Here is a 72089-nt window from a genome sequence, read left to right as displayed (position 1 = left end):
GAGCAGAAACACACATGGTTAGGTCAGGTAGTGGTAACCTTCAGCACAGAACAGTGTCACTGTGGCTAGATTAAAAGTTATGACCAGAAACTGTGTGGTTTTTTTTATAGAGTGATTTACCATCTGGTTGGCAAATTCATATAAAAACATCCTCACTTTTGCCAAAATATCTTGCCAGGTATTTTTTCAGTAGAATCATGCTGTACAATAATTTGTGGTCTTTGCAAAACAGCATATCCGAGGCACTTTAGGTCTTGTGCGTCTGATGCTCTTCCAAAAACTCCCATGATCTGTCTCTCCACATAACAGAACTAGAACCAGATACACACATTTAGTATTTGCTGTAAATTCCACCAATTTTGTCTTGGCTGCACAATTTGATGTTACAGACCAGGCGTCAAGAGTGCTTCTGAAATACAGAATGGTCAAACATTTTATAAAGGGCGTTCCTGCTTTTGCATGAGGCATTCCCTTATGCATATAAAGAAAGTCTGTATACCTTTGCAAAAGCTGCAGTGTGGGTTGAACAACGACACAAAAGAAGTGGTGTGATGTTTGTCCTTCCACTACTTTACTGGAGTTTTGGACAGGGGTGGCCGGCAGGGCTCGTGGGTGGGGGAGTGGGGCGCGCGGGGGATTCGGCCGCAGCCTGCATTAAACAAATAATAATAAATAACACTTACCTTGCTACCACTGCCAGATCCCTTGTCTTCTCTCCTGCTCGCCTGTGTTTGACTCCAGGTCGGAACAGGAAGCAGGCAGCCAGGCTCCCATCCCTAAGCCAATCACAATGCTGCAATGAAGCATTGTGATTGGTCTGATCGCCGTGACACGGATAAACCTCTCCTCCCCTGCCCTGCTCCATAAGCAGAGCAGCCCTCCCACCCGCCTGCCGGCAAAATAAAACCATGAAATGGTAATAACTAAAAGTTCTTACCATTTTATGTTGTTGCTTCTCGCACTGTGGGAAAGCAGTGAGGCGACTCTCTTCCGCCATAGTGGAGTAGCCGCCACTGGTTTTGGATGGGTGCAAGGAAGGTTCCAGGGACTCTACAGGCCGCCTTTTGATCTTGGAATCAATGCATGCATGACTTCATGCCTTCCACTGGTGTAATGTTATGATATGGTAACTTATTTTTTCTTATATTTTATGTTGGATGAACTATTAAATAGTGCAGTGCTAGCAACTATTTATCCTCTTGGCGACCCGTGTAAACATGCGTTACAAGAGCCTCGACCAAATGCCGACCCCAGGAGGAAATGTCTTTTGTAGAGCAGTGAGCAAACGTGGGGCAAAGGGATGGAGCTGGACGGACGCAGGAGAGCTTCACACAGGGGAAACCGAAACAGACATTATTTTGTTTTGGGTTTACTGAGTTCTGGAAAAATCTTGTTGCCACAGTGAATTGGCCTAGGAAAGGAAGCATAATTGTCTGTGAAACAGGATAGTTTTAGCCTGGGAATTGTTCAAGAATTGGACAAACCTCTACCACCTATAGTCACTAGTTTTCCCAATTCAAACACTCTGATATACTATATAGAGAGATTATGCATTCAAATGAAGGCGAAAAGGTGGGGCAGTCACTGTATGCCCTGATGTCTCCATCTGACTCTGCGTCTTCTTGTGCCATTGTGAAGTCGATGAGGTGAGTGATTCTGTGGGGGACAGGGCTGCTTTGCATGAGAATGTCACCTTCTCCTTCTTCATCATCACCACCCACCATGATTGGACTTGTAGCTGATGTTCCCAGGCTCTCCTGACCTTCACAACTACAACCATACTCAGCAGTTTTTTTAAGGTGCTTCTCCCACCGGATTGTGTGATGTTTTTTCATATGGGTTGTTTGGCCCCCACTACTATAATGTGATCCAGGCTTACCTCGATGAATATTTGTCACAAATGGTGCATATTGCAAAGTTCACCCCCTGTGTGCTCTCCGTGGGGAGAAGTACTTTTTTACTGGGCCACTGCCAATGCCTGAAGAAGAACTGGAGGTAGGTGGGCATGTCACCGATTGCCTCTCTGCAGTGCATACTTCTACTGAGGTTGGGGTTGGTGCAGGTCTCAGCTGGGGCTTTGTGAATATGGGAGGTGGTGGCTCTACCTGTGCCACATCCCTCGGAAAATGTTGAATAGTAATGTTGGACTCCTCTGTGTCATCTTCCACAATGTCTAGTTCTTCATCATCCTCCTCATCATACCCTTCCATAATTCTAAGACTTTCAGGAACTTTTCTTTTCCCTTGCCTCTCCGGGCATATCCCAGACTCTGCTGGGGTCCACTCATGGCCCTATCATTATCATCAAAAGTGGTGCTTTGAGAAGGTGGTGGAGTAGTACCCTTCTTTTTCCTTGCTAGAGAATTGGGAGCAAATGATTCTAAAAGAGGAGGTTTTGCATGGCAGGAAGCTTGTCCTCCTGTTCTGTTCCGACTTGAGCAGTCCACTTTGCTCTGTTTCCTGAAACAATGGAATACTACTTTGCGATTGGAACTAATCTAATTCAGCATCCCTGCTTGTTGGCATTCCCGTGATTGCAGTGGCTACCTCACTGACTGACATGGTATTGGGCTTAGGTTGTTGTGGTGCTGTTGATGCGGGAATACTGTTGTTAGGTTTCTCCCCTGAGGTCAATCCAGCAGGCACATGTCTCCCGAAAAAGGTTACGGTCGGCACGCCCCTGGTGGAAAGCTGCTTCTCATCACTGACCACTGTCTTGGGGCCATCTTAAAGCTCTCACTTGGCAGTGGCACTAAGCTGCACAAGCGGAAGAGATTGCAGGATTGACGTCACTGTACAGGCCTTCTGTTTGGCAGTACTGCGGGTGATGTCTCTCCTATCTTGTGCACCTACAAGCAAACAAGCAAGAAAAACATTTAGTGAAACTTGGCTTGTTGCAATTTGAATTCGTACAGACAAGGCAATATTAGTGTGGTTTCTTACTTAGACAATAATAAATCACCCACTTTAAAGTCAAACCACACCCCCATACCATAAAGTTTTATTTCAAATCAGGATAACACAAAATACATCTTTGCTTTATGGCCATATATTCCAATGGAGACAACTGTGGCACTCAGGGAACTGCATGGGTAAATGGAATAATAATGGGGTTTTTTTCTCGTTTTTTTTTAAATAAAGCATAGTGCACACCTATGGCAGGCAATGTTGTCCAGGGGGAAATGGAATACTCATTAAAAATAAGAATGATGATGATGTGTCTGCAGTGCACTGCAGCCAAGGTATCCAGGAGAAATGGAATTATACCTAAAAACGCTGAATGCTGTTGTGCAGCTTTGCATCTATGGTGGATGGATGGGTGGATGGATGGATGGATGGATGGATGGATGGATGGATGGATGGATGGATGGATGGATGGATGGATTCTATGAGGCAAAATGCAAAAAAATGCAAATCAAACTATGTTTAAAAAAAATCAAATAAAAAAAAAAAAATAGAATAACAAATAAAATAAAAACAATCAAAAAAGCAATCAATAATTGCTGATGTTTGTATAGGAGGATGAGAACAAACCATATGGTGAGGCAAAGAGCTGAAAAATAAAACAATGCACAAAAATGCATCTAATATATAAGCACTCTTCATCAACATCCTATTCTTAATATACATATACTACAATGATCGCGAAGCATATTACTAAACTGACATCACATCCATTCATTCAAGCTTATGGCAAAGGCACACTGGCTATTTGCATTAGATGGCTGCCAGTTAGTGCCACATGGTCAAACAACAACAACGAGCAAGGAGGCATGGGGCACAACAAATACATGCAAGCCTGTAGCAAAGTCACTCTGGCTGGATGCACAAAATGGCTGCCTGCCAGTGCCACATGTTTAGGCAACAACAGTGAGCCAGGAGTCATGGTGAACAAAGATCACATGCAATCCTTTTGCATAGGCACACTGTCTGGATGCACAAAATGGCTGCCAGCCAGTGCCACATGGTCAACCACTAACAGCGACCAAGGAGGCATGGATAACAAAGAACACATGCAAGCCTATGGCAAAGGCACATTGGCTGTATGAACAAAATGGCTGCTAACCAGTGCCACATGGCCAAACAACAACAACGAGCAGGGAGGCATTGGAAACAAAGAGAACGTGCAAGCCTATGGCAAAGGCACACTCTCTGTATGCAGAAAATGGCTGCCAGCCAGTACCACATGGTCGAACAACAACAGCAAGCAAGGAGGCATGGGGAAAAAATAACACATTCAAGCCAATGTCAAAGGCACACTGGCTGGATGCACAAAATAGCTGCCAGCAAGTGCCACATGGTCAAACAACAACAGCGAGCAAGGAGGAATGGGGAACAAAGAACACATGCAAGCCCATGGCAAAAGCACCCTGTTGGATGCACGAAATGGCTGCCAGCCAATGCCATATGGTCAAACAGCAACAGCAAGCAAGACGGCATGGGAAACAAAGAACACATGCAAAGCCTATGGCAAACACACTGGCTGGATGCACAAAAAGGCTGTCAGCCACAAGGCCAAACAACAACAACCTAGGAGGCACTCGGAACAAAGAGAACACATTCAAGCCTATGGACACAGACTCCATAAAATGGCCCCTGGCCACATGGAATGTAAAACAAAGACAAACGGTGGCCTATGGCAAGCACACTCACTGGCCAGACAAAGGCCATTAATTCAGCAATACCAAAAACAAAAATTAACTGAGCTATAAAACTTTTACAACAGCAAACATCTTCCTAAGGCATCAAATAATACCCCACATATACAATTTTTGTACACAGAAAAAATGCAAAATACACAAAAAGCCAACACATTTTTAATTTAATCCAATGTCATCCAACCCCTAAATGATGTTTTAAAACAACATGTACTACCGACTAGATGGCCCTTGGTAGACTAGGCCACATAGTAAAATAAATAAATATTGAAAATGTAACAAGCATGACGAAAATATACTGAACTGTGCAACATTGTTCCTTTACAAAAGAAGGAAAATTAAATGCAAAAATATAACTAGGCCCCTACTAAAACTCCACTTTGATAGATTTGAAAATTCTAATGAAAGTACAAATAAATACTGGTGTATGCCCCCTATAAAACAAACAACACCCTTATGCAAGTGTTTTTGAACTTACTCAAACACAGAGAGTGATCCTTCCAGCTCCAGATCTAAATGAAAAGTAACCAGGAGATGGACAAAGCACTGGGAGGGGCCTGCTGGACAAGAATAGGGATTTGGAGTTTCTGGGTCACATCCTTCCTGTTGGGAAAAAAAAGTCTTCTTGCACAAAAAAAAACCCTCAAACGGTCTGTTGGAAAAGACATTCCACTCGAGAATCTTATTTTGTAAATTTAGCTGCTTCTCAAGCACAAAAGCTACTTGAGTAGTGTGTTTGCAATTGCAAGTACCACTACATTGACACTGTCACGGTCAAAAGTCATGCGAGCGGGCGCGAAGTCTCGCAATGCTCACTAGGAGCCTGAGAATATCATGGCACCCACGAGCAACAAAACAAATCTCAAGTGTACGAATGGGAACAAAATCTTCAAAAGGCAGAACAAAGGAACTCCGTGCTTCCCCGCAGAGCACAGAGTACCCGAATTCTGAAAACTCCGCGATTGGAGCAGAGTTTTCCGCCCAGGTCTAGGCCTAATAACAAAGGTACACCTTTGTCTTTCCAGTGTATCCCTTGAACTGTAGGTAAAGACAATTTACACAAAGGAGCACTATGCTCTCACAGAGAACTGTGAAAATATTGATAGCTAAAAGAAAAGGTAAATAGTGCAGAGCAGTCTGTCCTTTTGCCTAGGGCCAGTTACAGAAATTCTGGAGAAGGCTAATCCATTCTACAATTTAAAAGCATGTCAGTCAACTTAAAGAATGCACTGATTCCTGACAGCTATGCAGCAGTCTCTTGTATTTAGATGCATGTAAAGTAACTATCTGGATATAGTATTGTAAATGCAACCAGCAGAAGAATTAGAGAATATAGGTACTTTGGCATGAAAATATCAAATAGAAAAACACATGCAACTTATGCTGCATCCTAAATTAAGATGAAAGATGTAGAAAATTATGAGACTGAGCCAGCCAGAATTTATGAGAAGCCACACCTTCACCTGGAGAGTGACTTTAAATCCTAAGTGGCAGCCCATTCAATCCACTCTGTTTAATGACCTTGTTCAAGCCATCTGCCAGCTCAGCACAACAACGGGACAACACACAGTACTAATGACATTGTGAAGGGAGCTGACCTATCCTTGGTGTCCTGACATTAGTTGCAAAGTAACAAGGCCATCACTCAGTCCTTTAAAAAAATTGGCAAATACGGAAATGCTGCTGGCTCTGCTCTTTGGGACATTTTGTGGATATGACATCAAAAGATGCTGGTGTGTCCTAAAGTGAACTAGACTGAACTGAAAAGCAGGTAGTGGAGCCAGAGTGCAGAAGCAAACTTCTTGGGCAGAAGGCTTGCCTCTGTCATGTTGGATCTACCCTTACAAAGTGTTCTGAGAGAGTTCTAGTACCATTACTACAAGTCACTCTCACTGGACAGCAAGTACATCCCACTATAGTGGAAGTGAGAGGAAGAATTGTGAGAACCTCATAGGGATTGGTTTAGGGTTACCTACCAAAGGCAATCTAGTGTTTGTTTCATAAGCTATACTTGGCCCATTAGCACATCAGGCACAGCTGAGACACAGTTTAAGGATTACGGTGGCATCAGAAAATCTTCTGCATCATTTACCATGAGAATGGTTGGTCCCACTTTGGATTTGAATCTCTACTCCAGTACTTAATTCCAAAATTGGGAAAGCAAATTTCCTAGCTTAAATTTGTGGGGTCAGACCTTCTAATCAGCCTGACTTCTGAGGAGCTTTATCCTTCAAGACTGTGTGGTGAGTTGCTGTCAAGTTACCAGTGATGATAGCACAGAAAATACTCTGAGGACATTAAACTTGAAGAAGGTGGAGAATAGGCCAATGGAAAATACAGATATGCTATGATGGGGCAAATACTTTGAGAGCCAGGAAGATCATTTATGCTGCATCAGCCACACTCAAACCTCCATAGCACTGGTACATCTGGGTCATTAGTAGCAGAGTTAGTATAGAGACCTGCCATGTGCATAAGCAAGCCGTCTGGCAACAGCAGGTGTTATGACTATTTCACTTAGGCTTCCTTTCAAACTCAACCTTCTCATGCTACTTGCTGTTTTTTCCCTTCTCGGTTATCCAGCCTTTAGATTTGCTGTGACTTTCCTTTCATTCTGTGTTTGTCTGTTTTGGATCCCTACTCCAAGTTTCCTTCTTATCGGTACTGCAGTGCTGCTCCCTCTGTTTTCAGCTCTTGGGTGGGAATACAGTTACACATGGGAACTATTTTGAGTCTGCTGGCACTCTGCACGAGGTAAGAAATTCTCTCAATCCTGTGACAATCCATGTACATTTATTCCTTTGCTATTTGACCCTCCCACTCATTATACTGTCTCTCCCAAGGTGCAGTAGATGTCGACCTTTAAATATTTATCAAAGATGCTGTGCCAGAACCTTCCAGTCCATGGTTTTTCATCAACCAACCTGCAGATGTGTCTCTCTTTCTCTCTGTTCTTACCTCCTTTTTTTTCACTTGGTTCCTTTTCACATGCCTTAAGATAAGTTCAGGGGGTGAAGAAACTCATAGGGGAAGGTGGAGGGTTAGACCTCAGCGTCGTCAACACTGTCTGAGCTTAGGTTGTAACAGTTGCGGAAAAAGTCCTTGCATTCATGGGAGCGGCTGACCAAAGATAACCTCAACCAACACACCTATGCTTCATAAAAACAGCCCTAGCAAACAGCCCCGTAAATGGATTATAGTGAAAGTAACTTATCCTTTTCCCATCTTTCTATCTGCAAATTTAAACAGCTTACCCATCAAATCGGATGTTGAATCAAAGTACCAAGTGTGGGACCTCCATCACGTTTATGACTGGGGAAGTGCCTTTGTTTTACTAGTGCTTTTTACTTCAAGGTAACCTTGTTTACCAACACTTCCAGTCAGATCTATCCAAGTTTCACATCACCTTTATGGGCATTGCATCATGGCTCCACCTTCCTAAACCACATACTCTTTGACTCTTTGCCATATTCTTTGACGTCTTTGAGCTTAAAGTTCAATGACTTCAAGCTTACGTACTCACAACATGGTGGCCTGATTTATACAATGTATCAAATCTTGGCCTTAATGGACATTTTTCTGGGCTACAGCTCTAACCTGCCTGTGCATCTTTGTCACTTTGCCTTTAAGCCATCTATGTTCAAGTTCAGCACTGACTCAACTAAACAAGATTTGGCTCACTGAAATTTCTGTCAACTCAGAAGATAAATTCTCCAATGACCTTAACCTAACATCCAGTGTAAAACCAGGCCTGTGACAAACTTTCCGACTTATGGGGGTCTTTGTTAAGTCTATTTTCTTATGTTTGGAGATTTGCAAGGTTTCTTTGTTAACCAACATTGAATTATTTTTGGACATTTTATTCTCTTAGTTATTGTTACTATAGAATCAAAATATTTTAACTACTTGTTTCATCTCCTTTATTCTTCTTTTAGTTGTGTTTTTAACTTTTTTACCCTTTACTTTCACATGGTGATGACAATTAAAATTTTCAATTTTGTACTGTAAACAATGTCCGATTTGTGCTTTTCCTCACAACACCTCAAAAATGTGGTCGTCTGTGGTACTTTGCTGTTCAGGTCCAGCTACCAAAGTGAGCCAAGGTATAGTTAACGAAACTAAATTCCAAAGCAAGGGCAAGATGGTGGTATGTGGTTATGCTCTTCTGGCCCCCCTATGCTAGGAAAAACGGGTGGCAGGTCACCTGCACATTTTTAAGTATTCATAGGCTGCTATCACCAATGCTAACAGTGCTACTGCTGTGGTTGATTTTGTACTGGTGGCAGTGTCTGTTTCTGTGTCAGCGTTTTCATGCGTGGTGGTTCAGAAGCGGCAGCAGTGGCGATTATGGCAACCATGCCTGCATCTCTAAGTGAGATTACACCTTTAGATGGCCTGTGTGGTGACCCGTCACTCTAGGAGGAGGGAGAGGAGGCAGTTGTGGTACTCCCGGAGGAGCATCCCGGGTAACATATGACTCAGTTTATCGGGTGACAATGGATCTGCTGGCAGTGGTGGCAAATTGAGTTTCCCTGTCCAGCCGCAGAAGCACTACATTTCTATGCTTGCCCCCAGAGGAGGACATCATGGAGGTACCGGTTTGTGGCGAATTCATGAGCCGCATACAGATCGGCCTTGCAGGAAAGACAGTGAGATAACCACTGTCATGGTACCCAAAAAATCATGCAAAAGAAAGGCCAACGAGCCCAGGGAGCTGAAGGATCCCAAAGTGCCAATAATACTTGATATAGCAGTCAAGCATTCTGGAAAGACTCTTTCACTGAACGCAGTCAATCCTGAGGTGGACTCCTGGAATTTAGCAGATTTGATTCATGCCAAAAAGGCGACAGAGGCTGTTTATGGTGAGGTGGCTGAGGCTGGCTATGGTGCTGATGCTGGCGCTGGTGTTGGATTAAGTATAACACCAGTGCAAGGAAAACGGGTAGGCACCCTATCTGATGAATTATGGTCCCGTCCACTTGGGGAGAAGGAGGCATTGTGGCGTGACGGTGCTGAAGGTAACATACTCATCTCCACAGATATATCCCGCGCTTCATCATGTGATTCATTCTCAGATCTACCTGGACCTAGCTTCCCTCTCCGACTCAGTTCTGAGTCCCAGAACCTTGTTTGACTGCCAATCACCTCAGGCACCCATTTGTTCGGTCCTGAAGATTCTCCCAACATTAAGTTAAAGGGATCGAAACATCATCAACTTCTTGAACTCTGACATAAATGCATATTTTGTATTGATATGTGCTAGGGTGCTTTCACATATTCTTTGTTGGCCTAATAGTTAGATTTCGCTTTTGGCCAAGCCTTCTTGTATTGCCTGAGCGTTTTTTGCGTTCTAATAATATACATGTTCCCACTTGTATGTTTTTCATTAAAAGATAATGTCCAGTTAGACAGCCAAAGTATAGACATCATTGCATCTCTCTATATATACATTTCTGTAAATGTTTTTCTGTTAGGGACCATTGTTCCTTAAAACAGCCAAAATAAGATATATCAGGGAGGAGTTAGGTATATAGGTTATGTATGCAGTAGACTCACCTTACAATCCAGGAGATATACAAATTGAATAGCTTAGGCTGTGTTACTCTTGCAGCAACTGGGATACATGCTCCTCAAGAGGGTGTGGTGAACTTAGTATATTGCAGAAGCCCATGTCATGTATGGGTATTTTAATTTAAGTCTTCATCCAGGTGTAGACTGAACTACAATGTGCTTACCAAGTAAGCGGCATTTGAGAAAGTGTAGGGTGGCCCCACATAGGTTCTTGCTACACATGCTCTCTCCGATATTTGGCATGCCCCTGGGGCACTGAGCCTGGCTTTACATTTCATTCTTTACTGTGTCACTCATCTTCTCGTATAAATATGCTCTTTGTAATTTACAGTATTTAATCATATTAAGTCATTAAACTCAATCCCAGGATTGCTTCAGATCACAACGCTCTTTCACTATTTTATAAATCAAGTGAACTGGTTAACACTAAAACACTGCATCAGTGGACCTTTGACCACAAAATATTACAGGATGCAGAGTATACTAGATATATGGCATCTGGTTTTAGTGAGTTCATCTGTGTTTACCAACGATCAGCTAATCCTATTATGGTCTGGGATGCTTTTAAAGCCTTCGTCAGAGGTCAGATTACTAGTTTTCTCATCCATAAGAACAGGTCTGAATGAGCTGCAGAGACTAGTATGTGGGAGATGCTTCTCCAATTAGAACTTGAGCATTCATTGTTACTTCAGTCCAGTAATTATCCCAATGTTGTACTGGGTGTATTCAGGCATCTAACCATGCTGAGGATGCTCATGAAGAAAAACATCTGGGACAAGGCTTGTTCAAAGTGCCTATCGTGCTTTGAGAACAAGAAGGACATGAGTAACCTATTGGTGTTTCAACTAAAGGAAGCAATCAAAATGTGGTAACAGGCATCAGGGATAAGAGCTGTAATATTAGTACTGGTGGGTGACCAATCCTTGCAATTTTACATCAATTCTGCTCAAGTTTATATAATGATGATTGCCAGGCAACTCAGAGTTGGAATGATTATTATCTTCAGGTCAGTGGACTCAACCAACTTACAGATGTGCAGAGGGCTTACTTGAATGCTCCAATAACCAGGAATGAGATCAAAATAGCTATCTTTCAATTAGCAACGAGCAAAGTGGCTGAATCGGACTCTATCCCGATGCAATTCTATAAGTAGTTCTGAAAAATTATCGGCCCAATTTTCTTGAAATTGTTTAACTCTTGGAACTTCCTTGCTTCTGTACCACCCTCATGGGGGTTGACATATATTTCTATCTCTGCCTAAAAAACAAGTATCCATTAGACTGTGGCTCGTATCTTCATATATCATTAATTAATTGTGACTTCAAAATCCAAACGCGGATACTGTCCAATCTTCTGCCATTAATTATAGGACCACTAGTTGACCCTGCCCAGCATGGTTTCATACCCTTACAAGAAACCACCTCTCAAATTAACCTCACCATATCCGTGCTTATTGTGGCAGCAGAATCTAAAATACCAACTAGAAATATTTGGCGAAAAGGCGCTCGACAGGGTCTCCTGGCAATGTCTGTGTGCAGTCATGTCTGTGGTAGGCCACGGCCTCAGATTTATTACACAGATTCAGAGGTTATATACCTCACTAACCGCCAGGATTTCTTGCATGGGAAGGCTGTCCGATGAAGTCAAAGTTGGTTGTGGTACTAGACAGGGATGTCCCCTCTCCCCACTTCTGTTTGTTTTGGATCTGGATCGGTTTATTCGGGCACTAAAAAAATGTCTGCTCTCATTCCACACTTGAGACTGCATCACTAGGAAGGTAAACATTTTGTATCATACTCTGACGACATTGCGATGTTAACATCATCCCCCCGGAAAGCTCTTTCTGCTATAGGGGCAGCAGCGGTGTAATTTGGACAAGTCTCAGGTTACAAGCTAAATGTAGATAAGACAGAAATTAAAGCCAATAGTGTCCTGGAAGGGAACAATGCTTGATACATTTCATCGGCTAAATAGCTAGGTATTCATGTTTCTGTTATTATGGTTGCTATCATAGCCCTAAATTACAAAGCCCTGTATCAGGATTCCCTATCTTTATTTAGGAATTAGGAATGACTACGCCTAAGATTAATTGGTCGGTGTAATATTATCAAAATGTTCAAACGTCCACGCTGTCTATACCTGTTTCAGTGCATTCCCTTGTATCTATACTACAGCTTTTCCATAAAGATAAAAAGCAGCTTGCAAACCTTTGTATGGCAATGCAAAAAAATGTGCTGCGCTATAAGACATCTCCAACTTCTTTGTAGCGAGGATGGGCGGGATAGCATTGCCGTCCCTTTGGTTATGTTTTCTGCCTGCATTAATCTCAAGGTTCTCTTCAGTAGTCAGAGCCGGCCAATGGGACAACAGGTTTGTTTCATGAATACCAGATCTTCCTACAGATGATCATTCCGGAGATGGACCTGATCGACAAGGCCTATTTTAAACACACTAAGTTTAAAACACTTTTGGGGTATCACATGATTTGGAAAAAATGTTTGATCTATTTTTCATATTCCGGTGCTCCACCAATTTACTTCTCTTGGTAATAATCCCAAACTACCAAAACCATTCCAGGATAGCTATTTAAGGTGCTGGCATGATTCCCGAATTGTGAATGTAGGTCAGCTCTATATTAATAGGGCATTCTTCACATTCCAGGAAATAACCAAGAAGTGCAACTCCCTAAACTTTGTCCATTTTGCTACCTGCAAGTAAAACAATTTCTATCTCATTTTAAGGCACAACGAGTTTTTGAATAAATTCATCAAGGTCCCCAAACACCGTTATATTCTCATTTTCGAATCAGTATTGATGAATCTGAAGAAACAGATAAACAGGTTTGGGACTCTTCCCACAAGATGGGCACGTAATTTGCAGTCGTACATCTCCATTTCAGATATAAGGCATACAAGTATGCTTACTTTCAGAGTTTTAAACCTGTCTAGCTTAAGGATTCATTCCTTTAAAGTACTTCATGATCTGCACAACTGTTTGAAAATGACCCTCTCTCAAGGATCACCCCAAACGTTTTGCCTCCCTCCTCAACGTTTTGCTGAATTCTTTTTGTTGGCTTTAGTACTCCGAGCACTTTACCATTGCTGACTAGTGTTAAAGTGCATCTGCTCTCTCCTCTAAACATGGTATAATTAGTGTACCCCTGTTTGGCACATTTAATTTACTTGTACGTCCCTTGTAAAGTGGTATACTGTTAGACCTGGCACCATTGGTGTAGGTCTCCCTTCCATTTTTTCGCTGCTGCCTCCAATGTTTTTGCTGGCCTAGATGTTTTGGGCACTTTCCCACTAGTATTCAGTGCCAAAGTTCAAGTGCTCCCTATTGTAAATTGTTGTAATGGATTAGTGACTCCATGATTGGCTTATTTGATTTGCTTGTCAGACCCTAGCACCGTGCACCATGTGTGCCCGGGGCCTTTGAATCAAATGCTGCTGGTGGGCTTGCAGCACTGATTGTGCCACTCACAGAAGCAGCTTGTAAAATATGGCTCAGGCCTGCCATTGCAGAGCCTGTGTGCGGTCTGGGACTGCCATGTTGACTTGGCAAGTGCACACACTTGCCAGTTCCTAAACCTTCCCTTTTCAACATATTAGTCACTCCTAAGGTGGGCCCAAGGGCAGGGTGCATTCTATGTAAAAGGTAGGACATGCCCTGATGTGTGTGGTATGTCCTGATAGTGAATTACAGCCAATTTCGTATTTCACTATTGCAAGGCTACCTGTTCCCATAGGCCAGAATGGGCAGTTTGATTATAACATCTTATAATCCTAACTGACCCAGGGAACAAGGTAGACATTCGAGTTTAGTATGCCTGAACTCAGAATGTTAGAATACATCTTTTAGTGAGGGTGTTTTACATTGTGTGTTTGAAAATACCACTTTTAGAAATTAGGTATTTTCGTGCCTAACCATCCAGCATGCGTCTGCTAGGGTTGTGTATTTCATGTCTGGTTTGTGAGTGACAGGGGGCTGGTGAGGGCCTTAGCTCCAGCAGTCTGATGGGTCAGGGTTGGGCTGAATAGGACCTGCATTGGATAGAGAGTAGGGGGCGGAGATTTCCTTTTACTGACCTAGGCCCTCATAGAATAGAGAGTAGGGGGAGGGGATTTCCTTTCATCTATCTAGGCCAGGTCTGCTCTCAAACAATGCTGTCTCCACCTCCTGCCAGGAAGCTGTACCCAGGAGGGCAGACCTGGTTTTGGCTGGGCACAGACACCCTCTGCCTTCAGAGGACAAAGGATTTTGCAGTATAAATATTGGGGCCCAGAACTTTAGATCACTTCTGGGAATCAAGACGAACCTTTGCCAAGGAGAAAAACCAAAGAATCTGAAGGAGGAGACTGTCCCTGTGCTGTGCAATATCTGGGGTTGGCCTGCAGTGGTTTCTTATTTGCCAAGGAAAGGAGAAAAGGAACTTTGTGAACTTTCATCATTTTGAAGAAGAATCTCCAAGGGCTTGAAGTGTGCTTGCCTCCTGCCTGAAGTCTCAGGGATACAAGACTTCACCATCAGCTCCCCTGAATTCCCTTGCTGGGAATTCTGCCTGCAGAGAGGTGACTACTGTTGGTTGGGTCCTCTGAGAAGACTGCGTGTCGCTGGGAGCTGGAAGCGTGACGCATCGAGGAAGAAGTGTGTCGCCGCCGCAGCAGTTGCCGTCGCATCACCAGAGAAGCGGGTCGCCTCCGCAGAGGTCGCCATGGCATCACAGGAGAAGCGTGTCGCAGGGCCTGTCGTGGCTCAAGAGTCTACCGAGTTCGCCTCACAGCCATCAGGCGTGCACGTATCTCATCCACGTTGTCGCATCGCATCCAAGACTCCATTTTGTCGCATCGCACCGGATCGTCACATCGCATCAAGGTGCCATCTCGTCGCATCGTCACTGGGTCGTAGTAAGAAACGACGCATCAACTCCCCACACAGTAAGGAAGCGACGCATCACCTCCCCTGCGCTGCAGTAAGGAACCAACGCATCCACTCCCCTGAGTATAAGGAACGGCGCATCAACTTCCCTGCGACCCTTTTGTTCGTATTGCATGACGCATCCCAGGTACTTTGAGAGTAAAGTATCTCATTTACCATCTACATTGAACTAAGCTATTTCTACCGTTTTAAAGTCATATTATCTTTATTACAGTATTGTTGATTTTTGTCATTTGGTCTTGTGTTAAGTCTAGTAAAGATTACTTATTTTTCTAAACTGGTGTGGTGTCCATTTGTAGTGTTTTCACTGTATTACTGTATGTGTTCAGAAATGCTTTACACACTGCCTCTGAGATAAGCCTGTCTGCTCGTGCCAAGCTACTAAGGGGGTGAGCAGAGGTTATTTTAGAAGTGTAGCCCGTACCCTGACTAGAAGCAAGGGTCCCTATTTAGACAAAGGTGCAAACCATTGCCAACTAGAGACCCCCATTTCTTACATATACTATATATCCAGGGCCTGTAAATTAAATGCTACTAATGGACCTGCATCACGATCACTGATTGTGCCTCCAATACAAGTAGCCTTTCAAACTTGCCTCAGTCCTGCTACTGCAGAGCATGTGCATGCAGGTTCACTGTCACTCTGACTTAGCATTTAAAACACTTTGCCAAGCTTTAAACTTCTCTTTTATTTTACACATAAGTCATCCCTAAGGTAGGCCCTACGTAGCCCATAGGGCAGTGTGCTGTGTAAGTACAAGGTAGGACATGCACTTTTAAGTTTTACATGTCCTTGTAGTGAAAAACACCTACATTTGTTTTTCACTACTGTGAGTCCTACTCCTCTCATAGATTAACATTGGGAGTTCCTTAATACACTTTTAAGCTGTAATTCCTGATTAGAAAGGAGTAGCTGTTTTTGTATTTTATAACTTTGAAATGGTAAGAATAAATCCACTTTACTGGTAAAGTTTGATTTACCATTATTAGTTTAGAAATGCCACGTTTAGAAAGTGGACATTTCTCTGCTCTTACTGCTCTATGTGCCTTCAGTCTGTTTCCAATACACGTCTGGGGTGGGTGACAGGTACACTTTGTGCATTCCCTCTAGAGAGCCACAAACACAGGAAGGTTAGGTGTGTCTGATAATTCATCTGCATTCATTTACATTCTGATAGCTCCTCCTGGGCAGATAGTGAGGGAGGCACTGACACTCACATCTGAATAGGTAGTGGCCTGACACCACACAAAGGGATGATTACCTGCCAGAGATAGGCTGGATCCAGGGCTGAGGAAGAAAGTATACTTGTGCAGTTCAAACACCCTTCTTTGAAGTCACCCCCCCTTCAAAGGCACATTTGGATATAAGTGTTGGGTCTCTGATCCCACCAAATCAGACACTTCTGGACCTACACCTGTACTCTGTCAGAAAACACTGCTGTGCTGCATCAAGGACTGAAGCTCTGCTGGGCTGCTGACCTGAAACGCCTGCTTTTTTGTTGTGCTGCCCTGCTGTTCACTGGCTGTGCTGAGGATAGCCAACTCTGCTTTTGTAGCAAAGTGACCTGCAAGGACTTGGTGGCTTGCCTCTTGTGGATTGAGACTTGGCGATATCAAAGTCTCTACCCCTGCATCTGTGCCTGGATCACTGGAAGTGGTCCCAGATACTTGTATCACAGAAATGGAAGCATCTCCAGTCTGCGTGTAGCAGAACCCGTGCATCAACCCGGTTGCGGAGTGGAATCAGTGCATTGCTCTCGGAACCAACGCATTTCCTTGAGAGGCCCAACGCAGCTGAACTGCACATCACCGCTCCGGCAGTGTGGAGAGATCGACACATCCTTCAAGTATTTGGAGAAACCTGGCACATCGCACTTTGGATCCAACACATCTCGGCGCTTCGCCTATAGAACAAATGTATTGCCAGCCCTGCAGGATCAACATCGGCAAATCGCTAGACAGCATCCTGCATCTCGCTGTTGCACCCAGGATAATTTACTTTGTTCACCAGGACCTACATGGGTTCTGAAGCCGGCCTGAGCTTCATCATGGTTGGCCTGAACTATTGACTTTGTCCCGATCCACTGCGACCAGATAACCCCCATAGGCGCTTATTGTTTCTAAGCGCTATAACCTCCGTAATGGATATTTTGTCGTTTTGGTCTTCAGTTATTTATAAAATTATGACCTATTTTTCTAAACCACTGTGGAGTCTTTTTGTGGTATTTTCTTTGTGTTACTGTGTGTGTGTTGCACAAACACTTTACACATTGTCTCTTTAGATAAGCCTGACTGCTCTGTGCAAAGCTACCAGAGAGTGAGCACAGGTTATCTTTTTATGTTCATCTATCCTACCCTTATTAGAGTGGTGGTCCCTACTTGGGCAGGGTGTATACCTCTGCCAACTAGAGACCCCATTTCTAACATCTACGCACCGAATAAGCTGCATTGATGGGAATTGAGGGGTCCATCAGAATGTGTTTGCTGTAGCCAGTCCTGTGCCGACATTGCTCATATCTTTGCTCCATGTGGACAAATAGTTCCATTTTGGAAAAAGGAATTCAAAATGGTCAGTCAACTTTTAAATGTAGGAGTTAGGTATGACCCTAGAATAGTACTACTGGGCCATGAGGCTGATATTCCTTTGGAAAAAGCTGAGGCCATCTTCTCTGTAACTATGGCTAGAGTGGCGATAGCTGAGGTTTTGCTGTCGAAGGAGGCAACGGAGATAATGTCCTGGTGGCAACAATTAGTGTTCCATTGTGTGTTGGAATTAGCAATTATTGACATGCAGCCCAGGCATTATAGATTAATAAAGATATGGGAGCGAGTAAGACAGGGCCTCTCTGATTTCACTCCTGGCTACATACTAGTTACATGCAAATGAAATTGTGGAAATTAATGTCATTGGACAATGCTAATTGGTGTATAAATTTGCTATGATATTCCTATATTTCTTTCCAATAAAAATAAATAAACTAGGTTCCAAAAAGGTGGATATCTCCTAACTGCGCCATCTACTGTCCTTATGAGGGTAGGCACACACAAACGTTGATACAGTTTATTTTGTGTGTTTTTTAAACGTTTGCACCAATCTTACTTTGTTGCTCACTTGCATGTTTCTAAAGAATATTAATTAAAAACTGCAGCTAAAAAAAGAAGTATTCAAAGCAAACAATGTCCCATACATTTAGGTTTGGTGATAGAAAAATGTCAACGAATTTACATATTTGTAGTCAGAATGCAGTTTGATTATGAATTGAGCGTACTTTGTAACTAAAAGGTTTGGTTATTTTTCTTTAGAAAAACATCAGTTAAAGTTTGGAGTATTATAAAACTACCCCTCTAGTAATGTCAAAGGACAAAATGACATCTGTAATACATAGATATACATTTCGAAGTTCTAGATAAAGTGGTCCAAGTTTTGCAAAATACTGTATTGGATGATGCTGAAAAGGAAGTGCTGATGCCCAGACCTCAGACAAAACTAGAACGAAAGACAAGCAAGATTTAAAGATGTATAATGGGTACCAGTTACCTAAGTATCCAATGTTTACTGAATTTAGACAGTGAGGAGTATATCCATGTTTAGATGATCAAAATGTATCTGTCAATCAGAAACACAGGATTAATTATGACTAGCACATGAACTAAGCTGACTTGTTGAGTTATGTCTCACACTCCAGTTCACATTTTCACACATGTCTCACTTTAGGAAGCACAGTTTAAGCAGTCAGGCTTTCATTCACAGAGAAGAGTATGCAGCGGGTGTGTCATAATTGCCCGAAAAGTACAGTCAAAAGATAGAAACCGCTTACTATTTTTAGGTGGATAATATATCTTTAATATCTCTCAATTAGAAATAATTATCAAAAGCGGCTAAATGGATTTAAGGTTACCAGCAAATGAAACGCACCTCAATCACAATGGGCGCAGATGCTCAAACATTCTTTAAAGAAGGTAAAGATTAACAAGATGAAAAAGTCACCTCAATTAATTGATGAGCCTATATTCAAATCAGCACCCCCCGCCTGCCAAATAAATTAGTGCTTAACCCAGACAAGGAAGAGTGAAATCTCTGGTGCTGAAGAACGCAGTAACTCAGGAAGCTGGTGAAAAGTGTTGGGTTGAATCAGTCATGGAAGTTGTGTCCTAAGTCATCAAGCCTTGTCAAAGTCGGAAGCATTCAGTATGAGGCCCTTTTGAGTCTTGAGCTCTTCCAGGCATTGAAGGGTGTTTGAGGTTTATCCTTTCAACCAGGACATAGAACAGTGGAAGCTGTATTAATATGTCCGCTGGTGTTCGAGTAGAAATTTTAAGGAGGAAGATTTTAGTCATGGAGGAGTATTCATCTTGATCTAAATCATTTATATGACTCTTTTGTGAAAGAGGATGGAGGTTCTCCCAAGTTTTCAGGTCAATGTCCATGGATGCACATTGGACACTTGATTAAGTAGTTGCGGTGGTTTTTCCATAACCTAAATCTAGCTCTTACAAGAAAAACAACTGCGAATTCCCAAAATGTGGACGTCTGCACCCCAGCAAGGACAGAGCTTTGCAAGGGCAGAATTGTTTTTTCTGAACCAGGCCTTTGGAGATTAGCACATGAAAAAAATAAAAGCTGATCTTTTCATCATTTGATCATAGGGAAATGATTCCTAAAAAAATTGCACCCACCGGTTTCCGCCCTCGCAAGCATTCATCCTCCCTCTGACGGCTGCTCACTTCTAAGCATTTCTTTTCTCCAAGTGACTAGTGTATCCTTGATGAAACTCAGAGAAAAATCAGCACCCTGGTCTGGTATACCATTAAGAGTCAATGTCACTCCTGTCTTGTTTAATTAAAATGTGCCTTCAATCGCATGGCAGATTGAGGCATTCAAATGTTTTTCAGCTTTTAAACAGATCAATATGATTAGTCATTGATGAACACCCCACTGACCTTGATAGATCAAGAAATGAGCAACTGGGGCAGAAAGGGGGGGAGTGAATGTGTGTAGTTTATATTATTCACTGTATAGTCTTACTCAGAAGTTCTAAGGAGATATGTCTTGATGTTTTTCCTAAATGTGAGCAGGTTGTCATTGAGTCTTCTATCTTCCAGTACACTCTTCCAGGATATTGAGTCCACATATTTAATAAGGGTTGGCTTGCACAATTGTTTATGCAACATTGCACTATTTTGCAGTGTATAATGCACGTTGGTTGTTCCAGCAATAGCCTCCATGTCATCTTACTTAGCCAGCTCTGCAACACCCGCCTAGCGCCGAGTAGCAAATACCCTGTTAACATAACATAACATAACACGTGTGAGCCTTTTGAATCCTAACTAAGTTGATGCGATGCTTTGTGTTACATTGGCAAACAATCCCTCAGCTTGTCATACCGTCAATATATCTAGAATCAAACGTGCAATGACAGGCTGTAATATGAAAGTGACTGGGAGAGCTTGGGTGAGTTCTGCTGTGGAGGGCATAGAGAGAAACTTGCATTGGGTACATTTGCAACTAGCAACTGTCCTGATACCAAGATGGCTGACGAGGGATACATTATATTCCTCTGCCGTTCACCCTGTGCCTCTGTGATGATATGTTTAATCATGGCTTGTGCTGCAGCACGCTGCACTAGTGCGGGAATGCCCTGCTACCTTTGCCCAACTGTTTTCCTATGGGTGGGGGCAGACTGAACATATTATCAATAAATCTAGCAGACTGCGTGGGCAAATGTGGATGGCCCCACAACATCTTATATGTAATTTGTCCAAATGGTGCATGTGATTCGTGATCTAAGAGGTCCTATGATGCAATCTACAAAATGCATACACACACATACATTAATCCACGGAAGCGAAGGCTTCGTACAATGTCATTCCTTTTTGGCGGGAATTCTTCCCAGCAATACAACAGAGGTCAACTGATCTCAATTATTCTAATTACAAGTAAGGCACAGAAAAATACATCATACACCCTTAGGGCTTAGAAGTACATGTCGTGATATTTGACATAGCTTCACCGACGACTGCTAGATAACACATCTCTAACATAAACTTGATGTTTGTTTTTCTCATTTACGACGTATAATTAAAGTTCACACGAACGGTCTGAAAATAGTTTATAGACATAAGCTACTCTTTTGAATAAAGCAGCATATTCTCTCTGTAATATACAGTTACACTCAATAAAGTGTATCGCCAGGCAGTTGTTCCATACACTTTCCTCCTTCAGCGGGCCCAGAGGTGAAGCTTGGAAAAAAAAGTACAGAAAACATGGTGACGTTTTTATAGCTGGCACAGCTGCAATGGCCCACTCTACGGTTGGACTAGATCATAGATATTTCATTTTTGCATTGTTTCTGTAGGTAAAGCACATGCAAAGTTTTTTTGTTTGCAGCCATGTTTCTAAGGCGAAGAGACAATGCATCACTCCTGGACAGAATAATAAATCACCTATTTTTGTTTTATTTCCTCGCGCCCCATTTTAGTGCTGATTCCTGCTTGTTTACCCCTTTTTTTAAAAAAGCAGATGGTGTGGCGTAGATTTGGCAGCGCGGCAAATATACATGGAAGACCTAAAAATATATGGCAGATGTTCTATTCTCACATGCATATAAATAAGAATATAAATTATAGCAATAAAACAGTTCTCATGTTTAGTTTCTATTTACAGGACTACAGCTGCCACATTTTTTTGTATGTAAAATTTCTCAGTTGAAAACAACGTAATGCCCTTTTGGATTGTAAAACGAAGGAGCCGATCAACAAAGTTTTCTTCAGGCGTAAGTGTGATTAACACCTGAAAGATGTTTTGATTTTCTTACATATATTAAGTTTGCATGATTTAAAAAAGTTAATGCATGTTTGTGTCCTACTTGTAGAATAAACAATACAAATGTATATTAGTACAAAAAATAATCATGTATTTATTGCATTGTAGTGCAACGTTTATATAGCTCTTACTACCCCTATGTGGGGTACTGAAGCGCTTGTGTGCTGAAATGGGTCTAAGGAGCGTTCAAGAGGTGGAAGGGGTCGAAGTTAATTAAATGAACAATCAAAGTGGCTACTTTGGCATTCAAAAGGTTATATATGCCTTTGACATACATATCTGTTTACCTCATTTATACTCAAGTGGTTCAGTCGTGAGTGGTGGTGTGAATGCTGGGAAATTCATCTATCTAGCTGCACATTTCCCCCAAGTTATTTATTGGAACGGTAACATAAATACTGGTATAAAGTCCACATTCAATCTGACTTCCTAAAAGGGTTTCTAAAGTTTTTTAAAGTCGTTTTTATATGTGATAATAGCAGATCTTTCAATACACGCAGGGGGAGAGAATAGATGTAAGTAGGTAATGCATATATACTATGTTTTTGTTTTTTTAATTAATCTGTAAAGCAGGCTGTGTGGTGCCACCTGCTTCAAGTACTGGGGAAAATGGGATAAGAAGTTTATTGGAATATGCCTGTGAGTCTTTTCTTTAACATTGTGGCTGAACAATGTTAAAAGAAAGACCCAGAGAGTTCTTTTAATAGTTTTCAGTAAACAAAATGCAATCATAAGATCAACCACACGAGGGCTTTGCAATTTAGCTGAAGAGCTCCAGCTTGTGTTTTTAATAAATATGGTAAACTGTTCCGGGATTATGGATTTAATGACCCCTGAGATTTACAGTTTTTTTCCTAATGTTTCTGGGGATCTGCTGTACTCCCTGCAGCTCCCCTTGAGGCCCATGAACAAAATCTATAATGTGGGTGTCCCAGGTGGGCACTGGGACACCCACAACAATATTGTTTTTGACCTTACGTGACCAATAAATGAGAGGCAGCAGTCGCTCATTTATTATTCACTGCTCCTTGAAGGAGCACCCATTATACCATCCAAGCGCTATTTCCATATTCTATAAGCTTGGTGATGTCCCTAGAAGGGACAGGGGCACCACTAAGCATTTTTTTATGTTGTGGGGAGCTGCAGGGAGTGCAGCAGCCACCCACCAACCTTAAACAAATTGTAAGTCTCCTGGTTCATCAAATCTATGACCCCAGTAACACTTACCATATTTTACAAAAGCACTCTTAGCTGGAGCTCTATGCTATTCAGCTGGACTGCAAGATCCTCTTGTGGTTGTTTTTATTATTGCATTTTGCGTGGTTGAAAAATGTTTTTAAAAAATGACTCAGAGACATACTGGTTTTATTTAAAAAAAAAAAAGATTATTGATGGAGTTCCAGCTTACCCCAGAAAAAATTAAAATGATTGCGAAAGAGCACAGGCAGGTAGTTACAGCAGACAGGATTTCTTTAACATTCCTATCTAGTATATTGAGTCTATTAGCCTCATCCATTCAGTCACTCTCATTGCTTGGAGAATTTCTGGAACCAATGGAAACTGACATATATTTTTAAAGGAACAGTGGTCCCTATAAAGACAATTGTAATAAAAGCTTGAAACAATGTTTTAAGTATGAATAATGTGGACCAAACAATATATACAAGAATAAAATTGAGATGCGAAAACCATGAGATAGGGACAATGCCCTCAGTGCTCAGGCAAAAGTGATACAAATGTATTTGCATCACATTGTCAAAGTATACAGCCCATCTATTACAAATAATTCTCATGAGACTAGGTCTGTATTACTTGATGACAGAGTTTTGATCCACTAAAATTGTAGGATTATCGTCAGGACAAAGGTTTTAATCTGGCGGATAAAAAAAGGGCCGCGTACTTGGCGTTTTAATACAGAGATTTTGGATGATAAAGATGAAGTTAAAGAATTATCTGAGGAAATTGATAACTTCTTCAAAGCTAATGAGTCCTCGGTGAATTCCCCAATAGTTTTATGGGATGCATTTAAATGCACTATTAGGGGTCATATCATAAAAAAAATGTCAAAAAGAAATATTGATATTCGAAAGTCACTGCAGTCTTTAGGGGATGAGATCAAGCGTAAAGAGATATTATATAGAAGTTCTAATGATAAGTCTCTCTTGCAAGACATCAAGAAGCTGAAATACTCTTTTAACTCCATTGTCACTAAGAGACCTTGTGTTGGTATACATACTCGAAAGTCTAGACACTTGCTGCTACATAATAAAGCAGGTAAGATGTTGGCTGCAACTTTAAAGTATCAAAATGAGAATGTCAAAACTGCTCAGATTTCATATATTAATGACACTATTGGTTCTAGGAAATTCCATACTCAAGAAATTCTACAAGTTTTTTCTGATTTTTATCTTCCAAGGAGCAATGTGACTTATCTGTGTGTCACCATTTCTTGTCCTCGATTCCTACACATACTATTTCGCAGTTGGAGATGACTGCTCTGGGGCAACCGATTGATTCTGAAGAAATAATTCAAGCCATTAGAGCGACTCGGTCTGGGAAGGCTCCAGGGCCTGATGGTTACCCTATTGCTTTCTACAAGACTTTTTCATCCTCAATAATAAAATATCTCAAGTAAGTTTTTAATAACTTTGTAATGTCTGGTAAAGTCTCTGGTTCAGCTGCTGAGGCTATTATTGTTGTGATTCCGAAAGAAGGGAAGAATCATTCTGACCCTAAAACTTTCCGTCCAATCTCGCTACTAAATATGGAAGCTAAGATTTTTGCCAAAATTCAGGCTAAGCGTTTAGAGGGCCATATCCCAAGTTTTATCCATGGTTCTCAGACTGGCTTTGTAAAAGGGAGACTTGCTAGAGATAATATCAGAACCTTTTGCATATATTGGAGAAAGCAAAACTCTCTGCTTTGCCATCGGCTGCGATTGCTCTTGATGCCGAAAAGGCTTTCGATAAAGTTTCTTGGACTTTTTTACAAGCAGTACTCCAATCTCATAACTTAGGAGATTCTTTTATCAACATGGGCTGCGTCTTCTTTTTTTAATCTACGTCAGGGCACTAGACAGGGGTGTCCGTTATCACCCCTTCTTTTTCTATTGTCTATAGGCCCACTCCTTCGGTTGCTCAATTTAAATCAGGATATCAAAGGCTTTCAATTTGGTTCACATCCAATTAAAACGGCTGCCTATGCAGATTACGTTCTCATCTTTTCTGAAAATATTGTTACTGCCATTCCTGCCATCTCTAGCAATATTAAAGAGTTTTAGCTCGCCTCAGGGTATACTCTGAACAAAGAGAAGACGGAAATGTTTCTTCTTAATGCGTGGTGTTTTCCTTCTCACATGGGTGAGGTCGGTTTCAAATGGCAATCGACTCAAATTAAATACTTAGGATTTTGGTTTTGTAACAACCTTTTAGATACTATTTCTCATAATGAATCTCATATATTAGCTAAGGTTAAAGATCTTTTGTCCTCCTGGTCTCCGAAATATATCTCCTGGTGGGGCAGACTCCAAACTCTTAAAATGATGATGTAGGACTTGGCCCTTTTTCCCTCATTTGTTTTCATTTTTCATGTTGATGCAGATTCAGGGAGCCATTTTAGTTACCCCTGAAACTTCTGTCTGAGGGCCTGGAGCACAAAATGGTGGCCACCTGTGACATCACCAGCATCCACTGGAACCTGCTAGCACCTTCCAGAACATTCCAGAACCCTGTGACAGTTGGAGGCGGTTTAGAATGTTGGGAAGCTAAGACAGAGAGTTGGCAGTTGGAGCTGGCAGTTGGCACCTGACTGGTGAAGAGTGAGCAGCAGAAACCTGAAGGAGGAAGGAGTGAGGCAGCAGGGGTGGAAACTTGTGCCTGGAGTGGGGTCTATAAACCCACCCTTGATACTAGTCCCTACTGACTGAGCCCAGCCTGGAGCCCTGTGTGGGAAGAAGTCAGAAACACCATCCTAAGGACCTGGACAGCAGGAACAGGCCTTAGAAACAGAGAACGGCAAGATCCTGACCTGGAAACTGGTTTCCCTGGAGTCCGACGTCGAGTAGCCTGAGACCTGGAGCCCGAGGTGGAGAAGCGGCGCTGACTGGAAAAGCAGACGTCGTACCCGGAGCCGCCAGAGGTCGAGAGAGGGCGCCGTCAGAGGTCGTGAGGAGTACCAGAGGTCGAGGAGGAAGTCACCCGAGGTCGAGTGAGCGGCGTCATCGGAGGAGTGAAGTCCGCCCTCCGGAGTCGTCGGAGACCGAGGTGAGGGGTACCGGAGGTCGGGAGTGAGGTTCGCACTCCGGAGTCGCCGGAACCGGAGAGAATCGTGCCGGAGGTCGGGAGTGGAGGTCGCACTCCGGAGTCGCCGGAAACCTAAGGAGAGGAGCACCGGAGGTCGGGAGTGAGGATCGCACTCCGGAGCCGCCGGAAGTCGACATCGAGCCAAGGCCGGCCGACGTCATCGAAACTGAGGTCGCCATCGGACCGGAGCCGCCCGAAGTCGACATCGAGTAAAGACTGCCCGACGCCATCGAATCGGAGGTCGAGATCGAACCGAGGCCGCTGACATCGAGACCGGAGCCGCCTACCGGCGTCGTCAAAGAACTGACATTGTGCCGAGGCCGCCGACATCGAACTGGAACCGCCTCACGGCGTCGACAGGACTCCAGCGGCGTCGGAGCATCAGAAAAAGGGCAGTAAGTGGAGTAGAGGGCGCCTAAGGCCCTGTGGAGACCTGAGAGACTGCTCTAAGGGGCTAGGGAGGTGCTGGAACCAACCTGACTGTGCCAGGGGTGAGCTGGGACTAATCTAGAGAAGTTAAGTGGAGGGAGAGAGCCAGGTCTCTGGTACTCCCCCCTTGATCTACCTCAGTTTAGGCCTCAGCCTTGTCCAAGCCAGGGAGTAGACACCTTCAAGCCTTCCACATCCCCACAAGCTGTGCCTGGGCCAAATCAGCCCTTAGGAATTCAACAGTGAACTGATTCTATGAGTGTCACGGTCAGCTTTTAATTATTTATTGAGGGCACTGTATTTATTGTATTTAACCTATTTATTGCTTCACTGTATTTATTGTTCCACAGTATTTATGGTCGCACAATATTTATTGGTTTACAGTATTTATTGCCTCAGAATATTTAATTGCCTGTATGTATTGCACTTATATTTATGCCTTCCTTATTTATGATCACCCCTATTTATTGAATCATTAAGACAGTATTTATTTGACCTGCCCTATTTAAAAAGCCTTGTATATTGTGATTGTGTTAATATTTATCTAATCAGCAACTAAGAGAAAAAGAAGATAAAGAAAGATATTTTCATAATTTTTACGGTGTAGAGTCGTTTTTGGAACGGATGCACGCATGGTTATTGTATGGGTATGACGTATGCTTAGCACGGTGCCTGATTCCTGACCACTCGAGCCAAGCTACCACTGTATGTCCTGGAAAGACCCCGTTACCACCAACCTCTTCAGGCGTGGGAGTGGAGTATTTCTAACATAGTTGGTGTTCAGTGGTGGGATAGAGCTGTGCCTACGTATACTCAACAATAACTGTGGGTAGTCCATAGGCCTACACCGGGAGTTTTCTCAAAGCGGCCTTCCTAATTGTGGGTTTTTGTTTTTTCCAAATTTACTCTGGTGGTGGGAGGAGGTATTATTAAAGGTACCCCCCTGCATAGTTACTGCACAAGACCTGTCCTCTAACCTGAGTGGGCGAGATGGAATTTGTACTAGAAAATCTAGAAACGTACACTGTGGCCCAACTCAGGGAGTTTTGCCAGCGGGAGGGGGTGTACTGTCCCCCAGGAGCAAAGAAGGGTGCACTCCAAACCAGCTTAAGGGCTTGGGGGGAGGCACGCCGAGAAAGCAAGGCTGAGGAGGAGGACAGGGATAGAGAGCCTGACACCGAGGGGGCTGAGATGTACCAACCTGAGGTGGGGAACCTGTCAGCGGGGCCCAGAACCATTTCTAGGAAGGGCAGCAGTGCCTCTAGCGGTGGCTTGTCTAAAGTGGAGTTAACAGACCGGAGGGAGAAAAGACAGCTCACATGGGACTTAGCAAGGCTGGAGAAAGAGATGGAGGGGAGAAGGATGGCGCACGAGCTTCGGATGAAGGAGTTGGAGCTGCGTGCCCTCCAGATGAGTGTGTCCAGCGAGGACACTGGTGGCAGCATACCGGAAGCTCCACAGGAGCAAGAAGTTTATTTACCCCAGGATGACATCACCAGGGTATCTGAGGAGGCATTGGGGTGAGAACCTGAAGGGGGTAGTGCAGGGATCTCCCAACCCAGCGAGGTGAGAGAAGTGGCAGATAGCCCAGCTAGGTCCCAGGGAGAGAGGGTTGTAGGGCCTCACGACCTATCTGTAGGAAGGCGTGAGACGGGGAGGTGTCCCGAGGTGCCCCAACCGAAGTCTCAGGGCCTGGAGAGTTCCACAAGGGAGCCCCAGGTTGGGAGCCTAGGCTGTCCCGATGTGCCCTCCAGTGCAGGGGAGCCCCTAGTGTCAGGAGGACCCAGGGCAACTGTAACCAGCGCGCCTGAGGTTCTGGGGTTGGCCCAGTTTCAGGGTTTAGGTCCTGGGCTGGGATGCCAGGCTCAGGGGTTGCCTGACCTGGCGGGTGGGGCCTCTGTTAACCGGGTCCCCCCGAAATTGACTTCCAGGGGTACTTTTCCCGTTAGGAGGGTGCTGAAATCTGGAAGGGGGTGCAGAGGGAGGAAGGTCTCGCCTCGGGCACCGACTCAGCCTAAGGGTTTAGACCCTAGGTTGAAGGATCAGTTGAGGGGTCAAGGCCCTAGACTGAGGAGGAAGTGTTGGTCTGAGGGTGCCTCGCAGGGTAGGGTGAGGAACCCCAGACGGAGAGTTAGGGGGAGGAGAGCCTCGCCCCTGAAGGCTGGTCAGCCTAAGGGTGTGAACCCCAGGAGGAAGGACCAGAGGCAGTTTAGGACTGCAAGGAGGAGGACCGGAGTGGTCAACGGGCACTACAGGCCTGGGGCTACTGCCCCCCACTCCGCGAGATCACCCGGGCCAGAGACATCTGGACGGCCCAGGGGCCGGTCCTGGCCACAACTAGCTAGGGAGCCCCAGTGGGGTGGTTTTGTTGGTCCAGGGAGGTTTGTTAGGGAACCATTGGGTTCCAGAGCGGAGGAGAACTTGCGGGAGCTCCTGCCGTTGCGGGCCGGCGTCCACCTTTTCTCGCCCCAAGCAGGGAAGACCATCAAGGCATTGATCGGTCTACACTGGCTTTTGGCTGGAAGGGGGTTGTGTAGGACTTGGCCCTTTTTCCCTCATTTGTTTTCATTTTTCATGTTGATGCAGATTCAGGGAGCCATTTTAGTTACCCCTGAAACTTCTGTCTGAGGGCCTGGAGCACAAAATGGTGGCCACCTGTGACATCACCAGCATCCACTGGAACCTGCTAGCACCTTCCAGAACATTCCAGAACCCTGTGACAGTTGGAGGCGGTTTAGAATGTTGGGAAGCTAAGACAGAGAGTTGGCAGTTGGAGCTGGCAGTTGGCACCTGACTGGTGAAGAGTGAGCAGCAGAAACCTGAAGGAGGAAGGAGTGAGGCAGCAGGGGTGGAAACTTGTGCCTGGAGTGGGGTCTATAAACCCACCCTTGATACTAGTCCCTACTGACTGAGCCCAGCCTGGAGCCCTGTGTGGGAAGAAGTCAGAAACACCATCCTAAGGACCTGGACAGCAGGAACAGGCCTTAGAAACAGAGAACAGCAAGATCCTGACCTGGAAACTGGTTTCCCTGGAGTCCGACGTCGAGTAGCCTGAGACCTGGAGCCCGAGGTGGAGAAGCGGCGCTGACTGGAAAAGCAGACGTCGTACCCGGAGCCGCCAGAGGTCGAGAGAGGGCGCCGTCAGAGGTCGTGAGGAGTACCAGAGGTCGAGGAGGAAGTCACCCGAGGTCGAGTGAGCGGCGTCATCGGAGGAGTGAAGTCCGCCCTCCGGAGTCGTCGGAGACCGAGGTGAGGGGTACCGGAGGTCGGGAGTGAGGTTCGCACTCCGGAGTCGCCGGAACCGGAGAGAATCGTGCCGGAGGTCGGGAGTGGAGGTCGCACTCCGGAGTCGCCGGAAACCTAAGGAGAGGAGCACCGGAGGTCGGGAGTGAGGATCGCACTCCGGAGCCGCCGGAAGTCGACATCGAGCCAAGGCCGGCCGACGTCATCGAAACTGAGGTCGCCATCGGACCGGAGCCGCCCGAAGTCGACATCGAGTAAAGACTGCCCGACGCCATCGAATCGGAGGTCGAGATCGAACCGAGGCCGCTGACATCGAGACCGGAGCCGCCTACCGGCGTCGTCAAAGAACTGACATTGTGCCGAGGCCACCGACATCGAACTGGAACCGCCTCACGGCGTCGACACGACTCCAGCGGCGTCGGAGCATCAGAAAAAGGGCAGTAAGTGGAGTAGAGGGCGCCTAAGGCCCTGTGGAGACCTGAGAGACTGCTCTAAGGGGCTAGGGAGGTGCTGGAACCAACCTGACTGTGCCAGGGGTGAGCTGGGACTAATCTAGAGAAGTTAAGTGGAGGGAGAGAGCCAGGTCTCTGGTACTCCCCCCTTGATCTACCTCAGTTTAGGCCTCAGCCTTGTCCAAGCCAGGGAGTAGACACCCTCAAGCCTTCCACATCCCCACAAGCTGTGCCTGGGCCAAATCAGCCCTTAGGAATTCAACAGTGAACTGATTCTATGAGTGTCACGGTCAGCTTTTAATTATTTATTGAGGGCACTGTATTTATTCTATTTAACCTATTTATTGCTTCACTGTATTTATTGTTCCACAGTATTTATGGTCGCACAATATTTATTGGTTTACAGTATTTATTGCCTCAGAATATTTAATTGCCTGTATGTATTGCACTTATATTTATGCCTTCCTTATTTATGATCACCCCTATTTATTGAATCATTAAGACAGTATTTATTTGACCTGCCCTATTTAAAAAGCCTTGTATATTGTGATTGTGTTAATATTTATCTAATCAGCAACTAAGAGAAAAAGAAGATAAAGAAAGATATTTTCATAATTTTTACGGTGTAGAGTCGTTTTTGGAACTGATGCACGCATGGTTATTGTATGGGTATGACGTATGCTTAGCACGGTGCCTGATTCCTGACCACTCGAGCCAAGCTACCACTGTATGTCCTGGAAAGACCCCGTTACCACCAACCTCTTCAGGCGTGGGAGTGGAGTATTTCTAACAGATGATAACTCTGATTATTAATTTTTTTTTCCTCCATGTTTCTTGTAAAGCTAACCTCATCCTTTTTTCATGAGATTGATTTACTTACGTCAAACTTTTTGTGGAGTGATAAGCGTTCTAGAATCGCATATAAATATCTTAGAAAGCCTTCTGTTCTCGGTGGATGTAATCTTCCAGACTGGAACTTGTATCAAGTTGCCTTTTTAGCGTCTCAGGGTGCTCTTTGGTTTTTATTGGATTCCCACCATACCCCCCGTGGATTTATATTGAACAAGAGCTGTGTACTCCTCTTTCTACCCCTTCCTTTCTAACTGCTTCTAAGCTTGTGCTTCCTTATTCAGGCTGTATTATTTCATTCACAATTAACGCACTAAAATTAATAGACAAAAAGGCTTCCAAACCCATTCATAAATCGCGGTGGTCTTCATTATGGTATAATCCTAAATTTTTTACTGATATTGATCCTGTTACGATTCCTTCCTGGGCCACTAAAGGTCTTACGTTGGTTAAGGATCTTTATGATCCAAATCATGAACCTCTTCTTTTTTCTTCATTGGCTAGAAAATATAGCCTTAATATTATGGATTTCCTTTCTTTTTTAAAATTAAAGGATTCCCTTTCTAAAATAAAATATCCCTTGGTACAGACTTGGTTACTATTTCACTTTTTTCCATGTGATCTCGTTCAGGTCATACTGCCTCAAAAATATATACGTTTTTATCTGCTCCACTTCCTTCACAGTCTACAATTACACAGGATAAATGTTTACATCATTTTGATAGTGATATGTTTAATCACATCTCACAAGAGACCTGAAAGTTGATTGGGAAGCTTTCCCTACGGAATAAAATTGCTCCTTCTCTTATTCAATCTAAATTTTTTACATTGAATCTCCTACATTGGACCCCTGCTCGCTTACACAAGTTGAAGCTTAGGGATAATGATCTTTGTTGGAATTGCAATTTTGTCTCAGGCACTCATCAACATATGTTTTTAGAATGCTAATTACTGCAAACCTTTTGGGATTTAGTTCAGAAACATGTATCACTCATTGGAGCTATCATTACGTATGATCTTATTGGGACCATGGGCTGCATTAACTTCTTTATCCTTGGATGATACTGATATGCAGCTATTAGAACTCCTGATATCAATTGCTGCCACAGTTATATTAACAGAGTGGAAATCCTTTCATCTCCTGTCTTATCATACTTGGTGGGCATGGGTATCATATCTTCGTGGGGCTCATATTTGTGTTGAAGAGAAACACTGTACTCCTTCCATCTCTAATACTGTCTGGAGTTCACTGGATAAATATATGAAATTGTCCTCTCAGCGGTTGGTAGCCCAATATCCTTTTATTTCCAATCTTTAATTTGTTTTCCTTACTATTGCAGTTGTCCTTATCTATCTATCTATCTATCTATCTATCTATCTATCTATCTATCTATCTATCTATCTATCTATCTATCTATCTATCTATCTATCTATCTATCTATCTATCTATCTATCTATCTATCTATCTATCTATCTATCTATCTATCTATCTATCTAACTATCTATCTATCCTCCTTTTTCTCTTCCTTTCTTTCTTCATTCTTCCCTCTTTACTACTTCCTATCCTTTCTTTTTCTCTTCTTCTTCCTTTTATTATGTTATTTTTTCGTATCTGAGCAATACAACTAATTTTGGTATAAATCTAGTTGGAGCTGTTCTTTTTTCAGTTCCGCTTAGCCAGGCCATATGAGACTCAATTTATAGCATATATTATGTATTATATATATATTCTGTTCTTCTTGTGACTTCATTATTTTGCTAATATGAACTCTATTTTCGAAGCTGTTTTTATTCAATGTTTCACTTATTTATAGATCAAAATGATATTTTTGTATTGCATTTTATTATAACTGTATGAATTCTTGTTTTTAAACTAATAAAGATATTGGAAAAAAAAGGACAAAGGTTTGATGCAGGCTTAATTTATTCATTTGATGCAAAGGCAACAATTCCTAAAATAAAAGAATGAAGATGCATCTGTCTGTGCGACTACCTAGCTTGCCAAATGGAAAGGCACAGTGTAATCCACATCAGAAAAGGACTGAGTGCCATTAAGTATGATTTCAGTTGTGGCAGGTAATATATCTGAATGTAAACTGATTGCAAAGAGCATTGTCAGTGAGTAAAATGGAATAAGAAGCTCCTGTGAATTCACACGGATCTGCCAACAGAAGTGGCACTCATGTATTGGTGCGGCTAGGTCCAATGTCAGCAATTAAAGACCCTCAGAGACTAGGAATTTTGCAGAGGCCTACCTTCTTTATCGAACAAGTACACTTAAGCAGTACTGGTCAGCATGGAACTTCTGGTGTAATTGGTGTGTTGAAACAAAAACATTATCTCATGGGTGCTAACGTTGACCACATTCTGCGCTTCCTCTTAGAGTTAGTGACTTATGGGAAGGTCAATCACACCTTAATTTCTTTAAGTTCTCCTATCTCTGCAAGTCATATGATGATTAGGGATACGCCAGTGGGTGTGCATCTGATGATATGGCGATTTCTAAGAGACATCAGGCTTTCTGATCCTCTCAACAAAATACTTTGGGTTTCAGCGCATCAGTCTGTTTCTATGTCTTTTCTGGGACTGGCTTATTCACAAAACTCACTATGCCCCTATGTTTAAGTTCCTACAAAAAGGTATGAGACGTTCTATGTGCTAGATTTGTCCGGGCAATCTTTAACTCCAGATGGGGTGGTTTTCATGATTGGCAGGTGGACAAAATTCAACACATGGTCAGTTTCATACCTAGCTTTCCCAGACAATCCAAGGTTGTGTGTGATCAGTTGTCTCCTAGAGTCTGAAAGTGTGCTGTGCAGCCTAAGACCCAGAGGGGTAGATCAATTGCTGAATTATTACAAGAAAAAGTTCAACAGTACATCTTCTCCCATTTTGGCTCAGTTGGGCAGGTGAGTTATGCAGAAAGCAGGAATTGATCTGTCATGCTATGGGACGCCTTTGCCCAGGGGTGGCATGGTGCCCAAATAATTCACCATAGCAGTGAAACTGGAGAATGTCCTGAAGACTGCAGAGTGGTCTTCAGATTAAACTTTAAAAAAGTTCTACTTTAAACCAGTCTCAGATTCTGTGACATTTGTGGTGAGTAAGCTGGAAACAGACATAATCCAAGCCACTGATCCTGACGTAGAATGAAAAAGTTCCTAACTAACTTGAAGAAAAGCTTAAATTCATTCAATGACACAAAGGTGATGATTATCCCACCCTTTAAATCCTTTAGTATTCTGTTCCCACTCTCGGTAGGGGTGATCATGTGCAAGTTTCCATAATGTCAGAAGGTCAATGTATTAGTAGTTTGCTAAGATGTGATTATACTTAACTAGGTGTGTTTGCTCGTAAGCACATGGTTGTTCAGTTTCAATTTGGGAATCTAGCACATATATTTTGATTCATTCAACAGTGGAAAAAACAATCACGAAGAAGCCTAGCTGATGCTTCATGTAGGACTACCAATTTAGCCTTGTGCAAAGGAAGAGGAAGGATTACTGTTTGAAGCTCCTTTTATGGTCTGGACATGTTATCATTGGTGCATTTGAGTCATGGTTTCCATAGTTTGTACACACAAGCCCTATGGGTAATGTAGTTGGTACAGTTTGTGGGCGCTGGGAGTTAAAACAGTAAAGAAAGTTGAGCACACTTTTTGCCTCTGTATCCTTAATAGAATTGAAACTGTCAATCCTGTTAGGAAAGTTTCAATTGTGCACAACTTACGAAAGTCTGTGATTGCTTAAACAGGCAAAAAAACAATGCACATGAGAATGGGTAAACTTTGCAGGTCCTATTTACAAATCACTGAACACAATTTACAACGCTTTCTTTCAGGAGTAGGTGTGATCTACTCTTGGAGTCCCAAAAATAACTAGTTCTAGGAATAATCTCTTCTACTAAACTATTCTTTCATAGTGAAATTACCCCTCCTGTTGGATTTTGTTTGCATAGTGCAAAGGTAAGCAGAGAGAACAATTAAGAAGTGTGAAATGGTAAATTCAGAGACAACTGTCTCCTAATTTAAAATAGGTTATTCAGGTCTTTAGTTCTGTTTCACCAGATGCATTCCTCTGACATTTGTGGTCCTTCTGACCAAATCTAATGAGCAAGGAGATTTGGGAAACATAGATCAGTGAGCTAATGCACCTACTGCAGAGAGCTCTGTATGACCTGAAAATTAGGGGCTCAAACTCTGGTGGTTATGGATCAGCATTTCCCCCTTCAAAATGAAAACAAAACAATGTCACTGACCTGGACAATGGAAAACATCTGTTGACAATGCCCTCATGTAATGCGATTTATATGCTTTACAACTGCCAAAGAAGGCAGTCCCTGCACCCCTTACTGCGTGCTCTGGATTTTAGATCCCACACAGCTGCCTTATATTATTTGCAGTGTCTGTGACATAAAACAGTCATTATTGCTGTCTTGAACTACAACTTAAGTTCTTTGAGTTCACAATCTAAATATTGAAGATTTTACTGTAGTTTGCTACTCTTACACCATGCAATGGATGACTGTGATTTTATTGAAGGTTTTTATAATCTTTCTTAACAGTGCCGTTTTTCTCAACCTTTTAATCATGCACCAATTATTGTGTATTTCTTTTTATGATGTGACTTTTATGGCTCGGTAGAGCTACATAGAGAAATTTGACTGACTGACAACTTTTAATAAATCTAAAGTATTTATCAAATACGCTGCCCAGTTTTGTTGATTCGCATATATTGTGAGAAAAAATGCAGCTTGTTTCCCTGGTTCCTCTATTTTCTAGTGTTTTCACATGGGATATCTGACTTTAGAGTAGCTAAGGCCTGCTGACTGGGCCCAAGTGTTTGTTTTCTGCTTTGAAAAAGAAACCCAATTGTGCTGCATAGCTGCCATAATTGTCTTTTTAGTCAGTTATGGCTTCTGCCTTAATTCGTATGCTGTTCACACCTTGGGCCCTATCACTTATGCCCAAAAAAACACATCTCATATAATTAACTTCAGGTGAAAAATGCACACGCTATACTAGCTCTTTAGAGTTCAAGGAGTCTCACCACAGTTTTGCCCACTATAATTCATACAAAGCATTTCTATCATACAGCTCTCTTGACACGTTAAATGTTTGCGTTTTCACCACATCACCTAACCCCTATGCATCTGTCATGATCTTTTCCTTAACCTACACCCTCAACATCCTGCTTGAACATCTGCATTCCAGAAAACTCTCATCCTTCTGTATGAAATGACTTTTTTCCCTTTTCTTATGTAGCCTCTCTCCAGCTATGGCCTGCCATGGACAAAGATCTCAATCTTCAGGTGAAGATCACTGTGGAATATGAAGTTGCAACCACAACAATATCACTGTACTTATCAATTGAAGCCTTCTATTGGTTGATTAGGACAAGGTATATTGTGGTAGAATTCAGACCAGAGCACGGGACTTAAGCTATCCTAGTGGCAGCTAATTATGATCTTAATATTAGTAGTCTTAATGTGGGCAGCTATGCTGCCCTAATTCTTCTTGATTTTCTGCTACTTTCTCAACAATTTCCCACCCCTCTTTCCAACTGAGATAGGTGTAAGCCGGGGAGAGGAACATAGCCCTCATCTTGCTTGCATTATTTCTTCATGGATATTTACAGTCTATCCCTCCCCTTCTCTTTCTGAATGCTTCTGAGTCCTACTGTTGTGATGCTATGCTTAAGGCTTTTCTTAATACTACCCTTTATGGTCTCTATATTATTCCTCCTATCTTCCTTATCAGGGCATTTGTGGTCACTATTTTCTGTTATGTGGATGACATACAGCACCTGGACTCTGATATTACATTGATTAGGGCCTAATTCATGGAGTGACTTAAATCATGCAAAGTGCTTATTTTGAACCGGTTTGCCAGTGCTCCGAACAGGCATTTAAATCTAAGCGCAAAAAGAACAATTGATGGACAGAATGCAGAACAATGTCATACATTCACCCCAGTACAGAGATCTGGGCCTAAATCCATCGTTTTTCTGCTCACCATGCCATTCCAGTTTGGACCCAGCCATATACCAATCAGTCTTGACCCTGCGCCCAATGGGAACAGTCCAGCCCGAACTGTCAGGCCAGGTCCTCCCTGGACTGCAAACAAGCATCCTAAGACCAGTTTCGGCCTTTCAGCCCTGATCAGCTAGGATAGCTTGACTCCAGTGGCATGGAGAGCACATGACCCACGTCTGGGCATACCCGTCCCACTCCGGGTGACAAATGCAAAAAGAACAATTGATGGACAGAATGCAGTATCTCCTTGTGTTTGATTTAAATCTAAACACCAGCACTTATCCCACCACATGGTGGAACTGGTTGCCTATTTTTCAGATGAGCACATCAACAGTGTTTAATAATTCAATATTCATTAAAAACTGATACTACCAGCCATTCAAACCATCTTTTGGTGGCCTGGAATAGTACAAATTGACACACTAATAAGAGTGTGATGTTAGTAGTTGTGTTAGTACTGGAATTGGCTGCCTTGGCAGGTGCACTGGTTGGTGCTAGATGCAGTGACCTTCTGGGAGGGGATCTAGCACTTACCTTATTACAAAGAAAAGCAGTGGAAATGCCCAGTGGGTCAGTTGCAACTTCTTGAACTTCAACAGTAATAAGACTGAAGTCTAGTTCAATGGGGATCCAGTGTTTGTTATTTTACACATGGTGGAAAAACTTCCACACCATACTACGGTGGTGCAGATCCATGGCATCATCTTTGATGTCAATCATATATCAAAATTCAGGTCAGCAAATAAGCATCACTTGCATTCCACACCTTCAGATTGCATGAAATATCAACTTTATCTACCTCTTCGACTGCTGGAATTTGGTAGACCAGGCTGCCATAACGTCCTCTCTTGATAATGGAAATTCACTTAATCTGGGCCAATGAAATATCTACTCACTCAGGCCCACATTTACTAAGCCTTTGCATTGGGCAAGATGATGCAGGGCGGTGCAAAGGCTTATTTGAGATATAGCAGGGCATGATTTGCATGGCTTTGTAAAGATATGTGATGCAACATAGAGACTGCAGTGTGTTGGGTACATGTCTTAGGAGTAGGCATTCTATGGGTGTAGCATGGGCGTTCCCATGCATCCACCCATGGATGTCATGCAATTCCAGGTTTACTAAGATTTGTAAAGCTAGAATTGTGTGAAATTGGTACGCCTATCACTTAGAGGTGTAGCAAGGAGAAAAAGGCTTTCTTCTTTGCACTTCCTATTTCTATGCATGACACATCAAAGGGGTGGGCGTAACTTTGGTAATTCCGTGTAGCATAATCACGTGCAATTAGCCAAACAATCTGTGAGATTACATGGAATTATGTAAGAAGAGTAACTCTGCATCTAGTGCTATTTTCTTAGTGCTAAATGCAACAGAACATGAATAGTGAGTGCGAGCAGTCGCTTGGGTTTTCTAAATGTACACTTGAGAGCCTATTTATGAGAGCCCCTGCATCACTTTTGCACCACGTAAAGTGGTACATGTGTGACGCAGGGCCCTGAATCAGATTTATGGAGCCACGCAAAGCTACCCTGCGTTGGTTTGAGTGGCCTCATAAATCGTGAGTAAGGCAACGCAGTGCAAATCGCTGCATTGCTTTACTTGGCATTCCATGGGCATTACGGTGGGTTTTCCCATGCAACAGCCGAGGATTTTGATGTTGCCCCAGATTAACATAATCATGTAAACCTGGGAAAGTGCCATATTCTAGCGCATCCGGAGGCAAGGAATAAAAAGGAGAAATATCTTTTATTGTCCTCTTTTTTCCTCTTTGTATGTGTGTAGGGCAGCAGACAAGGTACCTTGCTGAGATGCCCTATGCCAAAGTGAAAGGGCTAAGCAATACGGTGCATTCCTGCCCTTTCTCCTTGCGCCGGTGCCATTTCGGCAGCCTAGCACCTACGAAGGCACCTTTGCACCGCTCCTACCCTGAAAGTCTCGGGGGGATTCGTCAAGCGGGGGCTGAGATAAAAGGGGGGTCCCAAAACGCGTTTTTCCCATGCATTTTTCCATAGGACCTTTAGACAGAGCTACAGCCCGAACGGCTGAACAGAATTACTAGAAATTTGGCAGAGAGGTAGTCCCTATGTCAAGGAAGTGCCTTTTGTAGGTTTGGTGTAAATCTGTTCAGTAGATTCTGAGAAAATAGCCTTTAAATCAATATATATATCTGAGCCCGCTTACGGTACGCTTACCGTACGCTTACCGTACGCGTACGGTGGCGTGCGCGAGCGCGATTCTGATTGGCTCTTAGATCTTAGTAAACATTCGAATCGGCCGAAACCAGGAAGCGGCGTCCGCCATTTTGTCTCTCGCACTGAGTGTTATTTATCAAACATGATGCCCAAAAACATGTTACGGGGCTGTTTTGACAACTCCCTCCCACATAGTCATGTTGAGGGAGTCCCCAAACATCCCCCAAGAGCAAAAACGGTTTTATTTTTTTTTCGGCAATTTCGCCGAGTACGCTTACCGTACGCTTACCGTAAGCGTACGGTAAAAAATAGAAATAAAAAAAACACTATCCACACTTACCCCACCCCCTGTGCTTTTGGTGGCCCTAGGCCACCAAATGTACAGGGCTTATTACATCAGTAAAAAAACTGTATTTTGGCAACATGAAATTATAAAATCGAAATAAAAAAAACACTATCCACATTGACCCCACCCCCTGTGCTTTTGGTGGCCGAAGGCCACCAAATGTACAGGGCTTATTAAAGTTGATAAAAACCGTGCACGGAACGCACTGCGTTAAGTGGGCGCGCACGCCTCGAATGGCGTAAAGTAACTTAGCATTTAAAAAACCGTACAAATTCACTGAAAAAACCATAGGTTTCACACACGTTATAGTTAGGAATTAGCATTTAAAAAACCTTGCAAATTCACTGAAAAAACCATAGGTTTCACACATGTTATATTAAATTTTACTGATAAAAAACCAATGAAATTGCCCCGTTATAGTTAGTGCTGGCAACTATAACTCACGCGACCGCAATCTTCTGCTGATGACATATGTGTCTTTATAAAAAAAAATATTTGTAATATATGTATAGCTAAAAATGTATGGAAGAAGACATGGCCAAATAAGTGTCTAAATACAGTATTAGCATCAGCAGAGGATTGCGGTCGCGTGAGTTATAGTTGCCAGCACTAACTATAACGGGGCAATTTCATTGGTTTTTTATCAGTAAAATTTCCGCTAACTATAACATGTGTGAAACCTATGGTTTTTTCAGTGAATATATATATATATATATATCCTCCAAGCTGGTTCCTGTTTGCCGGTTGTATGCAGCGCTCCTTGTGGGTGCGTTCCCCTGCAGTAGAACCACACCGCTAATTAATTCGCACACAATCTCCCTAGCCAGGAAGAAAAACGATTCGTGAGCAAGGTGCCAGGCGGCATCGAAACGCGTAGATCAAGTTCTGCTTAAGCCCTAATGTGAACAAATAAACAACTGCTTGAAACGGTTACTTTGGGAGTGTGGCCCGTTTTTCTTCCTGGCTAGGGAGATTGTGTGCGAAATATATATATATATATACAGCAGAGGATTACTCTGGGTGTGCACCTCTCACACCACAAAGAAAGCACATCAAATGATCAAAGCCACTGGCTAAACATCACAATGACAATAACCACAAAACTCAATGCATCACTTCGTGCAAACACTACATCTGCATCTTAGCCCACTTCTGGCCGGGGGAGTTTTCACAGCCGGGGTTCAGAGCTCAGCAACCAGGGTCCACACTCTGAGATAGACGCGTCCGCACTCGCTCAGATTCCAAACTCCCTGCGCCAGAGGAATTTTACCAGAACTGGCCAAGTTCGAAGTAAGCATCCCCATGGCAGTAAGGAGCTCTCACGTCCCTTCCTCCATTCTTACATCTTCCTGCCTCTATCTTAATGAAGCTCCCAAAAGGCCTTCCAGAGTACATTAAACAAAAGCAATCGTGAGAAAAACAGAAAGACCTTGAATGTGAATAACCCAAACAACTTGCAAGCACTGCTGTGCACGTATGAGTAAGGCAAAGTCAGACATGAGGCCATGTCAAAGCCAATAGTCAGAGCTCATAATTCACATAACCCAAACAACACCATACACATTTCTGCACAAATGCTGCACCACCGCTCACAACACTGCACTTCAAGACCAAAAAGTACATTCCACACCTCTCTCTCCCTCTCATGCTTTCAAATGCACATCCCACACCTTCTATTCTTGGTAAGACTATTCTACTTTGTGACAGCTCCCACTGAAAGACAGCAAGATTTCAGGACAGAAGAGAAGCAGGCATATGCAGGACCGTCCTACATCAAGGCTAGGGCAAAATAATACACTAAAGTCAGTTAAAATGGTGGTAGTTGAAGGTCATCATTGGGTGCCCAACCACAAAAGTGGCTCTTTTATTACAATTGGCTGTCTACCAAGGTGTAGATCTCTTTCGGTATAATTTTAAACCTTCTCACCACTAAATAGTTCATCTTTTATGTTTTAACATGTTCAGTCACTAATTGATTGACACTACTATATGTTAGTTTCCCCATGTCACTACTATCATTGATTATGTATTGTTTATTTTCCTTGCCTTCACTTCCAAAATAATATGTTAAAGAAACATCTCTCAATGTTGTGATGTTTGTCTTTTTTTAATTGTATGTTTTGTGACTGGACACTCTGCACATTGTGTGTTAACTATTTAGTTGTGTTTTTTATGTGTAGGTGTGTCTATTTTGTGTATATTTATGTCTTTTTATATATGTGGTATCCACAGCCCTGAGGAAGTTCAATCGACTGATCTGAAGGAAGCGTGTTGGCTGAATGATGCTCTGTTTATACCATCTCAATAATATTGATGACTGAATTGGGCATATGGCTGGATTCGTTATCTGGACAGTAGCAAATTTGGGTATTGTCTAAGGTGCACCATTCCATTGATTCTATTGTGTTGTTCTGCATCTGAAGTTGCACCTAACAACGGCGGGTGCAGGGGTGTTTGTGCACTATTCTCTGTTATTACAATAAGGAAACGGAAGAGCGAGGCGCGGCACTGGTAGTCCACCATTGTAAGCATTTCTTTGGTTTCAAATATTTATTTATTTATTTAAGTATGCATTTATTTTATATATTTGTTTGTAGATTATATAAAATGAAAAAGGGTCATGATGTGTCAGAGAACATTACAATTGAAAAGAAAAAATAAAAGGGCATATTTAACAAGAGGTCACAGAATCAACACTTGAGAACTCAGGACACATGAGGAAAACACTATACAAATTGGAATATAAAATATAACAGTAAACAGGAAAACATAGCTAATATGGGTGATAACACCTTTGTTACAATAGTTACCGAGTAACTAAATATTAAATAAACAAATATACAGTATGTACAACATAAAGAGTAATAATACAAAAATGTATAAAACAGATTTGATATCATTATTGTAAGTAACTGTTTAATAGTCAATAAAGTTAGAAAAAAAGTTTTCCCTTTGGTCAAAGACAATTCTGTATCATTCACACATCAGTGATACCCAGCCAACCAAAACTCCTGAATATTCACTATGAATATATTAAAGCACTTATGAAACCAATTTATAAAAAATATATGTCTTTTTAATCATAAAATTCTGTCTAGTTGTACAATTTATATCATGACAAAGAAGTACATACGCAAGGATTGGGGTACGCCTGGGGTACGGTGCAAACATACGCGGGTGGGGGTACGCCTGGGGTATGGTCCGTACATACACGCTTGGGGGGTACACCTGGGGAACGGTCCGTACATACGCGGGTGGGGGGTACGCCTGGGGTACGGTCCGTACATACGCGGGTGGGGGGTACGCCTGGGGTACGGTCCGTACATACGCGGGTGGGGGTACGCCTGGGGTACGGTCCGTACATACGCGGGTGGGGGGTATGCTTGGGGTACGGTCCGTACATACGAGGGTGGGGGGTACGCCTGGGGTACAGTCCGTACATACGGGGGTGGGGTGTACGGTCCGAACATATGCAATGTTGGGGTACACACCGTACATGATGACACGTACGATGTGGGTGATGGCATGTACATCACGTAGCGGGCCCCCTTTTCCTCGTGCATCACAGCGTACTTAGATTTTCCAGCACTTTTTGGCTCCCGTAAAAATATAGCCATGCGGAGTGCTGTAGGTACGAATCGTACTTGCTGGTCCGTAAAACGCTGCCTGACTGCCTGCCATGCGGACGTCGCGGACGCGCTGTTCAGGATCGGAATTTTATGTATTTTTTAGCCATACGGTGTTTTTTACGATTCGTACGGAAATGGTATTTCTGTACGAATCGTATTTGCTGATGGTACGGTGGAATTCCCGGGTACGAGTCGTACGGAGAAAACGCTCCGTACGACCATTTGTACCCGGGTTTTACTGGATCGGAATCGGCACCTATGTGTTAATATGTATGAATAATACACAGAAAGTGGAATTAATGTTCCTTATAAAAACCAATCTAATATATTTCGCAATAGGCACCTCGAAAATTTTAAATAATATATATTCTAGATCATTTATATAGAAGATAGATAAGAGTCTTTAACAAACCGTTTTAATATAATACACCAACTTGATAAAAATGAGTGGGTTTCGTACCCCTAGAGACATATGCAATTAGCATTGAATGTCCATACGAACGCATGTCAATAAAGTTCTTTTGAGATTTAAAAACGAAATCACGTGATTGCGCGTGGTTATGTGATCACGCACAAGGCAGCGACAATAAAAGTGTAGCACTAAGGCGGGCCGTTCACCTACTGCATCCACCGCAAACTAGACCACGTACCGGGTAAAATAAGCCATCGGACTTGAGAGGTAAGGAGCCGTGAGGGGGATAATTAAAACTGATACCCAACCCCCGTTTGCATAACGGACTATTGGGCGATATCTTTTAGAACTAGATTACAGGGGGCCGTTTGGTCACTGTAGAGTCAGCGTAGGGTTTCTCGAAATAAATTATAATTTGAATAGAATTTAATCCTGGATATATAATGGGGAAATTAACCGTTGGAATTGAGAAAAATGAGTTATTAGCGGGATAATAAAACTGATCATTTGCGCTTTTCCATTTTTTTAAAAAAACGGACTATTGGGCCGTCTACAGAACTATGCAACTCCGTTGAATATTAGAGGGCTGGGGGTGCTGACATGTTATTAAAAAGTTAGTGAAAAGGTTTTTAATATAGATCGTAATCTGAATGAGACACAATTTGGAAGACTCTATTAATAACAGACTATCTGTTATAACCCAGATTAATAATAGGGGGCGGTCTCATTTAATTTGCTGCAATCTATACTTTCTTTTATATAAAAAAAAGTTTTACTAGGGGAAACGGGAATATAAAACACTGAATAATGGACATGAGCCCTAGATGAGAGAGGCATAGCATGATAATACATAATTATTGAACCCCATTCCATTTATATAATAAATTGGGTATGGATATGAAGTACAGACTGTAACCAATATTGCTGCTTAAAAATGGACAGAACAAGGTGTAGCAACATATGAGAAGTTTGGATTAGTTAGATACTATTTTTATTTGTTTTTTAGCCGCGATAAATATTACCCTGCAATCAAAAGGATGTGAATGCCGGAATCTGGGCTCCAATATACAAATGGTGAGAATTTATCATATAGATTGGAGTATGTCAGTGTGTACTCTAGGAAATGTTTAATAGATAATGGGTGGATATAATCACAAGAGGAAAGTTCTAATTCCCATATATCTCTTTCAGAATTTAATCTGAAGAATATAATCCCCTTTGAGTCTAATTGAGAAAAGACTCCAGAGTGCAACAATCCTTTATTAATCTCAAGAGGGAAAACGTTATCCAATTGAAACCAAACAGATTACCTGGACACTGGGAACAGTTTGCTTTTTAACTTAAGTATGTATAATCTCTTATGATAATTTATAGTCAATGCTCCAGATCAACAAAGAATATTATTCAAAATCTTTTTTTGACTATTCCAGCAGATTTTATCAGCTGGTTTATCTTTACTCCATCAAACAGTGGGATTATTACTCACTAAAGTGCTGTTGCACAGGTGAATATAAGGATGTCGTGACATATGAGATGTATGAAAGTAGTGTATGAGTGATGTGAGATTAGGGAAAAAAACTTTTTTAAATATTAATATTTTTATTGTTGAATGATTGAAGCACTTATGAACGATAATAGAATATATATATTTTGAGATAGTCATGTGATGTATATTTTAAAATGACTGTATAATCAAATGAATGTATATAAATATGAGCTAATGGTTTGTTAGAACATTGGAATGAAACCTTTTTATGATTTATAAAAATGGAAATTTAATATAATGTCTTGATTCATTGGTACAAGTGTAACCCATCTGATAGACTGTTTTATTTTATTCTGATCCCATATTAGGCAAGAGTAAAGCCAAACTTAAGGACAAAATATCTTTACTTGTCCTGATGAAGGTGGCTTAATTGAATACATACCACTGAAACGCGTCAACGCCTACTCTTCTCGTTAAATTTGGTCAATTCACCAGTGTAAAAAAGACAGGGAATTAAGACCTATGCTATCTGCTGTATATAAGGAATCCGGATTAACGTATAATTGACAGAGTGTATTGTCTATGTTTGTTCTCCTTTAGGGATATCACATTTTTTGTGAATTGTGTCTCTTGTAGCATATGTTTTTAAAAAAAAAGTTTTTTAATACTTCTTTGTCACGATATAAATTGTACAACTAGACAGAATTTTATGATTAAAAAGACATATATGTTTTATAAATTGGTTTCATAATTGCTTTAATATATTCATAGTGAATATTCAGGAGTTTTGGTTGGCTGGGTATCACTGATGTGAGAATGATACAGAATTGTCTTTGACCAAAAGGAAAACTTTTTTTCTAACTTGATGGTTATTGGGAGCTCTATCTTTTCGGTATAGAGAGCCCCCTCTCTTTGATTTTGAGTTAATAGTCAATAAACACAGATGTAGAAAAGAGTGTCAAAACTGAAATGGTGTTTGGAAGTAAGAAATATGAGTTATTTTCTGAAAACATTGCATGAGGGTCTATAAAGATAGAGGATAGCACCCCTTGTGAAGTAGGGTGTGAGAGTCCGACACCATGTTTACATCAGAATGCTGCCCTTGAGATGTTTCTGATGTCAGAGGTGGCTTCGGTCCCACATTCAGAAACAGAACACTAACCTTATCTCTTCATGACATGGGAACCAAGACAGACAGCTTGTGACTGGGGGTGAATGTCTGAAATGTTTCATCACTCCATCCATCATCTTGTTGTGTTGCTTTGTTCACCCTAAGTGGCCAGGGTATGCCCAGATGTGGGTTCCTTGCTTGCTATGCCACTGGATTCAAGCTAGCCTAGCTGGTGAGGGGTGATACTCTGAAACGGGTCCCAGGATGCTTGTTTTCGGTCCACAGAGGACCTGGTCTGGCAGTTTGAACTGGACTATTCCCATGGGGAGCAGGGTCAAGACTGATTTGCATATGGCTGGGTCCAAACTGGGTTGACATGGTGAGCATGGGATCAATGGATTGAACCCAGATTTATGATTGGGGGTGAGTGTTTGAAAAGTTTCAGCACTCCATCCATCATCTTGTTGTTTTGCTAACCAAGACAGACAGGACATCTATCAGTCTTTGTCAGATGTCCCTACGCTTTCCAACTATAAATGAGACCCTAAGGATAGAATTGAAATGCTACTTTAAAGACAGTAGTGTTATGTTCCATATAGGTCCTCCAAAATAGGCTCAGGTAGTCACCTAACCTTTCACCTATATTCTCCCCTACTATTACACTACATAACGGTTCTTGGGTCTGACCTTTTACCTATTTGCGGTATTGCTTACATGACGTAGGGTTTTCCCTGAAAACTAGCCTTATCCATTATGCATGAGGATTCTTGAAAACTCAGCAGGACTACTATCTCCTGCTTAATAACTATGTATAAGGGTCATTCCTTCTGTCATCCTAGGTCTGACATGACACAGCAAGGTAGAACCCCTTAGGGTAACACTTTGGGTATATAAACACCATATCTTGCTGGGGTAGGCATAGGAGAAAAGAACTTCCATGCTGACACAGTGACGCAAGACACTGAGGTTCTTGCACACAGACACTCCAGCTCGCACTGGCCTGACATCCATTGCGGGGTGTCCATCTGAAGACCAAGACGGGGTCCCACAGTCTCTCACTTCAGGTAACGGGGTTGACTTTATACTACATGGATTCTTGGCTTTACACCCACATACATGCTAGGTATACTTAGGTACATCTAGTTAGGGTTGCATCATTGGGGTTCGCATTATTACTCTCATGTATTTTATACCTGCCCGTATTCATCGTTTTAGCACTATGGTAGAAATCTACCATCCTTTCACTCTGTTGGTGCTTATAATCATTTATATCTGTTTCTTTCTAATGGTTGTTTCCGCACACCTATTTTACACTAGAATGACGTTAGTTCAATAAATGCTTATAGAAAATGTCCCCACCGTTTATTCTATGTATTTCTCTGAGACAAAGTGAGCATGAGTGACTGAGCGAAAAGTATTGCCATGTTTCCACGATCCCTGATGGGACAGAGTTCTGATGTTCGATAGTTGCCAAGAATTATTCTCTCCTTGTTAAGAGGGGTTTCTAGTGGCACTGTGAGCTAGCTGGTATAGGGTGAACATACTTGGTGGGGGTGTCTGGAATCAGTCTGGACACCAATCCCACAGTCTATGTTGTCTAAACGTGCCGATCCTATATATGTTTATATGAATTACATGACAGTAGAGTGAACTAACATAATTTTCTCCAGTCCTCTCACTAGCTGTCAACTCACCATAGTTGCACAGAGCACATCACAGCATTAATCTAGGCAGATTCTACAGTGACAACATAATGTTGACCATTAAATACCATACATAAGGGATAACTCAACTCCGTTTTTGGATATAATAACAAAATAAAAACAATGCCAATAAAACAGAAATAGAGAACCAAAAATATAGAACTTTCTTTACACATAATTGTTCCTCCAACTCCAAATATTGTTTCATGTGTTGAGGAAGGGTGTGCAAAATTTGCGTAACTTACCTTCACATAATTAAGCAAAATTTTGGTAAAATTAAACATAATTGCAAAAAGCGTAAATCTGTAATTTTGCTACATTTTAGCATTAACAGTGACCTCACATCAATTTTTTACACAAGGGTGCATTTCGCTCCAAAGAAAGCAAAAAACACAAGTTCTGTGAGCAACAGCTGAAGTAATTCTGGTTGTTCACACTGTTCCTGAGCGCTCACTGTAAAGTTTTGCCACAAATTGCATGTAATTACTCGATGAAAAGGTGTGGCACAGCTTTGGGAATTCGATGTGACAAGCATAAAGCAAATTTCACTAATTACGCTGATATAATAAAATTTTAGATCGGCCCTAGTGCTCACCTGCAAACCCACTGACTGATCTTGGATTAATTCATTCAGACCGCAGCTCTACTTACGCAGGTTAAGAGTAGGCCTGGGAGTAATTTCAATTACACTGGAGTAATCAGAGTAATTTCAGTAATTATGCATTACTCTTGTGATGCAATATTACAAAACATTACACAATTATGCCAGTTTGAGTAAATAAGAGTAATTTGGGGGAAAAATCCTACCTCAAGAGCACAGAAACAATGAACTAAAAGAGAGTGTGCAGCTGCTTACTACTGCTGTTCCTATCCTGCATCATTGAGTCATATTTCTTAGCACAAAATGCATCTTTGGGCCCTTTTTGGATGCAAGGATGCCATTTGCTTCATGAAAATAGTGCTAAAAGCAGTATTTCTCACACAATTATGCATAATTGCAAGTAATTTTGCAGTAATTACAAATAATTACACAAAAGAAAATCACACCAGTTACGCCCACCCCTAGTCAAGCCCATCATCATTAAACCCCAAAGACTTTCAACTGTGGCCTTTCACTTGTAGATGATATACCTTCAGTATCTTATAGATAGCATCAGTGTTGTTTTTTTAGTTCTATTTCATTGAAGAAGAGCTGAACACCTTTGTCCAAAATAATCGCCTTAAGCAAAACTTGCCTTGAAAATATACTGACCAAAAAATCTTTAAACACCTTGGTATCTGTAGCCCTACCAAAACTTACCTCTATCCATCCGAAAAAAATAATCTACTAGCACTGAAGCATAATGTGTATCTCTATCTCCTTCATGCAAATGTCCCCAAAAACACAATGCCTTACATTTCATAATGACTAGCCACAATTGGCTTATTAACTCAATGAACTCAAATTAGCTCTTACATTCTTGTTGGGCATCTACAAACATCAAATCTAAGGATTTTAAATACTGCATCACTGTCCACCTTAAGCCACCAGTAGGTATCACACAACCACTTTCTGCTCAAAATAATGCTTAACTGAGCAATGTCATCCAAATCCATAAGCTTATCTCCCACACCCGTAGATGGAATCCAGCTGTCTCCCAGCATCTACTGACATCTTTCCAAACTTAACTCAGAAGACTCCTTGGCAATTCTCCTGATAACATCTATTTTCAACCATCTTTTGAATAACAGCATCCTTGCTAATAATTGTTTTCCATTCATGCTCACTCCAGAATCATCTCCTTTTGAGGCAACTTTTTTTGTGCTTATCTCATTTTTATTTCTTCTCCTTAAATATATCCTCAACAAACAACCAAAGCAAATAATCAATGTGAAGAAGTGGAATTTGACATTCTTAAATTCACTTCGATTGTCTTACTTCGGAAGAGGGTGGGAGATAAATCTCCATGGACTGATAAATTATCAAGCCACGAACAAGCCTAGGCATGCCCTTCTCAGAGGAGAAGAGAAAATGGTCACAGGCAGCCCTTTGCCACCAGTCAACACAGGGGTCCTCTCTGAAGTCTTGGTATGATGGAATTAGTCTTGCAGAGTACATTTTCAGTGGAGTTAATCCCAAGAAGTTTTTCTGAAGTAGCCACTTGATTTCACCATCTATAGAATTAGCAAACATGCTGTGCAAGGAATTGGAAGGGTGAGGTGGCCTCTATGGTTGTGGGGTAGTAAGACCTATTTTCAGAACTCTGCACCTTCACTTTAGAACCGCTGGACGAGGCAGAATACTCGAACATGCATTAAAAACAAATACAATACATTGAATGTTAAAATTTGATTTAAAAAACAATGATACAGGGAAGGCCAGTACCCACAAGAACCAACCAAGGCAATGCATGTCATGCATGCTCCACCTTCCCTAACACCAACTATCCCTTGGGAATGGCAGGTGCATCAAGGGCTGGCCCACATAGCCCACACCTTGTTCTATTCTTTCTCCATTGGAGACAGGCTACTGGCTTGGTGATCACAGGAAGCCCACTGGCCAAGTATGTTGGCCCTATGTTGAAGGGCGCTCTTGAGTGCACTGATGCACTCCCAGTCTCTCCTTGACCTGCCCAAAAATGCAGCACAACAGTGAGAAGGATCAGAAAGGAATAGCAGGATTCTATTCTGGCATAAGGAAACTGAAGTTGAAAGACTGGGGGAAGTCAGTTGAATTGTAGGGCGTCTGGGCTCACAATGTGATTATTTGAATTGTATGGTTGCCCAGGAGGGCAGGGGCACCCAGTGAGAAATAAATTATTTGTACCTACAGGAACTGTATTTGCTTTAAAAAAGAAAAAGGGAAATATTTGCCTGAGCTGCTGGTAGTAGTAAACAATATAGCCCTAAAAGGATATGCCAGAGTACAGCTGGTCTGCTATTGTCTGTTTGTGGTGCCCTGGGAAGAGTAAGAGCACTATTATGCAGAATACTAATCTCTGGGGGATTTCAAGAGTGTCCACCCTTACACTTTCTGGTGTGATGCCCTAAGTCTTCTTGGTCCAGGAAGAGTAGCCTGGGACAAATTTCTGTATATCGTAAGCTAAGCATTCTAGAAGATGGACGTTTGTCTGGAGGCAATTGGGTGCATGATTCTGTGTTGCTAGGTTCTGTGATGGCTGGGGAACCTTACTTCTATGCTGTAGAAAGATCCTAACAGTGAAATATTTAACATTTGAAAGATTTATTCGTACATACATTTGGAAAGTTATGTTTTCACTGCATATTTCTTGGGTCAATTAAAGATATAAACACTGCAAATGCTGCCCCCTCTTAAAATGTTTCAGTGTTGAAATGCATTTAGTGTTAAATAGCTCATGTCTTTCATTTGAGTATTATGGTGGCACCGTAACGTGATTAATTCACCCCCATGTTGGGTAAGGCACATAGGAGTGTATTGTGAATTTAGGGGCTAGGGGTTGTTGAGGTGCTAGCTGATAAAATTGGCTGCAGCACAGTGGATCCAAGGTACATTTAGGGGTTTACTTGATATGCGTTACCTTCCTTTATTATGTGTCCCTGTAGTTTATGAGGCCCTTTAGTGGGTGTCACCACAGGCAATTCTTCCTGGCATTGGCCACATATTTATAAAGGTATTTAATTGAGTTATTTTCTTTTGTGTTGTGTATTGTGTTTCCGAGCTCAGACTCTCTAAACTACAGCACCTCTTCGGTAAGTCCTGAACTGCTCTGCTTTGCTACGCTAACAGTCAAGTGTTCAAAAGGAGTACTTGGTTCCTTGTTCGGGTGTACACAGTACGCGGTCTCAAAATACAGTTGCACAAGACCACAGTTGTTTCAATTGGGACCCAGTGCCCCTGTCTACCAGGTGCCCTCTGACCCTGATTTTGTACAATCAGTTTTCTTATTCTTTGCTCCTAGAATATCATCAACATGTGACTCGAACTTTAACACCTTAGTGCCCAAATGTACTAATCAGTCCGTAGACATCGCTGAATGCACCTTATCACTTCCCTGAATGTGTATCAGTAGTTTATGTTATACATAGTCATATATAGCTTTATTCAGTTCTACAGAATGCAAAAAAGAAAATATGCATCCATTTTATTTCATTTCATATTAATAAAATACAGTTATATACAATGTAAACATTGACTCAAATTGTTAAAAAAACAATGCCACACTTTTTTTGTGTTCACATCAAAATTATTCTTACTCCCACAGGTCATGATGCCTGTATCCATAATAAATCTTCCGTTTACCGTGTCCTAGGTGGTGGCAATAACATAACATTTTCTAGCAGAAAAAACAGCCCATAAAAATGATGACATTCCACAGCAAATCTCTAGCGTTGGCAATGATTGTAAAAACAAATATGCAGATTGCATTGTGTAAAGGATGATTGTCTAATCATCGGAAATACATACCTATTCCTGTATTGAGTATAACATTTGTATTCTGAGGCATCCTATCATCGCAAGGGAAGTTTGACAGTTTTGTGGACCAGTCATTCATGGTGGTTTATGTTAATTGCCTAATGTGAATCTATAACCCCATATGTACATTCTAATTTCACAAACAGCGCATGTGCCGGCCAGCATCTCTTTCTCAATATTCCAAATTAGCTTTTTCCTGGTGCCTAAGAGTATGAGAGGCAAACCTCACTTTAGTTGTCTCTGTGCATATCTATAAAGCAAAGATCCAGTGATCACTACCACTTACAGTTAAACAAACAGGAAGTTTTGGATCAAATGGTTGCAGAAATAGTGAGCAGTGGCATTCCTTTAAATTGATCAACCACTTTCACATTCCCATACACTTTTTGTGTTCTTTTTCAGTAATCTGATTAAAGGTTCTGCATCTGGATAATATTTTGTGTAACATTCATACAAGCCACATCCCACTTATGGGTTTGATTCCTTTGGCTACGATTATACATCGAAGAAGCCCTGCGTTGTCCTACAGAATGTACAATTGTCCTTGTGCATCCTCAAATCTTTTTTTGTTATTATTTTATTAGCATTGCAAATGTTATACAGAAAAATGGGATCCCCAGATACAACTGGTTAGCAGGGCCATATGGACAGATAAAACATAGTTACATTGGCGCAGTAAAATGTAGGCAGGTATAGTCTAGGTGCATGAGTGGAGCATAGTGGGTTATAAATTACCTTCTCTGGAGAAACAGGGGTGAATACTCATTATAGGATCAAGGAGTCTGTCAACAACAACAAAACTCTATTTTGGCTTTTGTAAAAAAACATAAAATTGAAGTTTACAAAATATCCACAAAACACTAGAGCTGTGGAACATCTGCCGTGAGATACACTGCTTCCATAAAATACACATAATTAAAAATACAAATAAATACAGAGTAAGAGGGGATACTAAAATTACAACACATCCATACATGATGCACCCTCGACAATTAATCACAGCTGGATCTAAGGCTTAATGCAGACTTTAAAAAACTAAGAACATGAAATACGGCACTCTCTGAAAGCATTAATAAAAAAATGAAAGCGGGACTAACTTGTCTAAAATTTACCTTTTTTAAAATAGGGAAAATATATGACTTCCTCGGTGCCTCACAGTAACTACAAAACATTAAAAAGTGGAACATATCCTGTGGAGACTTGCCATCATAGCCACAGGGCAACAAAATCTGACCTTTATTCCGACCACATGGGTAGGCAAGAAGAAGATGGAATAAATCAAAGCGGCGCCTGGTCAGCAAGAGCCGATCGTAAGAGCTGGGAAGTGCTAGGAGGTATGGTTCCGTAAATTTTATTGTTTTCAAAATGATAAATCTACATACACTGAGCTTCCTTAGCTCATGATCCTCCCTCTCTGCCACCCTCTGTCTCAAAAAGGCCTCCTTAACCCAGACCAAGTCTTTCCTGCTGCTTGAGTCATGGGGCTGTCAATAACAGAGATCAGGCTGAGTGCTCGAGCAAGGACACAGAGTTTCCAGTGTCGCCACTGGCATGGCCTCAGGGCCCATTGGGAAGCTCTTGGAAGTGTTGGGGATGCCGGGAAGTCTTGCAACAATAGATTGGATACAAATGGCTCCATATGTCCCTCATCCTCAACGTGGGGGCATGAGCTCACAGTAATTTTCCAATTGTTAATTACAGTACACAATATCCTGGGTCGAGCTCTTTAGTTGAGGGATGGATTGTTGTCCTCAATGCATTGCCACATGGGTTTGAGCCAAAAGAAGAGGGAGATCTGTCAATCATCGAACTCCATTTGGAACCTCTTTAACACATGCCAGCAATGTTATTAGCAAAGTCCTAGAAATCTGAACATCTGAACATCAATAATGTCAGCTATTGTGTCAAGCACAGAAGTCCAAAAGCCTGCCACTCCTGGACACTCACACACCAGGTGTAGGACACCTAGGGCAGATATTCCACTTGTCCCACATTGTGCCTCAGCAGTCAAACCCATTTTGTGGAACAAAATAGGGGTATAATACATTCTGTGTAGATCTTTCTGGTGTATCAATCGCAGTATGTATTTAGGTGAGCGTGCACTTGCCAGGGCACAGAAGCATGACCACTGCTTGTCTGAAAGTTCAGTATGTAAATCATGTTGCCACAGGGCTCTCAATTGTGGTTAGCACACAGGGGTTTTCTCTTGCATAGTGGTGTACAGTGGGGTGATGTTTCTCCTTGTGATGGTCATCCCAGTATCATTTCAAGGGCACGAAGTTTCAGTGGGGCATCAGAGAACATGCTACATATCTGTCTGCAATTGGCCAGGAGTCTGTGAATCATAAAGGTGTCTAACAGAGTACATCCAGGAGCCTCCCTAATGGTTTGTGTGTTGACAAAAGTACTGTCAAGAACTGCCCCAGGGTGGTGAGTTGTAGTCAACTGAGTTGGGTGCATTCTATCTGATTCTCCATCAATGGAATGGGCGGTTTTGTAAAGGAGGTATTGTGCTAACAAACAGGTAATCTAGATTCACTTGCTTCCTAAGGTAAAGCCATGCCCACACTGTGCATCTTACCGTATCTACTTCAGTGTGGGTCCATGTCATGGGAAGACATATTGCTATGCTTACTGTGCAGGGCACACCGCTGTCAAGTTGACTGAAGCACAGGGTTGAAACAGTGTGGGATGATGCCAATAATGAGGAAACTGGGCACAATAGTAATATACTATCAGGGGCACACAAACCACCTTGCTGAAATGGTAGTGTCCACACCTCCCACGAGATCCAAGGCTGCTTGCCTGCACACTGTAGAGTATATTGCACACAGCTGAAAAAGAGTAGTGTTAGTGGAATTGGAATATTCACACAGAGATATAGAAGTTTTGACAGGACCACCACATTGGTTATTACAATTTCACCGGCCAGGGAGAGAGGCAGCTTGAGCCAGATTGGTATCCTCTTTTCTAGCCTCATTTAGAGCTCTCCCACAGTCCTCATGCCACATGTCATCCAGGTCCTTACCAATCCATATGGCCTGGCATTTGACGGTGGTATCTGACCAGTGCAATGGGAACTCAATCAAAGCCCCACCCACTGCCTGTGTAAGAAGAAACATGACCAACTTAGCCCAATAAATTGTGATCCCCATAAGGTCACCAAATTTGATGAATTCTTGAAGTACTGGTTTGGTGTTGGCCAAGGGGTCTCGTAATACAGTGTGATATCATCAGCATACATGGATAATATTAATCTTATAGTGGTTAAGTCAATGCCCATGGATGATGTGGGGGCAGACGGGTCGCTAAAGGCTCAACAGCCATGGCAGGGCAAACATTAAATGTCGACAGGGAACAGCCCTGTCTGGTGCCCCTAGTAATAGTGAACATGGAGTCACTGCTCCATTTATTCAAAGGTGTTCTGTAGGCTCCTCATAGAACAGACACCACCACTTCAGGAATTTGTGACTAAGTCGTGTTCTCTCTAGGAGCTTCAATAATTACTGCCATGCGAGTGAATGGAATGCCTTAGTGGTGGTGAGGAAAATCGTGACTGCTTGCAACTGGGGATTCAAGGTGTGAAAGAGTGCAAACATGGTGCGCATATTCTGAGTGGTTGAGCACGCCGGTATAAACACTGACTGATCATGGCATGCAATATCTGGCAGAAGTGGGGCCAGTCTGTTGGCTGCAATATAAATGTCTACATTAATCATTGTTTGCAGTCGATAAGAGTCACAGCACTCAGGAGGCTTGTCAGGATTCAACAGGGTGACAATGACAGACTCTCAAAGGAGTGGGACAGCTTGCCAATACTTATGGCATCCCTCATACATATCCAGGTGATGAGGGGTGGAAAGTGTGCGCCCTCTTTAGCAAATGAGGGGTGCAGGCTGTAGAACCCATGGACCTTGTGTCCTAGCATACTGATGATTACATGTTCTATGTCCTCCACTGTGAAGGGGGCATCTGGATATTGGCTGCTTGCATAATCCAGCCACAGCAGTTGTATTGAATCAAAATGATAATGGATCTGTTCTGGGGTCAGCGCAGTTGTGGATTGATAGAGCATAGTGTACACGTGCAGAAATGTTTGGGCAACATACTTAGCATTAGGGTAAGTCACTCCCTGCTCATCCACAAGCTGATTGACATATGAGCCAGTCCAGGGCTTAAAAAGTAGCTGAGCCAATGTCTTCACAGCTTTGTCAACCTCTTCATGGTTCCTAGCAGTCAATTCTTTGCTTAAGTAGCAGGTTTCTCTGACCACTGGCTCATCGTAATCTGTGATTTTACATTTTATAGCTGCCAGCAAAGCTGCGTCGCCTGATAAAAAATATTGCAGTTCTAACATTTAGATATCTTTCTCTAAGGTAGTCAATTGCGTCTACAGAGACTAAATGGATTCTCACCTGTTTAGTCAAGCAAGCTCCCCTTGCCACTACCTTAAACACCTCTCAGTGCATGTCCAACGAGGACACAGCTTGGCAATTAAGGGAGACGTACCTCATAATCTTGCTGCACATTTTATCTCTAAATTTGGGATCCCAAAGGGCACCAAGCAGGCACCTCCATGAGAATGCTTGTGCTTGCTAACCATCAAATTTTAATTCAAACAGCATCAGGGTAGAGTCAGAGAAAGTTCTTGGGAGATGTTCGAGTCACTTGGTCCTGGAGCTAATGTCTCTGGTGACCAACCAGTAGTTCATTTGTGACCACATGGCATGTGTGTGCATAATGCAGGTGCCCTCATTTACATCTCCATGTTGGAGCCATCATACGTCCACTAAGTCATTGTTGATCATAATATTATTGAGCTGGTGTGCAGCCTGTGGGTGTAATATCTAGTAGTACTGGATCTATCTTACACTGTGTCTAAACTGACATTGTAATCTCCCCCTGCAGAGCTTAGGCTGTGTATGTACCGCCAAAGCACCCGAAAGAAGTCTGGATCATCAGTGTTGGCCCTGTAAACCGATTTTACTATGATAGTCTGCCTGTGTAGCACCCCTTTCACAATCATAAATCTGCCCTCCTCATCACAGAACACTGTGCTGGTGTGCCAGGAGAACCCCTTGCAGATCACCGCAGCCACCCCCCATGCATAGGCCTTGTAAGGGGCAACATGGGCCTCTACCACCCACCCTCCCATACTCTAGATTCTGTGCATCTTGTCAGGTGTAATTCTTGTAGGAAGCCCACATCTATGTGTCAGCAGTCTAGATATGCAAAGACCTGTCTGAACTTCCATGTCTCATTCAGGCCCTCAGATGTTCCATTACAGGAGTTCACTAGGTGCATCTAAGCAGCTGTAACATGGAACTGAGTGGCTCCCCTGTGACATGAAGGCAGACAGCTGCTGAGGAGGCACACACCTCAGCTAGAATTCATAGATACTCTCCAATCAATCGTGGATATTAACATTGCGCCAAAGTACAGTGTATCCGCAAATACCACCTCCACTCACTCCAACATCACAACTTTGTTGAAGAATTTGATCCCATTTATCTCAACCCAAAACCTCCACCAGAGCAACAAACACAGAAACCTCCAGAACTTACTCTGGGAAACATCCCTGGGGTTACCAGGAGGCGAGACGGCCACTCCCTCTCACAGCAAAACAGGTGGCTGGGATGGCCTCATGAGAGAAGCACCCGGATTCTAATCAACAAAGCAGCTAACTTGAAATGTCCTGCAATTGACAGCGGACCCATGGGCATCTCACTATTATGCGGCCCCCCAGTACAGGGCCCCAGGACCATAGGAATCGATCAGTAGAAATAGGGTAGTATGATGTGTTCATTATGGACACAGAGTTATCCCACATTTCATTTTCTCAGCAGTCAGTCATTGTCGCTAAGATGGTTGTCAGCCCTGTCAACAGAGTCAGAAGTCCCTTACGGAGTAGAGTTGGTAGAGTTGTGACAGAACTTGATTGTGAATTTTAGGTCAGTGAAAGGTGGGTTTGGCTATTCACTGTAACACTAAGCTTAGCAGGGTATGCTAGAGCATACAAGACTCTTGTCAACAGCCTGCACCGACAGGGTAAAATCTGAATAGATTGACAAGAGATTCCCTTGCTAGTTTATATCTTTCTTCGCCCTGACCAAGGGGAAGATGTTATACCAGTCTTTGTAATTGAAGAGGAGTCCAATAACTGGTCTCTCCTGAGACCCAGGAGGAGTTCTGGGTCACAGAGAGTGATGTGCACGGTCCTTCAAAGAACAATGGTACAAGGGCTTCCCCAAATGAAGACCACAGCATGGTTGTGAGGTATATTTCCATTTTATCCATGGCAGTGAATTCTGGAAGGCCAAGGGTGTACACATTGTTCTGGTTGATCGTACTTCCAAATCTTTGTTTTTGGCTTTGATGACCGCTTGGAATGTTTCCATATGGAGGAGTTTTTCAGTGTGGGTCACAGCATTGGCATCTAGGTCAGAAAGTGATCATTTCATATGATCTAAGCGATCATGCTTGTCAAATCATCCCATCATATGGTCTAACCTGGTCATGAGGAAGTCGATTTTGGCATCAATAGTGCAAAGGTTTTGCTGCATCTCAGTAAGAAGTTTCCAGACGTCTGATCAGGTACTGCATGACAGCTCCCTCTGTGACATCTTGGTCATCATCAGCCATCCTGGTAAGTCTCCTACTCTCATTACAGAGTCATTACAACGACTTGCGCTAGAGGCGCTGCACTTAGGAATAGTGTGATTTACTATTCCAACTCCAGCCTACGTAACAGTAGGGAAGGTGTTGCAATAGTAAATCATACTGTTCCTTAGTTTAGAGCACCATCCAGCGCAAATCGTTGTAACGACTTGCGTCGTAATGACCACGATGTAAATTTATTGCGGTGTAACGACCACGTTGTAAAGGTCGTTCGCCACATTAGAAGGATGACCTATGGAAAATATATGCAAAACATGGAAGCAGTCCTAGCTCGAGTTGAGTGCCTCTATGTAGATTGTTTTTTACAATTTAGCTCTGTTTAGAAGCACTTGTTGTGACTTTGGAGCTGTATTAGCATCAGGATGTCATTCTAGAATGTTCAGCAAGTCAAGCGAGGATTGTCTGGAACTCAATGGAGGGGAGATAAGTAAGAACTTAATTTTGGGTATGTTCTGTTTGAGATGATGATGGGGCTTCCAAGATTGAATGCAGTCAGGAATGTAGGGAAAGCGTTATTATCTGAAGAAGGGACTTTTAGATACACTCGATTTTCATCAGCCTACAAATTAGGAGAGCAATTTAACTGATTCAGTAGAAAGTCAATGGGCAACTGTAGAGAATGAAGAAAGTAGACGCATTGAAGGGTTTGTTAGGAGGTCTTTAAAAGGAGAAGTAAGGGCAAACATAACTTGGTCTTTTTTATCTCTTGGAAGTGGTTCTCAGAGAAGGAGGTGACTCAAATAGCGAACATAACAATAGGTCCCATGCATTACTTCTGGGTTTTAATAATACATATTAATGATTGAGTTGAATGCCTTCTACAAATCCCAGATGATATCCAATTGTGGCCACCATCGTGAAAACTATGCAGCACATCATCTGCTCTTTGAAACATAGAGGTATCAGTGCTACATCTAGATAAAAAAAACAGACTGAAGAGCATCAAAGTCCTCACAGTCCATGTAGTGAGGCAAATTACGATTTATGTGCAGATGAGAATTTGCGTACAAATTGAGCCTTTGATTGTGTGGTAATTACTGCATGAAATAAACACTGCACAGGGTAATTTCTACCTTGAGGATTTACCACATGTGATAATTACCTTAGACCATCAATTTTTCCAGGATACTTTTCACAGGTAAAAACCTGTCAAAAGTGTCCAGGTTAAAATATGCGAAACATTAAATAATCTGTGTGTAAAAACCCAATACTGCATGCTGCTGTCATTCTCACCTACACTTGATGGTATTTATCAGGTACAGTAAAAACCTCACGATGGAGGAACACTATTTACTGGGTTGGGTAATTACCACTAATTTACTGTGAAGACACACTTTTTGAAGGACCTTTGCTAAGAAGAACTGCCTCTTAACTGAGCAGAAGTTTTTCATGTCTTCTGAATCAATTCCCAGTATTTGTTTAGCAGAGGTAAGACCTTGTCAAAATACAGCATGTGACTACACCTCAGGCAATGAGTACACCACAGTCCGTATGGGGTAAAAGGTTGCTTCATTTGGATAGGCAAGCAGCTTATGTCATTAACAACAAATTTGATAAGGCTGCATTAATACAAAAATCAAGTCTAACACCCCGCGGCCCCTAATTGATTCCCCACAAAAACTTTTCCCAACATTGTTCCACCAAACCTTCTTCCCAACCCCTTCGTTTCGCCCCATGCCTACCTCCTGCCTCATACCTCGGTCATCTGTTTTCCGTCTGTCATAAGCTACTCTGACTGCCCCAAACCGTGCTGCTTGCTTCAATCTTGTCCAAATCTGCCGCCTGTCCTAGGGACATTTACAAAAAACATGATAAATTGCAATTTAAAAACCCTATCTAACTGATTGCCAAGCTAACAATAACAAATATATAGAGATGGTGGGAGGGATGACAAACCAAGCCTTCTACCTCTACGACACACTCACCTGACTAAGAACGCAACAGTCTAACCGTCTTGTTCCAAGGCAGGTGCCTCACCCGCACCAATCAGCTGCAGCCTGCGGACCGTACCAAAAAGCCTGAAGCTGCCCCGGAGGTGGACATTCCATGAATTCAACCCCCAGGAGCCCTCATTTGGCAATTAGTACACCACAGTCCATATGAGGTAAAAGGTCACTTTATTTGGACAGGCATGCAGCTTACATTATTTACAACAAATTTGATAAGGCCTCACTAATACAAAAAATCAAGTCTAACACCCCCTCCCCACCTAACTGATTCCCCGCGAAAGCTTTTCCCAACATTGTCCACCAAACCTCCTCCCCAACCCCTTCATTTCGCCCCCTGCTTACCTCCTGCCTCATTCCTCGGTCATCTGTTTTCCATCTGTCGTAAGCTACTCTGACTGCCCCAACCCTTCCTGCCTGCCTCAATCTCATCCAAATCTGCCTCCAGGAAAAAACCCTGAACAGGCGTTTTTCCTTTCCCTCCCCATGTTTTCTCCCTGTGAGATATTAAATAAAATGAAATAACGATGAAAGCCATATTAGGAATAAAAACCTTGAAGTTAATTTTTTTAAAAATGTTTATGAAAAAAACGTCAGTGTTGCTGTAACAGTTAAATAAAATATTACATGCTGGCCATAAGCCAATGGTTAAAAAAAGTGGGAAAAAAGCTGCCGTTTAACAGCTCCCTTTCTAACGCCAAATTTTCAAACCCAGCATATCTGACAACTTCTCTTTAATATTTAGCAAATATAACTCATTTCCTATGACGGAAAAACTGGAAATCATCCTTACTGATATTGGTATGAGCCAGCAAAGTTGTTCTGTTAATACTGCAAAAACGGTGAAGATCTCTGTTTACTTTCCTTCTGGCTCTGTCGACAGCCGTAAAATTTTGCGTTCCCCCTCCATACCCTCCTAGGCACTACATCAGTCAGAATTAATTTTGTGTTAGGCCAGTATGTGATTATTAATTCTAAATCTGCTTTCATTGTTATCAACAATCCAAAACCTGAACGTTGAACAATGTTGTTTTCGCTGAATGAATAAGCAAAATTTTGGGGCATCTCCTTGACAAACGCAGCTCGCTTAAAAACTGCATCAATTGACTCCATTTCATACCACCTCTGCCCCAACAATCAATGTTAAGATCATCAAAACTAAAACCCAGATTTTGTCCATAATGATTTTCTCAGCTCGTTTTGCCGCCCATTTTATAAATGAATGTCCAACAATCCAAACCTTTGGCATGGATGTAGATGGGCCCAACAAACTTCCTAAAAAGAGATTTTTTTTTTAGAATATATAATAAAATTATAATTCCTCCAACCCTCTAACATATCGCAAACAACAATTGGAAGACCAGTGGCCTAAACGTTTTAATTGCTTTAAAGAGACACCCTGCCTTGATGCTTCTGAAGCAGCGCCTATTCGGCAGAAATGAGTACCAAAATTATTAGGATTATTACCAAATGAGTTTAATGCTTTTCTCAATACTGACAAAATCTCTGATGCTTTTAAGCGAGAGCCATCTTGATGTCTGAAAAGAAAAATGGATGAAGAGGCACCTACTGCTCTAAATTCAAACCAAGCTTTTACCAGGCATAGCGGGCCGGCCAGCTTCCGCAATACCACTGTAGCTCCTTTACCTATTTGGTCTGCCTTTGATTTTTCCAACAAAATCTATAGAGATAGCTTGGTTATTAAAACGTTTGAAATTTGAAGGCCTTCAATATCGGATCTTCCCATTAACTCTGAGATCCTGAAGGCTCCAAAAGATAGACAAACCATTAACAACTTGAACAATAGGAACCCAAAATTCGAGAAGCACATTTTTGGTAAGGTTTGAATGATATTGAATAACAATTTCAAAGTTATGGGCGCTCTCACAAACTGTCCCCTCTTCTTCATTTTTGCCCAGCCTTGTAACATTCTCCTACCCATTTCCCCAGCTGATGGTTCGTAACTCCAAAGGCACTTACCATAAAAAGAGAGTCCTGCTAGTTTGTCTGCAATTGTAGTAGAGTAAATATTTTGTTCTATGTTGGCCATTATGAACTTAAGAACATCCTCCCTACGTCTTTCCAAACCTATTTCATTGTCGACTCTAAATGAAGCGCCTAAGTCTAAAAATTCAGACCATGCTCTTCTATAAGCAGTTTTTGTACTGGGAGCTAGGGAGTTTTCTACAAGATATTGTATTTTTATTCAGCATGTCCAATACCTGTTGAGGAATCTGGGTTTTCACCAGGTCTGCTTCGGGCGCCAAACCAAAGACTCTCAGCCACTGGGAACGAGATAACGCATCTGCTATAGTATTATCTGTTCCTGGTATGTGTTTAACCTTAAAAACTATATTGTGCATAAGGAAACCTAACATGGATCTCTGTAACAACTTTAGAAGAAGTCTGTATTTTGCCTTTTGACAATTCACTAGATCAACAACAATTTTATTATCAATGTGAAAAATTACTGTTTTGTTTGATAACTTCTTACCCCATATCGCTAATGCAATCAGCAGAGGAAAATGTTTGAAAAAGGCTATACTTCTTCTCCCAGAAATCCATTTTGATGCCCACTTTTCTGCACACCATTTTCTTTCTCAAAAGAGCCCTAAACCATTGGCCCCTGACGCATCAGAAAAATTTGAATTGACCATATAAAGTCCTCATCCAGAGACCAAATTGTAATACCATTGAAAGCTCTCAAGAATATTAACCAGACTTTGAAGTCTGCTCTCATAGTTGCTGAAACTCTAATCCTGTGGTGAGGCAAGGTGACCCCCGACATGGCAAAACTTAATCTTCTGCAAAAAGATCTACCAGCCTTCACCACTCAGCAAGGAAAGTTCAAATGTTCCAACAGACATTGCATTTCGTACAGCGTTAACTTAGGGGATAACTTGGCATGCTCCAGAATCTCCATCATTTCTTTCACTTTCTTAACAGGTAGCCTTGCTTCCATATTGACTGTGTCTATCTCGATACCTAGGAAGACTACACAATTTGAAGGGCCTTCGGTCTTTTCATATGCCAGAGGTGCGCCTAAAACTTTGGCCAATGACTTAAAAAACTGAAGAGCTCTGCAACATTGCTGAGTGCCAGCTGCACCTATAAAAAGGAAGTCATATATATAATGTGTTACTTGAACATAACCTGACCTGAAAACAAATCACCATTGAATAAAAGAGCTAAACTATTCAAAGAGATTGCATGAAACTGCACATCCCATAGGTAGTACTTTGTCCACAAAAAAATGTTTTTCAAAATGAATACCTAACAACGAGAAATCTAAAGGGTGTACTGGTAACAACCTGAAGGTAGACTTAATGTCGCATTTCGCCAATTCTGCATTCAATTATACTTTCCTTACCAGCTCTAGCGCTACGTCGATTGACACAAACTGAACCATGGTATCATCCTTAGCTATAAAGTCATTAACTGATAGACCTTGTGGCCATGATAAAGGCTGAATCATGCAAAATACGCCTGCCATTTTCTTTGGCACCGCTCCCAATGGTGATACGATAAGCTCTGGTAATGGCCATGTAGAAAATGGACCTGCCATCCTCTCTTCTGCATCTTCTGACAAAAGTTTTAGTTTAATAACCTGTGGGAGTTCTCTGGCTGATTTTAAATTTGCAGCAAACCTACGGCATCAGTATCCTTGATATCCAAGTCTGATGCCTTCTTTAAACCCCTATTCTAATCTGGCTGCCTTATCCCTCAATGGATAGAATTTCAACCAGTAGCATAACTTCTGTGTGCACTCCAATTGGAGTAAAAGCCCTTGTTATTAGGCTGGAATTAATTTCCTCTTCCTCTTCCTCTGCCATGCCCAAAAGTCCCCCAGTTTGAATGTTCCCCAAAACACTGTATTATAGCATGTTTGCCTCCGCATTTTGAACATTCATGCTTGTATGTGCAGGGATTCTTGTGTCAGTATCCCCTGTAACAATTCCAGTATGCTCCTGAATATGCCAACTGTGGTTTGACCCACTTACCCACCCCTCCCAAGGTGGGCCTGCCAAGAAAAGGCTGATGGGAAACAACAATCTCGCTTGCTGTATGCATAGTAGGAGGGGGCCTCTGGGGATGCATCCACTGCACCCATAGTTTATTATCAACCTCACCACAGGGTTTTTCAGGAATAAAGACCAGCCTAGCTCTAAACTCTTGATCGTTATGAAGCCAGGCAAAACCCCCAAATTCTGCGTGAGCCTTCCTAATAGTGTCTTAAAATTAAAAAATGACACATCTGTCTGGAAACCACTTGCAAAAATTAGAAAAGCGGAAGTCCATGAATCTATAGTTGTGGGTACCCTTGGCCTTTTGGCTAATTCCCAAGCTTCTTCCCTAGATCCCTCTTTTGATTGAATTTCTCCATGGAAAAGCTTAAAAATGTCCATGAATTCCCCTTTCCAGATTTTCTCCTTTATGTTTTTAATCAAATGGGAACCCAAAGGCATAGATAAACCCATATAAGGAAGCCTTTTTACACCTTCTGAATTTTATTTTTCTTCTTTTTCGCTACCGCTTACCTCATGATTGCATTTAGATTCATTTGAGTCTGATAACTCGCCCATTGTCTTGTCTTTCTTGCTTGACACTTCCTTAACAGAGAAAACACCAGTTTTTTCACAGTTAGAACAGCCATCAGTCCCCACTCCTTTATCTTCTACCATCACGTCGGATGTTTTCCGTTTTTTAAAACATGTTTTCCTATACCAATCCCCAAATTGCTTCTCACCTTTTCCTAAAGAATTGACCCAATCCGATGTTTTCTTCTTTCTGTCCCCCTCTTAGCATCTTTTCCGCCCCGTAACATCAAACCAGGAATCCTCAGTGCCTTTTTCCTGAAAAATATGAGCTTTGGACAGCTTGTTAGAAACCCCCCCATATACTTTGAAAGTCCCAGGCAAGTTTTCAATGTCATTATCATCCCCAATTTCCCCCTCTTCCAACAAAAATGCATTGTCATCGCCTAACACCCCTTCAAATTGAATGTTCTTACCACCCAGGCTACTGCCTGGATGTTCCCCGTCCCCCACCCCACCATCTCAAACCCTCCAATTTACAGCCCTTTTCAATTGTGAAATTCGATGTTCTTCCAACGACGCGGGAAAGACCGCATCAAAATCTTCCCTTTCATCATCCAATGCAATGCAGGACGATTTTGACCTGCCCGTCGTTTTTTTACTGAACTTTCCTCCTTCTGCAACATTATCCCTGCGTTGGCCTACAAGTCGCCATAACTTGCTGACTCTGGAGCACCTGTTTCAGTTGACGATGCTAAGTTATTTGTGATGACCTCGTCATGAACCCACACCCATTTCCATTTCCAAGGACGCTCAGGAACCTGCCCCTCTTTAGAGGACATAGCCTGCTTCCCACTAACATCAGTCTTCAGCATTAAAATACCTTTATCCTGACTAACATTACAATCCTGAACCTCCCTGACTTAACTGCTTATCTTTGCTTTTTAAGGATGGTGCACCCCTTTGTAACTTATTTTGCATTAATAAAATGTCACCATCCTCACTAGAATCATAGGGGACAAAGACCTCTTGCCTGGAGCACTTGGCACACTTTGGGACAAATTTAGTCTTTTAACAACAAAACAAGCCTACTAGCTCTACGACCCACTCGCCTGACTAAGAACGCAACGTTCTAACCACTGCGTTCCAAGGCAGGCACCTCACCCGCACCGATCAGCTGCAGCCTGCTGACCGTACCATAAAGCCCAAAGCTGCCAGGCGGTGAACATTCCATGAATGCCACCCCCAGGAGCCCTCATTGTGAACAAGAAGAAGTTGATCAGATTGAACCAGTTGAGGAAATATGAATTTTTATGATCAATTGTGTCCCCTATCTTAGACCCCAACGGCTCCATGTACATGCTACGAGTACATGTATGTTCCCTCCACTTCAAGCTATGAAGACGCAAATACATATGCGTCCAACGTCAACATGTCCTCTTTCAGATCCACCATGAATGGGTCGAATATCCCGTTCCTAAGTATGCTTTGCCACCGTCTTTATATGGTATACTTTTCACGTTTTTCAGCTCTGGCAAGTTAGGCCCTGAATTCTGCCATCGAGCTTTTCCTGCCTTCTGCCTCTGAATGCTCCAGCCTGGACCTGCATCTGTATCAATGACCTTTGTCTTACTTCCTGCGCGGCTAACGGTGCCTGGCCCGGCCTGTTGCCTGCCAAGACTATATTCAGCCTTCAAGTTATCTGCTCCGCTCCTCGAGAAATGCATTCCTGTCTAGTAGTTTAGGTAAACATCCTTCCAGCTACAGAGCAAAGGGCCCGGCCTTACTGTCTCCGTGCAAGTAATTCATGGCTCCTGTTACCATGGTAGGCCCATGCCCCCTCGTATCTCATGTAGACACGTAGACGCTTATACACGCACTAGTAGTCAGTATATGATAGCCTCTGCCTGAGAGACCTTTCCTTCCAGATAATACAGTTCCTTAAACACAAGATATTAGATACGATTTGGGATTAGGTTGTTCTGACATCCCAGACTTCTGTCTCCTCATGTAGGGCTAAATGTCAAGTCCCCTTCACCCTCCAGTTACACGTCAATCACACGTCATGCTACTGTGCGCGCATCTCTGCCATATATTTCTGCTGACTTTACAGGATTCTCTTGATGGATCCACCCACCTGTGTCATCATCAGAATGACGTTTTCTGTACACGCCCTTATGCACGCCTATTGTAACGCCTTTTTTCATTACGTATGTGTATTCTTATCTCTCTTCTCAGCTGTCACGCCTTCTGCATATGTCTTCACTGTAATGCATTGACTATATATATGATAACCTGTCAATAAAGTATTGCTCTATCCCTTCCCGAACCTTCGTGGTGACGGAATCCGATTGCCTGGTTCGAACCAATTCCTTTGTAAGGAATAAATCCCTTTTTAAAACCTCAAATACCACGGATTCTGCCTCTTATTTTTACTGAGTTATTCTTATTGAATTTTACCGCATAAATTAAGTCTAGGTAATTTAAATTTACCACATAATTGGCGCCCGAACAGGGACACCTCCCCCACCCCACGCGCCGGAGGTGCGTTGCAGACCCGGTCTCCTGCCACAGCCGGACGGACAACTACGCGTACCCGCAGGATTTCCTGTACCTCCCTCAGGCCAACGGAGGTGACTGAGGCTGCGATCAACACCCAGACGAGGCGGTGAGGAGTGCGGAGGATCCCGACCAGAGCCTAGCTGAGAGAGCAAGATCCGAGGTATACAGAGGCCCACCAGATTCCGAAGTTCCGAAGTATCTACGTCACGAGTCGAGTCGAGTCCAGTCTGGTCTAGTCCAGTCCAGACTTTCCGAGGCCTTCTGTTCCGTTCCGTGCTTCCCGGTGAGTACCGTTGCTGGGGACGCATCTAGACGTGCGCATTGGTTTGTGCCGGTCATGACGGGTTTGGGTACACAGATCCGGTCTGCACTGTTTCAGCAGTGTATCTGTACTGTTTAGCAGTACATCTAGTATTATGCGGTTAGCTAGTTTTATTTTAATTATCATTGTTCGTTTTAAAATGTTTTAATATGTTTTAAATGTTGTGGTATGAGTGATTGTTCGATCTTCATTACTGTGTTTATTGTATTAATTGTGTTCAAGTCCGAGTAAGAATCAGGTAGCAAGGTTAAGATGCCGTTATTCTCAAAATTAAGACAGATAAAAACTAGAAAAGGGATACTCGAGGAAGCCGTTCCCATTCCACCTAGGGACACTCCAGGGTACTTTATGTACCATAAACATGGCCTAGATGCCGTATTATATCTCGATTTATGGGTGGACTATACCAAGGATTTAGCAGAGAATCAGAGATGGCCCACTACTGGGACATGGGATGCAGATTGCATCATGAGAGTAGAAGAAGCATTATGGAAAAAGAAAGCAAGACAATCACAGAAAGATGCCATTGAATTATGGCGTAAAGAATCGCATAGACGCACAGAGAAAGCGCTCAGAAAAGAAGAGAAAAGTAGGGAGGATTCAGACAAAGCCCGAGAAAATGTATTAGTTGAGGAAGGTATCCGAGTAAAAGCAGAACAAGTAGACAGGCAACGAAACACTCTTATGAATGGTATGTATCCTCTTCTGGCCGAGGGTTTACCTAAGGCCACCCTGGAAGTACCAAAAGATCTGCCACCTCCATTGCTTCCGACTAAATTGCACCCCAAGACCGCAAAGGACATTTTCCTTTCTTCCTATTTAGACGATGTAGCCCCCGAATATGTTAATACTCCGCCGCCACGCACACCACCTGCTAATGGCGCTCGACCCCGAGATAATCTGCCCCCACTTCCGCAGCAACATACTCCTCCGTCCGTTCCAAACCTTCCGCCCGTTCCTTCACTTCTTCCTGCACCTATTCTTCCTACCTTACACCCAACGAATCCTTTTGGACCTGGCACCTCAGGAGGTGCGACAGGAAGTTTTCATACGCCGCCATCAGTGCGTCGATTGACTTATAGGGATCTAGCACACCAACTTACACCTCAAACAGCGAATTATGACATATATAAAGAGCCTCTTACAGACTGTAGATATGATCCAGTACCCGGTAAAGACGACAGAATGATGCTATCATCAGTACGTCTACGACGAGTTGCGAACTATTTAATGATACTACCAGGAATGATTGATCATCTAGACAAAATATATCACTTTGTCCAAACAGGGCAAGGTCCTGAAAGTATGGGCGAGGCCATGGCATACCAGAAAGTGGACACGCAAAAACTGTTGTTACGCTTCTTTATAAACTGTCTGATAAGACACAGAGATAGGCCAGGTGTAGACCCGGAAGAAATGAAAGCACTTAACAAATGGGGTCAGAATATAGCAGACGGAAAACATGATAAACAGAATAGTATAGAAAGTATGTACCGAAGGATCAGAAAAACAGTAGAACAAATATGTGAAAGAGAACAGCCGGAAAGAGAAATAGATGCAGATAAAACCGAGTCCTCGGGGGAGGTGGAACAGCTAGAAATGACAACAGGACAATTACAATTACCAGCTAGAGAAACGATAGCTTATGTAGGTAAGGGAAGATCCTTCAATAATTCAATACGTCCGATACGTCCAGAAAGTAAGAGAATTTTTCAAGCAGCCATGTCAAATCCGAAGACCCCTGAACACTTATTTCAGGCTACTGATAGAATACTTCAAGAACGAATGGGGTACCATGTACTCGATTCTATGGATGAACAAGAATTAGCCAGGTCAGCAGTACAATGGGCTGACAGTTCTGATAAATATAGTGATGACGCGCTAGTACATACGTTTTTGAATCTTTCACCAGACGAACAGCGTTTAGCTGGTATATACATGATACAACACCTCCTTATATTGAATAAAGGCCAACACTCCGATCCTGGTCCCCTACCTGATATACTGATAGAACTACTGATGAAAAAATGGAGAGGTCTAGGTACCGATCTAATTAAAGTAATTCTAGAATATCGGCACAGATATAGTGCCTTTCTGTGTCCAGAGCTTGATCCAGCTCCCTCCATGGAAAGAAAGACGTATTACATAGACAGACAGAATCCCTTACGCGAAGTGCACCCAGTTAGAAATGATGATAATACTTTTAGACGCGTGTTTGTGTACACGCCTATAACTAAAATAGAATTATTGGAAATGAAAAAATTAGTGCCCAGCCATGACAGAGATCCAGCAGGTTTTCACCGTGAAATAAAAGACATGTTACTCATGGGTGATTATACCTATCCTGACATTATGAAAATATTGAAAGTATTATTGCCTGCCGGTATTTACGAGAAACTCAAAGAAAAAGAGTGGGAGGTGGGAGAACAAAAGATTGATTGGACAGCACTGGAAAACGAAGAAAATGCCCGAACTGCAGGCCTAGGGCTTGGGGACAAAACTAAAGCATTACCAGGATTATTAGTACAAGTATTGCCACGTTTATTAACTACGAAAAAGGAAGACTGGGGAGCAATCTCAGCTTGCAAACAGAAACCCGATGAAGACACTAGTGATTTTTATTCCCGATTTGAAAAATGTTTTGGTATTAATAGCGGCCTGAAAGCAAGTAGCGATTCATATCCACATCGTTTTGTGACAAAATTAGTCGAGAATTCCTTGCCTCAGGTTAAGAACAGAGTATTGAAAGTAGAGAGCTCTTGGCAAGCTAATACCCCGTCACAAATGTTACAAATGTTACAGTACCACCAGAATAGAATTAGAGAAGAACAAGAACACGAACAAAGACGTATGAAAGACACGAAAATGAAAATGCTCGTCGCCCAGTCAGTTCCAGCTGACAGTCATAAAAAGGGTGCGACACAGTCCAGTAATTCAGCAGTTCCTGTTAAAGGGACATGCAACTATTGTAAACAGCCAGGTCATTATATAAACGATTGTGCAGTTCTGAAACATAATATCTCTACGGGTAAAACCAAGGAGAGACCGCGTCCGCCTAGACAGGATCAGATCCAACAACAAGTACCTCAGAATGTACAGCCTATGCAAGCTGCACAACAGACCGTAGCGGCCCCACAGCCACAGCCTATTGCCGCAACACAAAACACGACACAACAGATGTACCAGTATGCACAAAATGACTATCCCGATTATCAGCGATACACATGAAACAGCCTAGAGAGGGAAGTTGGCTTACCCCTTATTGAGGTTCCTGTAGATCCAGAGGGTCCTTATGTACATAGTCAAGTATTAGGGAAAGACAGAAAGTTCTTAATTGATACAGGGGCAAGCAGAACAACTATAAGTCACGACGAGGTTCCAGGGGCACCCCTCTCAGGCTCACAGAATGTTTCCCTTGGATTTTCAGGAAAGCCT

Source organism: Triturus cristatus, chromosome 12 (genome assembly GCF_964204655.1).
Source record: "Triturus cristatus chromosome 12, aTriCri1.1, whole genome shotgun sequence".
Lineage (NCBI taxonomy): Eukaryota > Metazoa > Chordata > Amphibia > Caudata > Salamandridae > Triturus > Triturus cristatus.
The sequence above is the reverse complement of the archived record's forward strand: the minus strand, read 5'-3'. Positions refer to the sequence as shown.